Source organism: Aedes aegypti, chromosome 3 (assembly GCF_002204515.2).
Source record: "Aedes aegypti strain LVP_AGWG chromosome 3, AaegL5.0 Primary Assembly, whole genome shotgun sequence".
NCBI lineage: Eukaryota > Metazoa > Arthropoda > Insecta > Diptera > Culicidae > Aedes > Aedes aegypti.
In genome coordinates, this window is record NC_035109.1 from 179,082,579 (window position 1) to 179,154,667 (window position 72,089).

Here is a 72,089-nt window from a genome sequence, read left to right on the forward strand (position 1 = left end):
CATCTGTGCTGAAAACTAATAATCGGAGTTTTGGAGATCTCTTGCAATCTGATAGCTATAGATTTCTGTGAAAATACACTAAAAATGATAACTTATGTTTTAGTACGCCCAAGTTATTCTATTCTGAGTGGATAAGAATGGCGTCAATGTCAAAATTGGATCAGTGGCAAACTGTCATTTCCATACAAATCATACAAATTTGTTCATATGGCATCTACAGTGAGAGGCAAAATAAAGTGCCCACCTTACCAGTTTTCGAATTTCTCTCATTGATTTGGTTCAAATTAAAGTTAACACACCTAAATCTTTTGTGATATTTTATTTTTGATGTTCTTTTAAAGTTGCACTTACGAAATTTTGATAAAAAAAAGAATTTTACTTAAAGAAAAAGAAAATCAATTTGTATTGAAAAAAAAGTAGTGACAAAAATAAGTGCCCACTTCCTTCTTGGCCCCAGAAAAGATGATTTAAGAAAAATAAAAAGCAATTTAATAGTTAATGTGTCCTCCTTTGGCCTTAAGGACTTGCTGGAGGCTCTTCGGCATGCTTTTCACCAGGTTTTGTAGGTGTTGTGGATCTAGTTCTTCCCAGGCGCGCTCCAAGGCTTCAAAATAATTATTTTTGTTGGTAACACCAGTTTTTTCAACCCTGGCATCGAGAATCGCCCACAAATTCTCGATGGGGTTGAGGTCTGGGCTTTGTGGAGGCCATTCCAGCGGTTTAATCCGACAAGACCGGAAAAAAGACTTGGTCTTCTTTCCAGTATGCTTCGGGTCGTTGTTCTAGAGAAATATGAATTTCTCTTCAAGGCCCGTCTGGATCAGCGAAACCTCCAGATTTTCCAGCAAGATGTTAATGTAGGAATCTGCCATCATTATTCCGTCGATTTTCACGAGGTTTTCTACTCCACTCCATGAAAAACACCCCCAGACCATCACATTTCCTCCTCCATGCTTCACCGTTCCTTGGATGTGGTGCTCTGCATCACACACGAGCCCGCCGCTCTCGGTTAGACAGCTCGAGCTTCAGGAGCGCCACATCCAAGGAACGGTGACGCATGGAAGTGTGATGTGATGAAATGTGATGGTCTGGGGGTGTTTTTCATGGAGTGGAGTAGGAAGCGTCGTGAAAATCGACGGAATAATGACGGCAGATTCCTACATTAACATCTTGCTGGAAAATCTGGAGGTTTCGCTGATCCAGACGGGCCTTGAAGAGAAATTCATATTTCTCTAGAACAACGACCCGAAGCATACTGGAAAGAAGACCAAGTCTTTCTTCCGGTCTTGTCGGATTAAACCGCTGGAATGGCCTCCACAAAGCCCAGACCTCAACCCCATCGAGAATTTGTGGGCGATTCTCGATGCTAGGGTTGAAAAAACTGGTGTTACCAACAAAAATAATTATTTTGAAGCCTTGGAGCGCGCCTGGGAAGAACTAGATCCACAACACCTACAAAACCTGGTGAAAAGCATGCCGAAGAGCCTCCAGCAAGTCCTTAAGGCCAAAGGAGGACACATTAACTATTAAATTGCTTTTTATTTTTCTTAAATCATCTTTTCTGGGGCCAAGAAGGAAGTGGGCACTTATTTTTGTCACTACTTTTTTTTCAATACAAATTGATTTTCTTTTTCTTTAAGTAAAATTCTTTTTTTAATCAAAATTTCGTAAGTGCAACTTTAAAAGAACATCAAAAATAAAATATCATAAAAGATTTAGGTGTGTTAACTTTAATTTGAACCAAATCAATGAGAGAAATTCGAAAACTGGTAAGGTGGGCACTTTATTTTGCCTCTCACTGTATCCCTGTTTTTTTTTTTTTTATGTTAGGATAGCTTTCCTAATTTAAACTATCTAAAAGCAGGACAAAACTTGAAATATGAAAAACAAATCAGGACGCTTCAAAACAATCTCCAAATCAGGGCATGTCCTGCTAAATCAGGACGGATGGTAACCCTACTTCCCAGGGCATAGAGTATCTTCGTACCTGCCACACGATATACGCATGCAAAAATGGTCATTGGCATAGTAAGCTCTCAGTTAATAACTGTGGAAGTGCTCATAAGAACACTAAGCTGAGAAGGCTCTGTCCCAGTGGGGACGTAACGCCAGAAAGAAGAAGAAGAGTGGGACTCTTGCCCCGTGCCTTGTTGAAAAATCCTATAAGAGAAATTTTTAAAAATCTCAAACCAACATGTTTTTCTTTTTTTTCAAGATTCCACCGATTACATAATAGAGAACAAGAGGTGAGTTTGCTATTACAGTGGAGATTCGCTCGTTGGGGGTCCGCTACATGGAATGACTCGATAGTTGGATGTTCGCTGGTTGGAAAATATTCCAACTAAAATGCACTCAAATGTCAACAGAAAATGTCAAACTGACTTTGACGTCTGAGTACCATCGCATTGGAGTCTCCATATATAGAATAAATGCGTATGTGTATGTGCGTTTCGTGACGATTTGCTCTCCAGATGCGTTAGTGTGGAGCATTTTCACCAGCTGTCAGTTGTTCCAACTAACGGATCGGATTCGCTAGATGGAAGGCAGTCGTGTTCCAACCAGCGAATCCTCGCTGTACACTGGAATTCATCTGTTATAAAATTGTGCTACCAAGCGTAACAAAAATGACATTTTTGCGTGTCCCAAGGATCAAATTTTGTGTCTCTAGTAGATTTGAGGTTGCTGTATCTGATGCCGTTCTCAGAAATGTTCCAGCACGTCACAATGTTTAGCTACAGATCGCCAAACTTGTATACAATACTGTTTTTATTGATGTTTACATGAAATTTAAAGTATGATTTTTAAATTTTTTTGTGATCTAATCCACCAAGCATGCAAAATATAACTTTAAATTTTATTTCAGTTATAATGTGGTTGAAATTACTTGATCAAATTTAGATTAAACCGATTTTTTCAACATGCTTGCAGCCTCCATACAAAATCATTCGTTTTTCTTATATGGCAAAATACAATACTTTTCCAAACCTTCAAAAAATAACTTTTGAGCATCGAAAGTGTCATGAACATTGTTTATAATAATTGTTCTACACATTAAGTTTGAAATCTCTGGCAAATAAAGCGAACAAATTGCCATACAAGCTGATTAACTTGCATAAAATAGTCAAATTTTGCATTTTTAATAATCAATATCTTAAAAACTAGACATTGTTTCTTTATTGTTTCTTTATTGTTGTTATTTCCATCTGACATCGGGGTCTTAATGAAGAAATCTTAAAATAATTAATTAAATAAACGAGATCTGTACAATCGCTGTCTGAATGACTCTACAGAAGAGTTAAAATCGAACAGCTCGTAACCTTCTACAAAACATCTACTAATAGAATTCACCGGATCATTTGCTCCGTAATTAGTATTCCTGGATTCAACCTGAATAACTTGTCTGGACCGTAAAACACGCTCAGGGGCATAGAGTCGAATACGCTCCAACAAAGCTGCACAATCTACTTTAGACATGCTATGATATTTTTGAAAACGGCCATGGATTCAGCAATCCTTAATTTAGCAAATAGCAGTATTTTGGTGCTTGAGACAAAAACGTATTCCGCAGTGCAATTAATGTTTTGCACCGATATGTCTTGTGTTATAAAGTCATTCTTGCCTTCAGCTCCTCTGCTCAATAACAACTTATAGTAGTAGCATATAATGACGCAAAATTGATTTACAAGCGATTCATCTCTATTGTCACATTGGTAATCGTGTGCCATTTTTGTGATTTATTGATCTACGATATAGAAGGTTGATGATCTTGATTTAACACTAAAATCATTAATAAATTTTTCAACAAAAGTGATTTATAATATTGGCCAGAACGTCTAATCTCTAATCCAATCACTTGCGCACGACATCTTCTTTGAAAAACGCTCTGAGGATCGGTACAACGAAAAATATACGAAGAGAGATGTCTTTATCTATCTCTGGCACATTATGAGATATCCTTCAAGCATAACCCTGATTGTCGATTATTTCAAAACCCTTTATTCACATTTGCCATTCGCTTTTATCGAACAGCATGAGATAAAATGAAATGATTCTCCTACATCACAACTATTTGTCAACTGCAGAACTCCAGAGAGCATTAGAAATGAAAAGCAAACATGCAGATTCCCAGACCTATATAATGTTAGCAGACAACTTGCTCTTCCCTGACCTAGGCATTATTTTTGAACCAGCCAACCACTTCAATATCCCGTCTACCGCAGATGAATGACATCGATTTGCTGGATCATTTAGGACGGAAGGTACCCCAGACCTACGAACGGATACATTCTCAGTACAGACCAAATCAAACACAGACCTATCTGGCCGCACCGGAAGCAAAGAAACATTCCGAGCATTCAAATTGTCGCACCCCACATTGACACGTTTCAATGGTTGATACTGATGCCTGAGCAAATATTTACGGAAATAGGGAATGGAAAAATAATTACAGTTGAAAACGAGCGTCTGCAAATAATGGCTTTTCGTTTTTTTCTCAGATGGTGATAGATGATTACTGAAGATAGTGATAGATACGACAGGAATACCTCTGAGGAAATGACTAAGATGAGTTATCCTTGTCGCTTTTATAGCTTTTAAAGTTGGTTCACGGATCAAAAAACGTGTCATGGATTTGTCCTAAGATGAACTCCTGGAAGATTACTAATACCTTTTTTTTAACGATTCTGCATTCTAAATTAAGTTCATCTCTTAAACTTGTGGAAGAAACCATTCAGGAATGCTAGAAAAAAAAATTGGATGACTTCTGAGAATTTTTGAAGGATATAAATAGAAGTATTTATTTCAAACATATTTAGTAGAATTTCCAAAATCATCCCTGGAGAAGCTCTAAGCATAATTCTTGAATGAGCAGGCATAGCAAAACTCATAAAATTACAAAGGAAGTGTTTAGCTCCTTAATACAACGGGTTAATGTAAACAAAATGTCCTGAAGATTCAGGTTTTTGATATTAGTTTATCAAATACGTCAAATGACAGTTGTGCAAAAACTGGACAGCAAAAGTTTGGGTTCACCTCCTTAAAAACATACAAAAGTGTTTTGTCCATACCTCTGTGATTATACTGTTGGCATCACACGCTAACATGATACAGATTCGGGAACAACAGGAGCCGCCAGCAGCCGGTAGCCGATCCACTTCCAATCACCACGTACCAAACAACTCAGAGAACCTTCTGCTTGAATTATAGCCAAGTTGGACAAAGCTACCAGTGAATCTTCAACGTTTACCTCCTTGCTAATCAGTTCTGAAAAGAACTACTATTTATTAACAACTCATAAAAGGAAGGTTACGAGAACGAGTAACACCTGATAGTTGCCACGGCCAAAACAGCGAAGACAGAAAGGCTCTCCAAATGTTGGCGAATTCCAATGGACGCGATCGGCAACTGGGCAAATGGAACGAATAGCAGCGGATCTCAACTGCAGCAGCGACCAGTGTTTCCCAAACATTTTTGACTTTCGCCCCCTTGAGTCCAATATTTTTTGGAATCGCCCCCCTGGTATGAAATTTAAATATTTCAGCAAAGTTTTTCCATAAGGGCTTATCTGCAATCGTTGATTTCTCTCCTTCGTTGCTCTCTTGGCATTATTGCAGAAAACAGATTCTCTATTCGTAACATATTAATGAAGAATCATTATATTTTGCTTCATTAACAAGAAATATTACAGATTTATCAAGTTTTGCATAGTTATTAGTGAAAGAAAGGATCGATGAAGAGAAATTGCTCATGTCAGTTAGGATTAGCGTTGGGCAAATTTGACCAGAACATCGATTTTACTGAATCGATTCGAATTCAATATGGTGAATCGATTCATCGATTTAATCGAATCATTTTAATCGATGTTTTTGAATCGATTCAATTCCTAGGCTCATTTTAACATTTACCAAAAAATTAGCTCTCAAAAGTAGACCAAAGGCAATTGTATTTGGATACATAATTCCTTCAAATAAATTACGATTGAAACTAAAAATTATACATTCAACGCTTTCAAACTAGGTCTATGATTCATCAACTCTTTAAAAAATTCGAATCAATTTCATACTTGGGAATCGAAACAAAAATCGAATGAAGAAAATCGATTCACTCGATTTTGAGTGATCCTAATATCGATTCAAAAAATCGATTAATCGGAACGAAAAAATCGATGTTTGGAACATCGATTCAAAATCGCCCATCGCTAGTTAGGATCGTTGGAGTTTGGATCAATATTAGAAGTATACCGAAAATTGGTCAAATTGAAATGGTGTAGCAGTCAATCAGAATGCTTCAATAAAAATACCCCAAAAAGAGTGTATTCTGCTTGTATATCCATAAAAGAGTCATACAATATCTATCATTCTGCTTTTTTGTCTTCTTTTCTAATGTTTCTTAGTTGTTGAAATAAAATTTACGAAATTATGGGTAATATATTTTTGATTGTTCTGGAAATAGTCCAGTCTTCATACAAAATATAAAAAAAATATATCAGAAAACCCAGTTTTGCTTCAACTCTACATTCACTGAAATACAACGTTCAATTTAGATTTTTTTTGAAGCTTCGATCCAAAACATCAAAATGAGTAGTTTAACAAATGCGTGAGAAATAATAGAAACTTAAGCTGCCTTGTTCCCTAACAAAAAAGCCATTAAAGTTTACTTTGGACTTGGAAACAAATTTCAAGCATCGCCAAATGTTCTCACGTTCTTTCTGATTTTAAAATGCATTCAATATTATTTTTTGCAAAAACCATTGAGCGCGTTTAGAGGTGAAGAACAGATGAAATAGTTAGGTGTCAAATAAGTTCTTCCTCGGATGTATATGTTATCATTAAAATTTGTTTGTCTCTTACAAACTTTGAATCTAGGGTAGGTGTACCAGTTATGTGTGTTTTAGCAGTAAGATGGATATATCATTCAAAAAGATTAAAAATGTGAGTCATCGAAATTTCTTAGGATATATCATTCAAAAAGATTAAAAATGTGAGTCATCGAAATTTCACATATGGCCAAATAGGGAACCACTATGGTACACTTTCCCTATATTTGTTTTTCAATTGATTCAACTTTCGCCCCCTTTTCAGTATTTTGTCCCCCAATTTCAGTTTTACAAATTTTCGCCCCCCTGGACCTGAAAATCGCCCCCAGGGGGGTGAATTCGCCCACTTTGGGAATCACTGGACTAGACGAACAGCGGTAGCTGCATCCCTCAGGGCTCGGCTTGATCAGTGATACACTTCACACTAAATACTTTTACTTGTCTTGTTTATTGCTCTTCTCACCAGTCTTCCCACAACGGCACCTAAAACGGCATGCCCATCTTGATCTTCACTTTACTTATCAATCCAGTGTTGACTAAATCCTTTTCAACATTGACTTGACAAGTAGAGTGTAGCTCGAGATGGGCTTGACGTTTTGCCGTTGTACCGCGCTGCCGCTCACATTGTGCTTGGGGCTTTATTCTCACTTTGCAGATATTTTTCCAAAAACATATACCGTAAAATGAGATGTTAAGGACTCGAGAGGTATTAAGGGATTGAACTTCTCCATCAAGTTTGGCAAGCCACAAAAACGTCGATAGGCGATATTGCAGTCGTCTGAAATGCTTGATTTGTTCGGATGATTGTGAGCTGCATTATGTGATGGGGGATGTTTATTAAAATAAAGTATTGTGGAGTCTTGAATTGAAAACGATTGAAAACAATTTTGTTCGAATTTTATAGGTTCAAATACATTTAATTACAAAACAATTATGAAACAATATTAAGACAAATATGTGAGTAACTCATGGGCCCAGATAGCCGTAGCGGTAAACGCGCAGCTATTCAGCATGACCATGCTGAGGGTCGTGGGTTCGAATCCCACTGGTCGAGGATCTTTTCGTAAAGGAAATTTTCTCGATTCCCAGGGCATAGAGTATCTTCGTACTTGCCACACGATATACACATGCAAAAATGGTCAATCGGCAAAGAAAGCTCTCAGTTAATAACTGTGGAAGTGCTCATAAGAACACTAATCTGAGAAGCAGGCTTTGCCCCAACTGGGACGTAACGCCAGAAAGAAGAAGAAGATGTGAGTAACTTAGAAGATAAGTTACTTAGTTAATATCATAACGCAGACCAAAGATTTTATCTAGATTTCAACTTTTAATATTTCTTATGGAAAAAGTCTCTTATGGAAAATAAGTGGGGTGTTAGAGGATTATATTATCTACTTTTTCCAAGTTACTAAACTCATTCGATTTATGCAGTAATATATTCCAATATGCTTTTGGCTTGTTTCGTGAAGTAAAACTGCATTGTAAAAGTTAAGGGGTAGGGAGATTAGGGACATAATGAACACACGGGGCGAAATGGACACCCCCTTAATATCTGAGAATATGCATACTTCATTAAAAGTTCATACACTGCATGAAATCTAAATTGCATTTGAAATATTTGACGGTATAATAGTTTAGTGTTTGCTTCAATTGTCCTTTGAAATGTGATTTTAAGTTTTTCTCAGTTTCAAATTGGCATATAAGCAAGGTCGTGGAAGAATCTAATTTTTGAGCAAAGTAACAAACCCTGAAAAGTTCTTTTTAGCTATTATGATTGAGTGAGAACCCTTTTACATATCGGAAAGATTAGTCATTAAATCTATTGGAATCACTAAATTTCACTCAAGTGTTCATTTCGCCCCGATACCTTTTTACCAGCCTTGTTTTCGATCCAATTTTCTATCTCGCTTTTCAGACATATGATGTGATTTTTAATACCATGAATGAATGTAGCACGTCGTACTCTTCGCGAATCTTTGCCACTTTTCTGCCAGTTGAAAACATGAATATTTTTACTTTGATTATGTGTATCTGAGCAATATTCATAAATAGTGCTTAATTGAGATAATCTTCATTCAAAGTTTTAAGTATAACGAAATTGAAGGTTAGGAACAAAAAGTCATTATTTTGTTCATCTTGCTAATTTCTTTTTCTTTCTGGCGTTACGTCCCCACTGAGACAGAGCCTGCTTCTCAGCGTAGTGTTCTTATGAGCACTTCCACAGTTGTTAACTGAGAGCTTACTATGCCAATGACCATTTTTGCATGTGTATATCGTGTGGCAGGTACGAAGATACTCTATGCCCTGGGAAGTCGAGAAAATTTCCAGCCCGAAAAGATCCTCGACCGGTGGGATTCGAACCCACGACCCTCAGCTTGGCGTTTTGGTTAATTGAAAGCGTATTTTTTTTCTCTTATGAGTAGGTAAATCAACTCACCTGTGAAAATTCTAAACGGCTACGCCAATTGAAATGTAATATGTTTAACAAAGTGTTAATAGAAGCTTAATTCAGTTTTACCAAATTAAGATGATAGTGTTGTCTAACACAGAACACTTAGACACAAGAAATTAATGTAATGTTTGAAATGATACTAATAAGAGAATTTAAAAAAAACTGTAGATGATTTATTACGACCATCCAGCAGCAAAAGCTACTTCCGATCAATTTTACGTTGCGACATTCTTTGCCATCTGATTATCTGCAGCTTCCCAATTGACATTCTGGAAACCAATCTCAATTTGAGTTTCGAATTTTCCCATTATGCTCGCTGGATACAAATTTGAATCGCACTATGCTAACTTTTCCCATCAACAGACGATGTCAGTGTACATACTTTTTCAGTCGACTTGCGTTGGCAGACTACGGCGACTTGAGATTATGATTTGAATAATAAGTTGAAGGTTGTTTACTGGTAACGACCTTCAGGCTTAAAAAGTCTTCGTTAGATAAGGTAGTGGCTAACATTTGGGGGAGAGTCAGAGTAATATATTCTTCATCTTGGGGACTTCCAAACTCTCTGCTCAAAATGAATGAAGTTTTAGTAGATTACATGCGGTGAATGTGAGTTTTTGAACGCAGACGTGAGGCAATTAATCTGGGGGTGGTGGGTTGGCCTTAGGAGTTAGTACGTGATAATTTCACATTTTTTGAAGCAAATTTAGGTCACTGTGCTGGCATATCTGCTAGACATATACAAGTTAGAATTGGAAGAGTTATGGAGATATCAAAGTATCTATAGAAATCTACTATACAAACACTCAAATACCGTGATAGGGGACAAGAGGGAACTAAATGTTCAAGCAGTTGTTTCTCAGCGATCTGTGAATCGATTTTCGATTGTCTTTCAATGATCTGTGACCCATCGTGTTTACTTGAATGTTTTGTTTCTATAGTGGTGATCAGTTTTCCCTAAGAGAACGTTTTTATTTCTCGGTTCAACAAAAATGTGTTTACTTCCCCCTTTTTCCTATTACGGTAATCCGAAGAAAATCAAAGTTTTGACATCATCATCATGAAATACAGTAACGTTTCGTTTTAATCACGCTCATTTTTTTACAAGGTGTGAAATCTAGATTTTATTATTTTTTTTCTAATAATTCCAAATCAATTTACAAAAAACCACCTTGAATAGATCAAATCGCATTAAAAGTTTGAAAATGGCAAAAAGTTCGCTTAATATTCACATTGAGTTTCCTTGGTTTTCTGTCAAGGTTAGCGTAATCGAAAAGCTTCTAACTTTTTTCTGAGTTTCTTCAAAGAATTTTACCTTTTATTTTTTTTGGTACATCCTCTGTCAAATCGTTTTAAAAAGTATTCTGACAGTTCACCAATTTTTCCCGGTGTTTGTTGGAGTTCTTTCAATGGCTAGATTCAGAATTTTCCCAGATTTTGTTCCAGGAATACTGCCAAAAGTTTTTCAGAAACGACTTGATTAACAATCCAAGAAAATTCACCATATTTTTTTTATGTGATCTCCACAAATTCCTCAAGATATGGATTTGAAAATTACTCTTGTTAAATTATTTGAGATTATTGAGATGGTTTGAGAAAATACATTCTTTTTGAGATTGTTACAGGAATATTTGAAGGCATTTATTTTTACTGGCATTCTTTCAGCACCTACACAGGCAAATACTGCAAGAAATTTCCTTTAGCACTCTCTCGAAGAATCTTTGTAGGATTTCATAAGTAAAACCACCACTTATCACAAATCCTTGAACGATTTTTTTTAATTCCATAATTAGTATCATTTCAAACATCACACTTCTTTCTGATATCTAGGTCTTCTATGTTAGGAAACACTATTATCTCTATTTGGTAAAACTAAATTAAGCTTTTGTTAACAAAATATTTCTTTTCATTTGCCGTAGCAGTTCATAATTTTTCCATTTCCTAAAATGATCGTCTCTTTGAGAACCAGTGGCACTGCTTTTGTGAGCTGTTGCGCTTTAAGATGATCCAGCTCTAGTCTCTCGCTAGCTTTGAAAGTCGCTGTTTCTCTAATTCGTTTGATCTTCAGAACAAATTGACCGAAATCTTATGGTGTCATGCATTTGGTGGACGAGAGCTGAGTGTCTTCATGGTAAAAGACAAACGATTGTGCATTTCTCGTGGAGCAATTGTTTTGACATTGTGAGGAAAACCATCGCAAATGGAAAAAGCAGAGCAAGAAAAACCATAATTTGTGATTTATTCCCATTTTATGTAAATTTGAGACCGCTGCTGAAAGTGGTTTTCCCTCACCCACTTCACGCCCAGCCAGCCGGTGCGGGATATTTTTTTCCGGTAGCAATTTATCAGGGTGAATGTTTATTGCCGACTTCTTTTGAAAGGATGTGATATTCACGATGGCCGCTTGGGAGTGTCGAGGTGAGAGAGATTGAAGACCCGCTTGATCCGTGGGGTCACAAATAAAATGTTGATTGCTGCTGAAGTGGAGGTGGTGGCAGATGGCATTATTCATAATTTGGACAGAGTGTCGAGTGGAATATTTCTGATGGATTTGGAGCTTACTGAAATGGACGCGCCAGACTATCGTTGCTTTGTTGATCGACCTGTTGATTAATTATGTGATATGGTTAGAAATTGTCGAACTTCTGTGGATTAAAGAAACAGGTGTTTTGCTTGGGCGTGGTACTGGCCGGGGTACGAGTAACCTTGGGGAAGATCGGGTAACCAACCCCCGGTGGGAACTTTGGTCGTATGCTGACAGGGAAGGGGGGGTTTGCTTTTGCAAACCTGGAGCGTCTGTACTCCACGTTAGGAGCGGCTCACAACAGCGTCTGTTCCCCATGTCAGGGGCGGCTGATCATCGTCCGAGTGCCAGAGAAGGACTCTAAGCTAAACTACGCACTATGGCCCTCCGAACATTTAGGGGGAATGGTCCTCCGGAAATCTAGGGGGTTGGTGTCAGGCCCTGCGAGCCAGCCGTAAAAACACATCAGCACAGGAACGTCAACGAGAGAATACGGACCGGAACAATCGGCAAAGACCACAGCGACGAAAATGGACTAGCGATTGGAAACTCGGTACGTGGAACTGCAAATCTCTCAACTTCATTGGAAGTACTCGCATACTCTCCGATGTACTGAAGACCCGCGGTTTCGACATCGTAGCGCTGCAGGAGGTGTGCTGGACAGGAGCATTGGTGCGAACGTTTAGAGGTAATCATACCATCTACCAGAGCTGCGGCAACACACGCGAGCTGGGAACAGCTTTTATAGTGATGGGTGATATGCAAAGGCGCGTGATCGGGTGGTGGCCGATTAATGAACGAATGTGCAAGTTAAGAATCAAAGGCCGATTCTTTAACTTCAGCATAATCAACGTGCATAGCCCATACTCCGGAAGCACTGATGATGACAAGGACGCATTTTACGCGCAGCTCGAACGCGAGTACGACCACTGCCCAAGCCACGACGTCAAGATCATCATAGGAGATTTGAATGCTCAGGTTGGCCAGGAGGAGGAGTTCAGACCGACGATTGGAAAGTTCAGCGCCCACCGGCTGACGAACGAGAACGGCCTACGACTAATAGATTTTGCCGCCTCCAAGAACATGGCCATTCGTAGCACCTATTTCCAGCACAGCCTCCCGTATCGGTACACCTGGAGATCACCCCAGCAGACAGAATCGCAAATCGACCACGTTTTGATCGATGGACGGCACTTCTCCGACATAACCGACGTCAGAACCTATCGTGGCGCCAACATTGACTCCGACCACTACCTGGTGATGGTGAAACTGCGCCCAAAACTATCCGTCATCAACAATGTACGGTACCGACGCCCGCCCCGGTACAATCTCGAGCGGCTGAAACAACCGGATGTCGCCAATGCGTACGCGCAGCATCTTGAGGCAGCGTTGCCGGATGAGGGCGAGCTCGATAGGGCCCCTCTTGAGGACTGCTGGAGGACAGTCAAAGCAGCCATTAACGACGCTGCCGAAAGCGTTGTCGGATATGTGGAACGGAGCTCAAGAAACGATTGGTTCGACGAGGAGTGCCAAGAGGTTTTAGAGGAGAAGAATGCAGCGCGGGCTGCAATGCTGCAGCATGGTACGCGGCAAAACGTGGAACGATACAGACTGAAGCGGAAACAGCAAATCCGCCTATTCCGGGACAAAAAGCGCCGCCTGGAAGAGGTGGAATGCCAAGAGATGGAGTTGCTGTACCGTTCTCAAGAAACGCGGAAGTTCTATCAGAAGCTCAACACATCCCGCAAAGGCTTCGTGCCGCGAGCTGAGATGTGCCGGGATATGGATGGGAGCATCTTGACGGACGGACGCGAGGTGATCGAAAGGTGGAAGCAGCATTACGATGAACACCTGAATGGCGCAGAGAACACAGGCACAGAAGGTCAGGACAGCGAAGGCGATGGCTACGTCAGCACAGCGGATAGCGGAAATCAACCAGCTCCCACGATGGGGGAAGTTAAGGATGCCATTCAACAGCTCAAGAACAACAAAGCCGCTGGCAAGGATGGTATCGGAGCCGAACTCATCAAGATGGGCCCGGACAGGTTGGCCGCTTGTCTGCATCGGCTGATAGTCAGAATCTGGGAAACGGAACAGCTACCGGAGGAGTGGAAGCAAGGCGTTATATGCCCTATCTACAAAAAGGGCGACAAACTGGAGTGTGAAAATTATCGTGCAATCACCATCCTAAACGCCGCCTATAAAGTGCTATCCCAGATTCTCTTCCGTCGTCTATCACCTATAGCAAACGAGTTCGTGGGAAGTTATCAAGCAGGTTTCATCGACGGCCGCTCGACAACGGACCAGATCTTTTCCGTGCGGCAAATCCTCCAGAAATGCCGTGAGTACCAGGTCCCTACGCACCATTTGTTCATCGATTTCAAGGCGGCATACGATAGTATCGACCGCATAGAGCTATGGAAAATCATGGACGAGAACAGCTTTCCCGGGAAGCTCACAAGATTGATCAGAGCAACGATGGACGGTGTGCAAAACTGCGTGAAGATCTCGGGCGAACACTCCAGTTCGTTCGAGTCTCGGCGGGGACTACGACAGGGCGATGGACTTTCGTGCATGTTGTTCAATATTGCGCTTGAAGGTGTCATGCGGAGAGCCGGACTTAACAGTCGAGGCACGATTTTCACGAGATCCGGACAATTTGTTTGCTTCGCGGACGACATGGATATTATTGGGAGAAAATTTGAAACGGTGGCAGATTTGTTCACCCGCCTGAAACGCGAAGCAACAAGAGTCGGGCTAATGGTGAATGCGTCGAAAACAAAGTACATGCTGGTTGGCGGAACTGAGCGCGACAGGACCCGCCTAGGAAGCAGTGTTACGATAGACGGGGATACCTTCGAGGTGGTGGACGAGTTCGTCTACCTCGGATCCTTGTTGACGACTGACAACAATGTTAATCGGGAAATACGAAGGCGCATCATCAGCGGAACTACGGTCAAGAAAGATTCACCCCCGCACCAAATGCACGATGTACAAAACGCTCATAAGACCGGTAGTCCTCTATGGGCATGAGACGTGGACTATGCTCGAATAGGACTTGCAAGCTCTTGGGGTTTTCGAACGCCGAGTGCTAAGGACGATCTTCGGCGGTGTGCTGGAGAACGGCGTGTAGCGACGAAGGATAAACCACGAGCTCGTTCAACTCTACGGCGAAGCCAGTATCGTGAACGTAACTAAAGCTGGAAGGATACGCTGGGCAGGGCATGTTGCAAGAATGCCGGACAACAACCCTGTAAAGATGGTGTTCGCCACGAATCCGGTCGGAACAAGAAGGCGTGGGGCGCAGCGAGCTAGGTGGATTGATCAGGTACACCAGGACCTGGAGAGCGTGGGTCACAGTCGAGGATGGAGAGAAGCGGCCATGAACCGAGGGAATTGGCGAAATATTGTTGGCGAGGCTTTATCAAGATAATTGATGTAAAGCAAAATAAGAAGAAGAAGAAGTGTTTTGCTTGGGAGCATCGTTATTAATCTCAAATTTTTCGTAAATCGGCGTTTAGTTTTATTTATTTACTTAACATTTAGATTTATTGAATTTACTCAGCCATTCAGTCTGAGCCCTAAATTACACTACCAATATTAAATTTGATGATTTAGGTATACACAAATCCATAGATAATTTCATCTTGCTGTTCAGCTCATATGAATAATGTATTGTTTTTTCTATGACGTACTAATATACATCAAATCGTAGTTTGTTCTAATTTTCGTCATTATTTTACATTGAGTACGCGGGACCTGAAAATATGCGCCAAATGGATCAACTGCCCAATCATGGTGGAGTAAGTGGATCACCAGTAAAAACTTAATATATTCTCAAAACAAATGTGACGAAATAATGTATAACAGGAATGATACCACTTTCGTTCATGTTATAAGTGCTATGATACATATTTTGATCGTTTCAAATTTATTAAAATAATGTGAAAAGTGTTTATAAACGAACTCACGTTATTGAAAACTAAAAATAAATCTGGAACCTTTTATAGAAATTTCATCCATTTTACACATGAGTTAAACAAATGTGTTGTATGATTATTTGTGGGGCCCACATAGCCGTAGCGGTAAACGCGCAGCTATTCAGCATGACCATGCTGAGGGTCGTGGGTTCGAGTCCCGCTGGTCGAGGATCTTTTCGTAAAGGAAATTTTCTCGATTCCCAGGGCATAGAGTATCTTCGTACCTGCCATACGATATACATATGCAAAAATGGTCAATCGGCAAAGAAAGCTCTCAGTTAATAACTGTGGAAGTGCTCATAAGAACACTAATCTGAGAAGCGGGCTTTGTCCAAGTTGGGACGTAACGCCAGAATGAAGAAGTATGATTATTTCCACAAGTTCTTTTTCCATAAGAAACTCGTGGTTTGACACGATTCATCACATGCACTTTTATTTGACAAGCTGAAATACTTTCGTTGTGTTTGTAAATATATTTTTATCGTCTGTCTTGGACAATTAATATGCCTAATTGACGTGCGATAAGTTTCTTTCAACAAGAGAATTTGTATAATTTTCCAACTTCAATTCAGCTTAAACAAGTTTCCAACGACAGAAATTTTGAAATTTCACCATATTAATTTTTTATACCAGAAAGATGTTTCCACTGTTAAGTGGATTAATTGAAAGTTTATCTGGTAAGTTTGGTAAATGTACGTTAAGAATGGAAGAAAATTGAAGAAAAATTACATTTTTGGATATAGAAATTAATTTAAATTCGCAGAATCAGCCTGCTAATACATGATAATAAACTTGACCCATTTATCCCATCCCATTAAAAAGTGCGGGGAAATGCAACAAGTTCAATATTTTTGAATGTATTTAAAGAAATCTTTTTATTTCTTTGTTGTTCATTCTATAAGAATGGAAATCGGAGTTGTGTTTGATCCTTCGACCTTAACGCTTGCTCCTGTGGGGGCGGGCGATAAGGGCAGGATCAAACATGTCGCGCGTCGTCCGCGATGTGAAATAAAAAAGCGCCGTGGATGGTTATTAGTGTTTGATCTATTGATCGCATTGCTTGCCCTTGCGTGGGCAAGTGATGAAAACTTGTTCGGCGTACAATGCGATTATTGAATTATATCGCGAATCCGATTAGGCGTGATTATATCATGGATCGCAGCATCAACCACTGAAGACTTCCAGATCTTTACCCTATCCTACTAACCCAATACCCTCTCCATGACAACCGTGGAGATGCAGAGGTATACTCGGTCTCTAGTAACAACGGCTGTGTAACTAACATTTCTTCCCTTCCGCGATGACCGAAGGATGCGGCCAGCGCCGTTATTTGCTTTTAAAATTTGAGCTCTAGAGTTGTGCACATTGAAAATGGTAAGCTAATCCCAAGCCCCATTTGTTAAATCTCTGTGCAACCTCGATTGTTCTGGTCAATCACGGAGTAGCAACTACGAATTGTACGGTCATCTATGCGCATGCTCATTCGATTAGAATAAAAACCATTATTACGTGCTGAAAAAAGTATTCGTTTTTAGGCAGAGATAGAATGGATTTTTGATTGATCGAAAAGAATTTTGAAACAAATTGATTTTTGCAGTTTTTCAAGTTTGTTTGTGTTGGTGCACACAAAATATCAATTTTACAGTAGTATTAGAGTGAACGTAAGTTAGGTTATAAATTATAAATTTTATACTAATAATATATGGATGATCCACTTACCTCACCGGTACACTTCCCCGATGTACCTTACTAGAGTATTTTCTGAAAGAATGTTTAGGAAGAGTTTCCGAAGGAGGCTCAAGAATAATAACTGGAATTATCCCTGGAAGATACCAAGGAAGATGAGGGAATTCCTCAAGAAATCTCAGGAGAAAATTTTGGAGGGATCGTTGGAGGAATCCCAGTAGAAATCTCTGCAGAGTTTTTTTTTCTGTAGAAATCCCTATATTAAAACAGCCGCTGGAATCCTGAAGAAATCTGAATTTTTGGTTGAATTCTTCGGAAGATATCTATAGATAGTGTTTCTTGGGGGAAAGTCCTGGAGAAATAACTAGATCAATATTTAGAGAAATTCTAAGATGTAACTCTGCATAAACGCTTGATGACATCTGTGGATAAATCGTTGAAAGATTCACTACACTGCCGTTATACGCATAATTGTCCCATGTTCCAACACATGCAACTGAGAAAAACGCGTATAAAGATTTTAGTAGAAACCAATTTTGTGCTGAGCATACCGCTGTAGATTACTTACTGTTTTTACGTTGTACCAAATATAGAGGATGTACATCCTCAAGACTATGTTGAAGCACTTAATGAAGGCTCAAGTGACATGTGTCAAACGGAGCCACATGTGGCGAGGTGAAGCAATACGATGTGATAGTTTGGGATGGAACACAAAGCTTGAGTTAGTGAATGAGAGCAATTCTCGCTGAAACCAGGCCGCCATCGGGACCCATCGTTAGAATTCCAATTTTATGTCATTGATCGCTAATTTTTGATAAAACTTAAGGGTGGTTCTTTCAGTTTACTCAAATTGGTGGACCCCTCGTACGCCAGCTGGCTAAACAGTTTGCGAAAGCCCATTTTTGATAAATCTTGGGTATTTCTTCACGTGATATGTCTCATATTTCCCTTGGAACACATAGCAAACTTAGTGGCATCGTATAGAGAAAGAATGTAGCTTTCATTTGAAGTTAAAAAATTTTGGCGGCCATTTTGAATTTGCCCGCCAATTTGAATTTTGTTAGAAAAATCGATTTTCCACCATTAGCGCACCGCTTGTTTTGAATTTTGAGATCACCATCGGAAAGCTGAGGAAAAATTGTGTAAGATAGGCTACAAAAACTAGGTGAGCAATGGTATTTACCCTATGAAATTAACGATTTTGTAAATCATGTTCTACGATTATGATATATATGGCGAGTGTAATCAATGCAAACATTATTTTTTGTATAACAAATAAACAAGTTTTCAATCGTTGGTGCTTTATTCGAGTCGAGTAAAGAATAAGAGTATAATTTTGAGCGATAAAATCTGACGGCCATCTTGAATTTTGACGCCATCTTGATTTTAAGTAGTAGAATTAATTTTTCACCTTGATAGCATTCAACATGTCGAGGGATCGCAGCAAGCCGTTCGCGCGGGCGGCTGCGTTTTGAATTTTGTGTCACATTTACCTCGCTCCGAGTTTTTTTTTAATCGGCTTGTGAAAATTAGATTCGGCGGATGCTATGCCACGTGCAAATGTTCTGTGGAAATATGTTTTTCAAAGTGATAAAAGTATTTTTTTGGAAGATGATTTGCTTGCGTGTGCTATGTAATGGCTCCAGCAATTGAATTCATTTCGCGCGACTTGTTCATTGAATGAAGTTTATAGATTGCGCGTTGGGATATTCGTAAGTCTTGTGGTTGGTAATATCTGTGGTTTTAACGTAAAATATTGTCAAAAGTGCATTAATTTAGAATGGAAATCTTAAGCTTTTTTTAGGAAAAATAATCTTTGATTTTCTGAGCCATAAAGTATCGTTTTTACTACCGCCCAACATCCCAGACAACCAGAAGTCGCATAGCAGTATACGAACAAAACCGCTTATTTGTACATACTACATCACTCTCGCACTACATGGTGGATGAAATCGTTCAATCGATGAGTTTCCTCGCATAAAACGCTATTTTATCAGTCCATATGTACATTCCATTTCATCCCGAATACTTGTACAAAGTAAGTCGGATCTATCCGTAGCAGCTGTCAAATAAATTTTTTATCATAAATTTAGTCGCATAAGAGTACAGACTAATTCGCAAGAAAATCTACACACTCGCATTGCATGTTATGTTTCATCATATAAAATATGCACGTATATCGCCTCCAGTTTTGTACGTATAAGGCCTTTTCGCGACATCTTATACGTGAAACTTTGCACATATAAGCATCGCATAATGCAAAAGGTGATTTGGTTATACGTACATTCTCTTGGTGTGGGATAAGGTAAAAAGGTGTAATACGCCCCCCCCCCTTAAGGAAAAACTGCTCCATCGCAGTAGCAAATGCATCAGTTCTAAAGTTTCCTAGGTCAATGTGTTGCTTATAAAGTTGGCCATGCTCTGCACACAACTCTCTCTTTCCAGGTTGCTTCAAAAATTGTACAAGATGTTTTTTGTAAACGGTCCCAATGTTTACGTTTCAAAACAATTCGGGCAATATGCCCCTCTCATAGAAAAAGTTCCACAGCGTTGTAAAAATGTTTCCAAGGAGAATTCCACCACCTGCTAATCTTAAAAGGGTCCATTAGCAGTCGTCTCCCGGTAAAAGTTTTTGTATTAAGTACAATAGTAAAGGAAGGGCCTCATTTACAGCAAGGCTTGCTTATTGGACGCATAATTTTACACCAAAAACCTGATTTTCGATATTTTTAGAATTTCTATTGATTGTTTCTACTTCTCAAAGAACATATATGTGCAACATCATTTTTTCGCAAATATTTAATATATGTGACCATAAATACGTGCAAAAGAAGCCTCAATCCCGTGAAAATGAAGAGGGGCGTATTGCCCCGTTGGGGCGTATTACACCGAGTTACCCTACATGTGAAAAATAGCGAAATTGAAAGATGAAAAGCAGGCTGTTCTAATGTGGACGTAATGCCGAAACGCAGTTTTGAGGTTGGAAGATCCGTCGGACATCTTGGATTTCGACGCCATCCTAATTTTTAGCAGTTGAATGATTTTTCACCATCTCAGCGCTCATCATGTTGAATTATGGGGCCTCCGTTAAAAAAACAATCAGATTCTTTCTTTCTTATCTCATCTCAGCTGAGCAATTGATTGTTCTTTTCTACCAGTGGTTTAAGACCAAACAAATGAAAGAAATAATGCTATTTTTCAACTCGAAGATATGCAGGAGAATCATGATAATTTGTTTTTTAAAGCTAGTTAATCTGAGGGGCTGGCTCTGTTCCAGAGGGGACGTAACGTCAGGAAACAGAAAAATTAGAAGAAGAGTAAGTGTAACGGTAGGATTAAAATTCAACATGTTGAGTGCTAACAAGGTGAAAAATTAGTTCTACTACTTAAGGTGATTATAGAACGAAGCCAACCTCAAATTTTCAAGAGCACAAGACTTGAGAATGAAACAGCGCTCCGCGTTGAAAATCTATCCCATTGTTCACCACCAGCAAGCGAGAAATTTGATTGGTTTTCAACGCGAACTTTTGTCAGATTCTCTCTTGAAAATTCAAAGTTTGGCTTCGTTTTCTAATCACCTTAAAATCAAAATGGCCACCAGATTTTATCACTTAAAATAATACTCCTATTCTTCATCTAAATCGAATAAAACACCAACGACTGAAAACTTATTTCTTTGTTGTACAAAAAATAATGTTTGCATTAATTGCACTCGCCATATACGTCAAAATCGAGGTACATGATTAAGAAAATCGTTTATTTCATAGGGTAAATACCATTACTCACCTAGTTTTTGTAGCCTATCTTACGCAATTTTTCCTCAGCCTTCTGGTGGTGATCTCAGAATTTAAAACAAGCGGTGCGCTAATGGTGAAAAATTGATTTTTCTAACAAAATTCAAAATGGCGGCCAAATAAAAAATGGTCGCCAACATTTTTTTTAACTTTAAATGAAGGTTACATCCTTTCTCTATACGATGCCACTAAGTTTGCTATGTGTTCCAAGGGAAATATGAGATATATCACGTGAAGAAATGCCCAAGATTTATCAAAAATTGGCTTTTTCGCAAACTGTTTAGGCAGCTGCCGTACAAGGGGTTCACCGATTTGAGAAAACTGAGAGGACCACCCTTAGGTTTTATCGAAAACTAGTGATCAGTGACATAAAATTGGAATTCTATTGATGGGTGCCGATGGCGGCCTGGTTTTAGTGAGAATTGCTCATATTAAGTTAATGATTTTATTAGAGTAAATAAAGGGGACAAATTAATATTTTACCGCATCCAGCAGGCTTGACAGATACTCATCTACAATTTCAAGGTAAAATTCAAGAAACAAAAACAAATCTTGCGTCTTTTTTTTACGAAATTCTGCTCTGTAGTATTTCTCTGGCATTACAGTTATATGGATTAAGAGAGCATATACAGTTAGTGACATAAGTTAGTAACCAAATGCTGTTTTTCTATACAAAATGCCCAAGTTTGGGGTGCTGTATCTCAGCTTTTGGTAGTCCGAATTGCTTGTATTTTGCTTGTAAGGGAATTATTACATAGTTGTCATTTTACATAGAGTTTCAGAGGGTTGTTCAAAGACAAAAGTAAGTAACCGAGAGACTTTTAATTTTAATTCGAAAACGGTAAGTCGTGGAGAGTTGTTGTATTCTGCAAATTTGTGTGACTTCTGAAATTGTACAACTTTGTGGAACAGACCAACAGCTCACAACCGTTTTCGAATTAAATTACAAAGTCTCTCGGTTACTTACTTTTGTCTTTGAACAACCCTCTGAAACTCTATGTAAAATTATTGCAATGTAAAAATTCCCTTACAGGCAAAACTTCAAATTATTTGTAGCTCGTCATCCAAATTTCAGCCGATTCGGACTACCAGAAGCTGAGATACAGCACCCCAGACTTGGGCATTTTGTATGGAAAAACAGCATTAGGTTACTAACTTATGTCACATTACAAGAGCTTTCTATTGAGCCACCAAACGTTAGAGGAAATAAAATAAAGCTATTTTTAATTTATCAACATCAGTGACGCCATCACCGCATACTACTAGACTACAGTTGAGAACTGTATTAAAAAAAAATAAAAGTTGCCCTTCTTCATAAATTTGATTCGAAAAATATTTCTGGACTTGATTGAATTAATCTTTAGAAGATTCCGTTTAAGATCCGTCAGTAAAGTGGTCACTTCCCCGGGAGAGTGTAGAACTAGCCCTCGTGTGTTAAAATACACTCAAATAAAGATTTAAAAAAAAAAAAAAAAAACTTCCCCGGGAGCCAGTCATCCAGAACATATGGACTTTTGGTAAAATAATCCAAAAAATGCTTGAACTATACTTCTTGATTTGCAAATTCAAGAAGTTTTATAAGTCGCAAAGTAGGTCTCTGAACCACTAATATAATGGCCACTTCCTCTGGGGAACCGGGTATCCGGAACAATCTGACATGTGATCAAGTCATCCAAAAAAGCTTAAATCATCTTTCTTCCCAACAAACTTTGATATGTTGCAAGCTAGGTAGGAACCTATTTGTTACAGAACATTCAGGTGGGGTTTCTGCCGTACTCCCCATGATTAATCCTGAACTATTGTAATTTCCGCCGTTCCAAATACCAGAAGAATGTTGCGATTTTTAGGGTCAAACTTACGAAAGTTCGTTAAAGACGGCTGAGGAATATAATATTAAAAATGAAAATTTCAATCATAATTGACGTTAGACACGTGAGAGTTAATATGAATGTGCCCTCAGAATACAAATGTAGAACAGGATTTGTTTCACATGGGATGTGAAGTCAGCGTGAGAAGAAGTCACGGGCTACCTATTAAGAAATATTTTGTTCGTGATTAGTGCCACACACTCAATCACGATTTGCTTGTTCGGTAATTTTTTATACTGGGTACGAATTGTAAATCATAAAAAATACCGAACTTTCAGCTTTTTGAATGAAAACTTCTGAGGTTCAGTAATAATTTTTACTTTTTACTGAACTACGGTAGCTGTCAGACCCAATTTTGCAACATTACCGAACAGGCCGAAAAGTCAGTAATAACAATGGATCATTAAAATAACCAAAACGGCCGCTATGGAAAGCATAGATAGCGCCACCGTAGCCTTGTGTGTTTGACAGAACAGCAATGCTGTCACAATGTTAAATCCCATATACAGTGGCGCCTTTGTTTTGATGCGGTGAGCACTTGCAAAAACTACATTCAATGATCCATTACCGACTATTCAGTAGTTGATGTTTTTTACTGACTTGTCGTTAAAATCAAATCAAAACAAACTGATGCGTATGCGGGAAAGTGTCAAATGAGAATCTCCTGCTGTAAAATCGTCCGGCGCCGGGTGACATGGCTATGGCAACCAAACTTTTCCTGCACCTAATTTGCGCTTTCTCGTGGTAAGTAATCGAAATTTAATGAGAAACTCAACCATTTTAAGCAACCAAAAAGGTTCAGGACGATTTAACTGCTTACGTTGGTAAATTCGGTTGGTTTCCATACAAGAGGTAAATTCATCTGCATAATTGAGTTTATTTGTTTATTTGTTTATTTGTTTATTTGAGTTTGCCTCTTGTATGCAAACCAACCAAATAATGATTTTGTCACGCGTTTTTCGATTACTTCCACTGAGATATGAGCATACCGTAGATGTCTATTCGTACGAAAAATGCATGTCGATGTTCATGTTCATGTCGATTGGGTTTTAGTTTGTATTGATTTCTGAAAAAAAAAAAACAGTATCCGGAGAAACAAAGCATGAAGCATGGGAAACTGGAAAGCCAGTAAAAACGCTCAACAATTTTACTGACTAAGTCAATAATTTCCATCAGTCAAAACATATTTTGGTTTACTGGGTTTTTTCGGTAATCGTAAAAATTACCGAAAAAACCGTAGTTCCAAAACCCAGTAAAATTTTACTGGGGTCGGTAATCTGAATTGGCTGTGCATGCATTTTACAGTTTGACAGTTATGCGTAAAAATTCAATAGCGGAACGGTTATGCGTAGAAATTCATCATTTTGGACAAATAGACTTGGTTTGCTATCTATGGAGTTTCCTAAAAAATGTTTTTTTTGTAATTTTTATCTAAAACTATGGGTTAATATATACTGTTAAAATGTTACTGACAAAATGGACAAAAAGTAACATGGGACAATTATGCGTATAACGACAGTGCAAGAACTCCTGGTGGATTTTTTAAGGAACCCTGGAGAAACTTCTAGAGCTGCTCCTGAAGAAATTCTATTCTAGACACAATTCTAGACGGAAGAAGCTGTCGCACACCATACTCAGAATTTCTTAGGTTTCCAAACTCTCAAAAAATGTTTAGGGTTTTATTACGGGATTCCATATTCGTTGTTAATGAAAATCGGTTCGGCAATTTATTTTTGAAAAAAAAAAAACTGGAGTTCGCAGACGCAAATGTCAATTTGGACAAATTGAGAAGTAAAATTGTGAAAAATAATGGAATCATTCTGGTGGGCTTCGATCCCACGACTCCCAATACGCTAGACTGGGCGCGTTAACCAACTACGCCACAGAACGGGTAACGATTCTGCAGCGCAATTGGCCAATTGCGCTACAGAATCGCTACCCGTTCTGTGGCGTAGTTGGTTAACGTGCCCAGTCTAGCGTAATGGGAGTCGTGGGATCAAAGCCCACTATAACGATTCCATTAATTTTTAACAATTTGACATCTCAATTTGTCCAAAATGACTTTTGTGTCTACGAACTTCAGGTTTGTTTTTCAAAATACCGTCGGCTGGTTTAAGCCGCAAAAGACATGACAACCCTAGTTGCGTAATTTATTTTTGACAGGTTCAGTCTTTGGCTATTTTTGACTGTTAATGCATAATGCATAAATGAAGATCAACCAAATTTTACTCCTTTAACACTTATAGACTTGCGCAACAAAATGCAAAGCAGCTTGTCTTTCAGTTGGAATGGAATGAGTGACGAAGAACAATTGAAAGCAGAGGATTGAGGGAGAAAAAAATTGACCGATCAGAACAAACTCACCAAATTCCTTTTTTGAAATAGTTCTGCAATCCGTCGCTCCTCTAACATTGAACACTAGGGTAGGTGTACCAGTTATGGACATAGTGGTTCCCTATTTCGCCATATACGATTACTTTAATGTCTTCAAATTTTGAAAAGTTTTGTGTGCTGTAGTGGTTAGATTTAAGATAAATCTTGACGTTAAAACATTCAAAAACATTTAAAATGTGAAAGTTATCAAAATTTCATATATGGCCAAATAGGTACACTTAAATATGGTACACTTTCCCTATTTAACATAAACGGGCACGTTTGTTTGAACAGTTACTTATCACTGTCCATCAAAATACAAGCACTGCGCGAGGAGATAAAAAAACGAGTTGCGCAAATCGAGAAAAATTAAAAGACACGGACACCGTCTTCAGCCATTTAGCTGCACAGACTGTAACTTAACACTAGACAACGGACAAGCATGCTCCAATGGTACAGCCGAGAAACATTCCTGACGAAAAGCTTCAATGGCTGCAGCGGGAATCGAACCCACACCTCATGACACGATGCGCTCATTGCCTGACGACACTAACCGCACGGCCACGAAGCCCACAATTAAAAAAAAAAACAAAACTCTACACATCTAAACTAATAGCTTTAACACAGACGTAACACTGACGACATTTCCATCGACTACTCATTTAACGATCATTTCAAATTCGCTATGTTACAAATCTCACAACCATGGGCGAGCGCATCGTTTTTGTTCGCGTTTGAAGTTTCAAACTATCTCCGAAAAGAAAATAAAAACACTTTTATCACTTTAAAAACACATTCCTACAGAAAATTTGCACGTGGCACAACGCCATCCGCCGAATCAATTGATTTATATCTACCTACTCGTCATTATTTTGAACAAACGTTTAACCGCTGACCATCAATAAGCCCATAGCATTGGTGAACCGATAAGAAAATTAATAAAGTTTCTCTATTATTTGCACCATTTGGCTCTGAAGCTTCTTCATCTTCTTGGTATTTCATCCCCACTGGGAGCCTGCCTTCTCAGCTTAGCGTTCAATGAACACTTCCACAGTTATTAACTGAGAGCTTTCTTTGCCAAAGTTGCCATTTACACATTCGTATATCGTGTAGTAGGTACGATGATACTCTATGCCCAGGATAGTCAGAGAAACTTCCATTATGAAAAGATCTTGGACCGACCGGGATTCGAACCCAGACACCTTCAGCATGCCTTTGTTTTTTAGCCGCGGACTCTATCCACTCGACTAAAGAAGGCACCTTGGCACTAAAGCATTAAACGCAGATAAAGCTGAAAAAATTGATAGATAGTATCGTAAAATATAACATAAAAAGAGGAGACCAAATTAGTATCGCTCAGCGAAAATAAATTTTTAATTGAATTTTGTGACAAATAAGCCGGAAAAGTGTCACGGCGTTGAAGCAAAAAAAAGCCACATCGGCCACATGGTGTCACTAATGCGATATGAAGCCGCAGTGTATCCTTTGACGCCGAAACAAACTCAACCCGAACTCAAGCATATTGCCACAAGGCTGGAAGCTCGGCTGGGGGAAAGCCACAGAGGACGAAGATAAATGGAGCAGATTTTTTTTGGCTCCCGGAATAGTTGAGTAGCTCTCTGGTTCGCCAAAAAAAAGTCGAAGAGCTTTCTTGGAGAAGATAATTGATAGAAGATGGAATGCCGAGGTTTTTTTTTTCTGCTGGTTTATCAAACTTGTATCGTCCATCAAACCAGCCACTGGATTTTCAAACTCATTTGATGTAGAATCGGAAGCAATAATGGGAAATTGGGGTACAATAGCTGAAAAAAAAATAGATTTAGGAATGGGGATCTTAGGGAAGATCGGGTAATCAAACCGGGCACGATCTAGTCTACTCCAATCGCGGCCCGACGCCCTTTGGTCTTCTTGCTATTTCTGTTGCAGCGACGGCATGATATGCTTTACCGCTCTGTTCAACGCGTGCTACGTACTTTCGTGTTGACACATTTTCTGCTCACCGTTGTCGGGGTTTAAATCTTCATCGCTGGTTCCAAACATTTCGTTCCGCACTTCCACGAATCCTGGGCAGTCAAAAACTACATGTTACGGTGTCTCCTCGATGTTTGGGGAGTGTGACGACTCTGCGTGCCCGAATCTATGGAGATATTTTCTGAAACATCCATGACCTGATGGGAACTGTGTCAGGTAGAAGTTCACTTCTCCATGCTTCCTATCAATCCATGACGACAGGTCTGAGATGAAGAGGTGGTCCATCTTCCTTTCTTCGCGCAATCCCACTCGTGCTGCCACCTTGCCATAAATCTGACCTTAGTCATCTTTTGTACGTTTCTGAGGTTTCTTTGTTGGTAGCACTCGATATCCTCCGCCAAAGTGATGAAACGCATACGGCTATAATGCATACATCATCTGACGATCGCGCACTGCCATCAGCCGAAACGCTCTGTTCAGTTTTTCGCTGTTCCGCTTTGTTTCCAGTGGCTTGTCCCAAGCAGGAACTCTATACCTCAGTATCGACGAGACATTAGCTAGCTAGCGAGACCTCATACTGCTGCTTGACCGCCTAAGTTTGATATGATTTTCCCTATTGCATTGATTGCCTTCTCGGACTGGGATTAAGCCGATCTTCGATCGTTACTTCCCGGTGCGTCAATACGCGCTTCGGTGCAATTACATACCTTCCGACGTTGATCTCCATCCGATGAACCACCTTCCAGTTGCTGACAAGCAGTACCTCTTTTTTGAGGTGTGCAGTTCAGTTTGACTCTGCACATCCAGCTCCTGATTACGTCAATTGTTTCCATCAAGGACATCTCTACTTCTTAAGGCCCAAGTAAAAATGGAGCAAATGTCAAATGTGAAAAAGCAGTTTTCGCCGTTAAAATCAACAAATCGAAAAAAAATAAAAACACACAGCTGTTTTATTTCCAAAATAAAAAGGCTGTGTGTTTTTATTTTTTTCGATTTGTTGATTTCAAGGGCGAAAACTGCTTTTTCATTTTTGACATTTGCTTCATTTTTACTTGCACCTTAAAGCGTCTCGCCCATCGCCGTTAGTGACACATCATTCCCAAAACCAACAATCTACACTTTCCTGGGCAGCCACATGGTCAAGACTCCGTCATACAGAACGGGAATGAGAGTGGAGAGTTTTCGTTATACTTGACTAATATTGACAACAGTGCTACCAGTGATATCAGTCTATTGGTTTCTCGTTCGCTTCGTGTGCCATTGTCCAGTTGTAATGACGTAGTCAAGCTTGTGCCGAAATGGAAAAACGTCAACCAAATGGAATACGTATCTTTCAAAGTTGTTTTGAAATCGGACATGAAGCTGTTGGCATTGCAGGCATCTACTTGGCCAAAAGAAATAAAATACCGTGAATTCAAACACCGCATGAACGATACATGGAAGCCTCGTTAAAGAAAGCAATTTTCAAGTTGAATGATATTTATATTTGAACCTGCCTATATTACCTGGTTATTGTTTTACGTGTAGTTTAAAATTAGTGTCGTTTCTGTTGTTTTTGTATGTTTAAATTGTATGCGTTGTGAAAAAAGTATGCTATTTTGATTGTTCTGTTGAGATAATTGTAACATAGCTATAAGTAGTTCAATGAGACCAATTGTCGATCAGTTGAATGTGATAAATACAAATACAAATACAAATACTTCCCGTTCCAAAGAGTTGGATCGAGAATGGCCGGTCGCTGTCACTTGCATTGACATCTCTCCTTCATTTGTTTCGTACACCAAGATTCTGCTCTGGAAGTAGCTCTTCAGGCCCTTGCACAGTAGGGTGCGGCTTATTTTTCAAAAGTTCTCAAAACCAAAAATTCGTATGCTCTACTGAAATCAAATCACATTAAAAGAGAAACCTTAAAATCTGAGCCAAAAATATTAACATTTAGAGGTGGCGCAAGCGTGTTGAAGTTGAATTTTCAGGTTATAAAAAATGACTTTCAGTAAAATACACATAACTTTATTATTTTTCAACCGATTTTAAAACTTCTAGCATCAATACCTTCAAAATTAAATTTGTAAAAACTTTGTTGAACACCAAATTTGTCTTAAACCAAAACAAGTTTTAGTTAAACGTAATTTATTCCAAATTTTTCTTCATTTTACTAAAAATTTCAACTTTGTTTGACCATAACTTCATGATTACTTAACCGATTCCAAATCTTTTTACATGCTTTTGAAGCTAATTTAACTGTTTCCAAACCGTCAATATATCACATTTCACTAAAAAAATGTTTTGACCAAGTTATTCAGCAAAAACTGCACAAAAACATTATTTTTTAACGAAAAATGACAGTTTTGTCGAATCTTTGGCAGTTAAATATTGTCTCTTAAGCTGAAACTGATTTTTCTCATTTGTTAAACCTTTGGGAAGGACTTTGCAACAAGTTTTAAAAAAATTTGAAACAAAATTATGCTTGCATATGTTAAAAAATATGTGCCCTATTCAACTCGTAATTAAGGCAAGATGCTTTACATATTTAAGTTTTATAGAAAAAATGCTATTTTCGGCAAAAAAACTTAAATAATCCAAAGAAATTTAATTTTTTCATTGAAAAATCATGTTTTTGGGTAGTTTTTGTTGAATACCTAAGTCAAAAATATTTTTTAGAAAAAAATGTTGTATGAACAGTTTGAAAACAAATAAATTTGCTTCAAATGTATGTCAAAAGATTTGGAATCGATTGAGTTTTAATGAAGTTATGTTCAAACAAAAATGATTTTTTTAGCAAAATGAGGAAAAATTTGGATAAAAGTATTTTTAACTAAGACAAATTTTGATTTTAGATAAATTCGATATTCTACCAAATTTTTTATGAATTTAATTTGAAAGAAAATGGTGCTAAAAGTTTTGAAATCGGTTGAAAAATAACAAAGTTATGTTTACTTAACTGCAGGTCATTTTTTATAACTTGAAAATTCACCTTCAACACGCTTGCGCCACCTCTAAATGTTAATATTTTTGGCTCAGATTTTGAGGTTTCTCTTTTAATGTGATTTGAATTCAGTAAAGCACACGAATTTTCGGTTTTGAGAACTTTTGAAAAATAAGCCGCACCCTAATTGCACAGTGTAGCGCTGCGGCGATGTCCTCCCAGCTGGTACTGTTGAATGCGTTTTTCAAATCTATCGTAACCACGGCGCAGTATCGATCTCCTCTTCGTTTCTGCTTCGACTCCTTTTCAGCGAAGTCAATAAAACCAATGTTTAATACAACTTTGGCGACCTGTAGCTAAAAATTGTGACGTGCTGGGAAATTTCTGAGAACGGCATCAGATTCAGTGACCCCAAATCTACTAGAGACACATAATTTGACTCTTGAGACATGCAAAAATGTCATTTTTGTTGCGCTGTGTTATGATCCGTCAGGTTCAAGAAGGCGTAGAGTACAGACAAGCTGTTAAGATGCTACAATATTTGGTGAGTTTGGGCTGCAGCTGCGAAATAAGTAATATTGTATCAAATTGAACCAGTAAGTCAAAAAAAAACTAAATTATAGATAACCTAGATAGTTGTCCCCGGATGTTGTGGATCAATTGAAATATGATTACGTGAAGCAGCAGCAGGAGCACGTCTCGGCAATTGCCAGCCAATCTAGTCCTCAAGCAGGTCATTCGATAGCACCAGGAGTAAATTAAGCGCTAAGTTACACGTTGGGAATCCTCCATCTACTACACGTTCGACAAGCTGCTACCAGGGCCTGGGTACAAATCTAAAACCACCAACTTCTTTCGCCCTCCAGGAGCATCACGTCTCAGATGAACCATGCAAAATGGAAGAAACGGATTCTGTTTCCACCCTGCATGGAAAAAAGTGTCAAATGGTGCTCCTGCGGAAAGCCAAACGAATTGAGGGAGAAAGTTATGTCGAAGTAAGTGAGACGTGAAACTTAATATTTGAGAAATAAATTAGCTTGCTCCCCGTTGCCATTTCCTCATCCACTCTTGGGGAATCCTTTGGGGGAGGAGATTTGAATTTCGTGATAATTTGCGTGAACTGTCGTGGCGTATATAAAATAGGAATTTTCACGGTAGTTTAGAACATGACGTTCATGGCACAAACGCATGAGGCGAGAAGGACGATTCCCCCTACTGTGGGTGCAGAAAGTACTCGAGTCATTAAAATATCATTTCATCCGAGTTATGAAATTTTTACGTCTATGCTTAGCATGAGTTGTTTGCTCGGAGGAATATATGCACAGGAAGTGCGTCACCAAGAATGAATATAATATTGTTTTATATTATGGGATGAGTTTATCATCGTGTTAAACGTTTATCACTTTCAGTGAAGGCAGGAATTATTAAAGCAATTATCAAAGCATACACTGATAGCATCCAAAGGATTCGATCCGTTATTTTTTTAATGACATCTCTGAGTATTACCCCACACAAGTAAAGTAAAAGGTTTTGTCATAGCACGGTGACCAAAATATGGTTAGTAATTATAATGAAGCCAAAATTTTACTAGAATGTCGATTATTCTTAAACATATATTTTCAATTTTGTTAAGAGTGTTTTTTAATTATGACTTAGTAAGTTAGCAAGGATTAGTACTGAGATATTTGGAGTACTTTTCGAAATTTGTTCTGTAATTGGTCTCGCCATCCCCTCTCAGATTTTTGCCGGATTTCATGTATTACTTTATTAAACTCTCCCAGATATTCCGTAGTGATTCTATTAGAGTGTTTCCACGAAGTCTTTAAAATTAGTTTTCAAAGAGTTCTCAAGAAGTTCAACGAGTTCAACAAATTTCAAAATGTTTTATCTTCAAATTTTTTTAAAATGATTTTTATAAGAAATGTTTCACAAATTTCTCAAAACATTTCAAGTAAGAGGACTTTTGCAACTAGAACATTCAATTACTCTACGGTTATCACTTTTCACATATTTACAGCCCCCAGAGAATTCTCCACAAATTATTCCGAGAGGTTATCAAACCCTTGAAAACCAATAGTAATTTATCCTTTGGGTGTTGTTCTGCGAATCATTTCACAAGTTCCTCAAAATTTCAGCAAACATGCATTTGCAATTGCTTCTGAGAAACTTCCACGGATTACTACATGAATGATTCTAGTTTTATGTCAACTTTTTTGTCAATAAGGATGAAAATCCGAACTTTTTTTACTTATCTCGTCAATTCTTCAACTTGGGCATCGTAGGGCATATCAGAGTCGCAATCTGTACTTCTTTACATTTATATATCATTTTATAATATGTAGGATAGGTGTACTTATTATGGATACAATCGGTCAACAGTATGGATAACCGCGTTTCTATCATGGAATAATTCTCAAAGTAATTCCAACGGCAGAATTTTATTTGATGAGTGCTCTTCAGGATATTTCTCAATTCAATACCCTGATAGCCCTACATGTTTTTCCTCTTTTAGAAATCCATCTACGATTGATTTGGTCTTAACCGACTCTAGTCATCTGTGTAGCCAACTGATTACTTATGCTGATTTTGATTACATATCAAATATCCCATGAAGCGATTTTCAATCCTATCAGCTCCACTTTCAATTATTCACGAGCCGACTGGAATTTATATGAAACGTATATTGACTCTAACCTTGATGTTAACATATCATTACAAACTAAACTTGATATTGACAATGCTCTTGAAACTTTAACAAATTCCATTGTTGAAGCCAGGAGCATTGCAATTCCAAAATTTGAATCCGTGATTATAGACGATGATCTTAAACTCTTGATCCGTCTTAAAAACGTGAGGAGAAGGCAATTTCAACGCACTCGCGATCCTACTATGAAAATTATATGACTGGATTTGCAAAAGAAATCAAAAAACGTTTTGCACAATTAAGAAACAAAAATTTTGAAAATAAAATTTCTCAATTGGACCCTGGCTCTAAGCCCTTTTGGAAATTAGCTAAAATCTTGAAAAAACCGCAGAAGCCAATACCGGCATTGAAAGAGGAAAATAAATTTTTACTAACTAATTGCAAAAAAGCTCATAAACTTGCATGCAGTTTGAAAGTGCGCAAAATTTTAATTTAGGACTTACTAGTCCAATTGAAAATCTAGTTACTCAGGACTTCGAAAATATTCTCAATCGAAATGCCTGGGAGACTGATTTGAAAGAAGTTAGAACTATTATTAAACAATTCAAAAAATATGAAAGCTCCTGGCGATGATGGAATTTTCTACATCCTCATCAAGAAACTTCCAGAAAGTAGCTTATCATTTTTAGTTGATATATTTAACAAATGTTTGCAATTAGCATATTTTCCTGACAAATGCAAAAATACTACGGTTGTCCCAATTTTAAAACCAGACAAAAATCCTGCAGAAGCTTCTAGCTATCGTCCAATCAGTTTGCTATCCTCCAACTAAACTTTTTGACAAGGTCATTTTGAACAGAATGATAGCCCACATCAACGAAAATTCAATTTTTGCCAATGAACAGTTCAGATTCCGCCATGGACATTCGACCACTTATCAACTCTTACGTGTAACAAATTTGATCCGTTCCAACAAATCTGAAGGCTATTCTACTGGTCTTGCTCTTCTTGACATAGAAAAAGCATTCGACAGTGTTTGGCATGAAGGTTTGATTGTAAAATTAAAAAAGCTTAATTTTCCAACATACATTGTAAGAATTATTCAAAGTTATCTGTCAAATCGTACACTTCAGGTTAATTATCAGAACTCCAGATCTGAAAGACGTCATGTAAGAGCTGGTGTTTCTCAAGGCAGCATTTTCAGACCAATATTATACAATATTTTCACATCTGACTTACCTGAGTTACCTCAGGGATGTCAAAAATCCTTGTTTGCGGATGACACAGGCCTTTCCGCCAAAAGACGAAGCCTGCGTGTCATCTGTAGTCGATTACAAAAAAGTTTGGATCAAGGTTTTTATAATGACAGGCTTACTGATCTAAGCAGTCAGTGGGTGCGCGGTGTGATTAGCTGCGGGGAAGGTGGAAGTAACAGCTGGCGAGTCGGCTAGCTGGCGGGTTTGTGTACACTGTTTTCACGCTACCGTTTCTATGGGATTGTTAGGTAATGTTTACAGCAACAAACATAAATACAGTGAAGTAAACAATTTCTCCTGCAACCATAAAGTTTTTCGTCGCAACTCGAACTCTCGTCTTTAATGTAATATTTCAGTGCTCTGAATCGCAGAAGATGTTCTGATTGAGAACCATATCTGTTCAAAATCGGAAATACAAGGCATGGACTGTTCGGTGTTACAACAAATTTTAAAAGTTGGTTAGAAATTGACTGTAATGTGTACCCCGTGAGAGAAAAAGGAACATTCTATAGCTGCTTTGTGAAGCCTCTGAATCACAAAAAAAAACGAATTTAGTGAAATTAAATCAAAAACTTTTCAAAGTATGTGCTTGATAAGCGAACTTTGTCGAAGAATATTTTTAATGATACGTTGTTTCAATGTAGTGTTAGTACACAATCAAAACAAACTTGCCAGCTGGTTTGGATATTTTTTCTTCATACTTGCAAAAATGGAAGATTTCTCCTAATGCTTCCAAAACTCAACTAATAATATCCCCACATAAACCAAAAGCTCTTTATATGAAACCTTCAAGTAGACATGTTGTCACGATGAGAGGGGTTCCATGTGATCAGATGAAGTTAAGTATCTAGGGCTTATGCTAGATAAGAATTTAACTTTCGAAAATCACATTAAGGGCATTCAAGCCAAATGTAATAAATATGTAAAATGTCTCTATCCCCTTTTTAATAGAAAATCAAAACTTTGTCTTAAGAACAAGCTTTTGATACAAAACAAATTTTCAGGACAGCCATGTTGTATGCTGTACCAATATGGACTGTTGTAATACCAGGAATAAAGCTCTGCAGAGAATTCAAAATAACATTTTGAAAATGATTCTGAGGCTTCCTCCCTGGTATAGTACCAATCAGTGCTGGGAATGGTAATAGTAGTAGGCTTGGATTTTCGCGAAAATCACGTGGCTCTCCCAGTACAGTAGTTCAAAAACGTGAATCTCATCAAGTAGCCTATGTTGGGTGCACGAATTTTATAAACCATGAGTGTCATTGATGGCTCTAAATGCGGGAAATGCAGCGGGAAATAGAACAGTTTTCTTCAGTAATTCTGGGTTGCCCTTAGCAACGGGTGTTTTGCTATTTTCAAGGCTTTTGCCTACAGCAGCGATGGGCGTGAGTTCACTGGCTTCGCTGACTGTGATTGGCTTTGCTTGGCTACTGTGAGTGAATATCAAGATTTTTCCCAACCCTGGTACAAATGAGTTACATAGAATATCCAATGTTGAAACATTGGAACAAATGTCAAATAAAATAAATTATAATTTCAGGCAAAAATCGTTACAATCTTCTATTGCCACGATTAATGCGTTATATGTTTAGGTTAAGTATATTCAAAGCATTTTTTTCTCTTATAATCAGGTGAAATCAACTCACCTGTAAAAAATCTGAACTGCTATGGCAAATGAAATGTAATATGTTGTTAACAAAATGTTAATTAAATCTTAAATTTGTTTTACCAAATTAGGATGATAGTGTTGTCTAATAACACAGAACACCTAGATATAAGAAATGAATGTAATTTTTGGAATGATACCAATAAAAAAATTAAACTAAAAAAAAACCAGTTTAGTCTTGCCAAACAATGGAATTAAACAGTTTTAGTACTAAATTGACTCTAAACTTCTTAAATTGGTTTTTAAAAGCGTTGTCTTTATACCAATTATGACAATAGTGTTCCTAGCGTTCGATATAAAAGTGTACCAGTTATGGACTATCGAATATTTGCACGAAATGAACTGCAGAGTGAATGATAATGCAACGCTAATAAGTAATGAAGTGATTGCTCATAAAATTTTCCAAAAAATTTGTGCTAAATGGACAATAAATCACAGTAATGCATTTCAAACTGAACGCGAGCCAAAAGTGAACTGAACGCGTTCCAATTTTGCACGAGAACGCAGCAAACATTGAACTCTCGTGCAAGATTCTGCACCTGCTCATGAACTTCAATATTAATTCAATATGCACAATGAAGCTTAAAACTCGAATATACAACATCGATCTGTATTAAATTCAACTCACTCAAAATGTATGGAATGTAAAACGTTCCATAATATCTTTCGTAAGTCTTTCGCATTGAAAAAAGTTTTGCATCTTGCTTAATATCAATGTTCATTGCGCGTTCAATTTTCATCTCCTACGGGTTCAATATTTTGAACTGAACAATGTACAAGCCTACTTGATCGCTTGTTCAAAAATTTGAACTGGAACGCAAACTGAACGCATTCAAATGCAACACTGAAATCAGTTAATCGCAATGGGTTCATGGGAGCAAATAAATTTTCCAAAAGGAGTCGGAATGTAGTGCAAATTAAAAATATGATACAAAACCGCTTTAATGAACTCACATTACCTTTCCAGAGCCTAATTTTGAAGAAAAAAATAGGATCCGGAGAGTTTCAGTCAGTTCAAATCTGATGCCACGATGCTCACCGTATCTCCATACGATATGTTCGATGTCCTGGTAAGCAACGCCGCAAACACAGAGATTGCTTTCTGAGAGCCCAATACGGTAGGTATGCACGTTGAAAGAATAGTGATTGAACATAAGCCGACACCTGTCGCGAATGAAATCATGGCCCTTATCCAACCAATGGAATGCAGCCATCTACCCATTTCATCATATCTGCATTTATGTTGCCAGCTGATCAAAGCTTCCCCACCCGACAATGCAAAAAAAAAATATCAACGGTGAATTGATGCTCGTAACCATCACCTTCTTTAGCGCCTACCTTAGCTAGAGAGCCCACTTTCTCATTGCCCGGAACGGAGCAATGGGAAGGGACCCATGACAGGGTAATAGTGTAAGAGCGATTTGACAAAGCACTCAATGCTTGGCGTATTCTATTCAGGAAGTACGCTGAGTGTTTTGCCGGCTCCATTGATCGATCAGCCTCCAGAGAACTGAGACTGCCAGTGAAAATGAAGAAGTGTTCGGGTGAACTCGATTCTTGGAACAAATCTTACTAACAATCAAATCTAACTATTCTGAGTTTTTTTGTAGATGTCTTTTGAGTAACTGCTGCGTGAATTCTAGGAGAAATCCTTCGAATCCTCTCAGAAGTAACACATAACAAATTTCTGCAAGGTGCGAGTCGTGTCTAGCCGTGTGGCAGTGTATCTAATACTCGTTAAAACTAATCGCGTCTATTAAGTAAAAGTAAGCAAAAATTGCCAAACACTTCATAACTATTAACATAATGGTACCTTAAAAGAGTTGGCCTATGATGATAAACGCCAATGGGTATCGCTTCGGAATCAACTCAAAATTTTGATCTAACGAGAGAATGCTGAACTGATGAGAAAACTTTCACATACGTGAACGTTTGACTAGAGAATTTCTTCCAACATTTAAGGAGAAACATCTCGGAATCCAAAGATGGCCGGCACAATGGCCGACTTGTGCCTCTACTCACGTTTTCAAAGGCACTAAACTGGAGAAATAGTAGGCAATCGTTTCTGATTTTCTTATTTTAAGCTTTCTGCTAGTGCACAAAGTCAAAATAAAAAGTACACTTCTGTTGGATGTTTTCTTCGCAAGATTTGTGTCTTTGAAGTTTCAGTGCAATCATAGAAGTTGATTCTTAACATCTCGGGTCACAGGCACGGTATCGATTTGTCAAATTACTTATTGTAACCGCATAACAGTCACAGGGGCCGTCTATTGTATGGGCCTTCTTTAGCCGAGTGGTTAGAGTCCGCGGCTACAAAGCAAAGTCATGCTGAAGATGACAGGGTTCGATTCCCGGTCGGTCCAGGATCTTTTCGTAAAGGAAATTTCCTTGATTTCCCTGGGCATAGAATATCATCGTACCTGCCACACGATATACTTATGCGAAAATGACAACATTGGCAAAGAAAGCTCTCAGTTAATAACTGTGAAAGTGCTCATTAAACACTAAGCTAAAAAGTAGGCGCTGTTCTAGTGAGGGTGTTCTTGGCGTTACGAGAAGGAGAAGTAGTAGTCATGATATATCTATCAGATTTATTTTTTGACTATTCAACCTAAATGCGATATGAGTTGTAGAAAATAGCAGCCTTGAAAAAGCATTCTTGAGTTTTGAGTAATTTTTAGAAATTTTAGTTCCCATTCTAACAAAAAATACACCCTTGGTGCTCCATTTCCTCAATGCCTACTTTTGTCCAATGTTACAAATATGCGTTTATAGCAGTATGGTCAAGTTCTCAATTATTATTATCTATGAAATGATCCTTTCATCAAATTATGTACTTTACAAGTGGTCCCAGTACCACAACATAACTTTAGGTAGTTCTGGCAGCTTAATAACCTGAATAACTTAAAATTTACTTTGTATATATTGCAGAACAGTAAACCGTAAACTAAGGAATAAAGTTTATTTTGATTCTTCAACAATTTACTGAACAGCACAGGTGCAGAATTGCAACTTCCATTAACATTCACGTTGTCATCGCCATCGTGTGGCTGTCGTCAAGTTGAATTTACAACAATTACGGTGGTAAAAAGCTCTGTGTTTGTGGGTTCTTCTCCCGTAGCATATCGTTATGTAGCAATAACAAGCTTTTGTTCTTTGCGCGCGTATTATGCTTTAATATGTACCCTACCCCCACTAATGCAACTATTTGCCACATTGTTATCGTTTCACGTTTCCACTGTTGTATTTATTTTATGGAATAGCTACACTGCACCGTGTGGCAAACAAATCATTCCTAGTGCTATATTAGTCTTTTGTTGCAATTTCGCTTCTCTCATACTCTCATACCGTAATGTGAAGCAACACATGTCCTGCGAATGAAGCATGTATCAGCCAGCAGGGGCCTCACGTGGCACAGTGGGCAAAAACGGACTGAAAACCGCAGTTTCAGATGTCCCTGGCTAAAAACGTTTATCGTGTACTATACAGGGTTCTGAACTTTCGTATCAATGATGCGAAATCTACGATTTTTCGCACGTAAGGAGAATGCTTTTTTCGCTTCCTCACGTGAACATCTTTTATCGCTCACACTAATTTTCCCTGAAGCTACGATGGTGGATAACCGAAAATCACTCCACTCCGGGGATAATATATTTTTCACTCCATCATATTTTCGCTCACCAACTGCTCCCGGGAATTATCACTATGTGGATAAACAAAAACTAGTGCCGGCGACGGGATTCGAACCTAGAACATTGCTAAAAACAACCGCGATGCGTACACGCTAACCATACTTAATGTGGTGCATAAAAGCAACTGCTGCTTGTGGCGATGCATGCAGGAAAAGTTCTCCATGGATCGGAGAAAGAGAAAACAAACTTTTCACAGCTGCGGATATGTGCAATTATCTATTTTCGCTTTGTTTTGTGGACGGATAAAATCGCAAGACATCTAATCGCTGAAAATTGCTGTGAGGGATAAATCCATTATCGTGAGAATGAGTGAGAACTAGGAAGCCTGGTACTATATGATTCATTTAGGGTAGAGGCACCGGTTTTGCCCATAGCACCAATTGCAGCCAATAGGAGTATACACTGTTTCATACAGTAAATTAGCATGAAACATATTGTGTTTTGTAAAATGTTGGAGCTACATTCATTTATACGTACGATTCGATTCGAAAAATAAAGGAAACAAATAATTTTCCTTATAATTTTAACTGTAATACACATTCATAGGTCAGGGTATTCCTTATTTGACCACTCTCTTAAGAAATCAATGTGAATGGAACTAAGACTAAGAATGTGGTGGAAACTGGTTCTATTGCTCTATGTTAACCAATGCGATTTTTAGTGAGAAAATACGAATTACCGAAAAACTGAACATTACATATAGGTACTACATATACTGCAATTGGGTTGAATGTACAAATTGCTGTGGAATTCGCGAAAGAGTTACACGTCTTCTCGGTGAGAATCGAACTCACGACTAGATAGGGCGCGTTATCTCTACACCACGAGAGGACTCATGAACGCCTAAGTTAACCTTAATTTAATTTCAGTTCAATAACGCTTTCTATTGTATATGACACACCCTATCTAGTGAACAGAGACTCGTCAGTTCGATTCTCACTGAAAAGACGAACCCAAACACCTTCAGCATGGTTTTGCTTGGTAGTCGCGAACTTTAACCACTAGGCTGAAGATGGCCCCCATGTAAAAAATGTTTGTTTACTTTTCGTATCTCGATATCGAGTTAGAGAACCATAGTAAAACTTGATTTTCTTGGCTAACTCGATAGTCCCTTGGATTGCAGTTGCACTGGTTTTGAATTTTAACTCGAGATCACTCTAGCTCGATGGTCCCGTCAATATCGAGTTGTGGGGAATTGACTTCAAAAGCAATTATATGTATGAAAACTTGAGATAAGGTTACTAGAATTAATAACATATTTTCCATAATTTTTAGTGTAATGGTACAAATTATTCCAATTCTTCCAATTCAAAAACAAGCACTTTTACAACATCTCAAAACAATACCTAGTAATAAATAAATTACATAAAAAACAGACGACGGAAAAATTTAAATAAATGCTTCGTTTGTTTTGTAGTTATATGGGATAAAATGGGATATACACCGACAAAATATGATCCAATATGGCTTCTCAATACAGTCAAGTCTCCAAAACTCGATATTGAAGGGACCATTGAGTTAAGGAGGTATCGAGTAACAGAACACAAAATCAGTGCAACTGCGTTCCAAGGGACCATCGAGATAGCCAAGAAAACCAACTTTTACTATGGTTCTCTAACTCGATCGAGATACGAGGTATCAAGTAAGAGGAAAATTGACTGTAATTGTACCCCGTTTGGCATAAAGTCGTTTGGCATAAGGTCGTTTGGCATAAAGCCGTTTGGCATAAAGTCGTTTGGCATAATTGTTGTTTGGCAAAATGGTCGTTGAACATAATGTTCATTTGGCATAATGGCCGTTTGGCATAATGATTGAATTATAATAAATATCGGCATGTTTTAAGCTTTAAGGGGGGTCCGTAGCCTTGAGGTTGCGCTTTCGCTTCATAAGCGGAAGGTCATGGATTCAATTCCCAGCCCCTCCACAAAAAACAAACCGTCCAGCCACCAGAAGACGCCGAACGGAGGACCGTGCTTAGGGGAACACATCCATCCTCCGTCAGTATCAGATGGTGACTGAGACAAACTGACCCTCTTCGTAGGCAGCTAGCCTCAAATGACTTAGGAACACGGCAAAATGAACCACCGCAAGAGCAAAGGACTATGGCTTATGGAAATCGATTGGACTTGAACAACAGAGCTCTCTCCTACCTGTTCGGTGTGAGAGTAAGAGAGTAGCAGAGAGTGAAAGCAGATGTAAATATAGATTAGTTAAAAATAGATCTGTATCGGTATAGTAGATACAGATGAACTGATTCCGGCACAGTAGTGGCCACGAGCACGGAGTGCCTTAAAAAAAAATGTTTTAAGCTTTTACAGAGATCAACACCACCGAGCCCATAGCAAAAAAAAAATGGTAAGTGCAAGCGTGGTATTCGTTCAGAGATTTTCCAAGCTAAGAATTTCAAAAATTGTTGTGATATTAGAGAGCATTACTAAATAAAACTCGTGACGGGTCTCTACATCTCAGAACATAGAGTATCTTTGAGCTTGTTGCGATATACATATTTGAAAACATTGGCAAAGAAAGTTCGCAGTTGTTCATCAAGGGAACGATCATAGAATATTTCGCTGCAGATCGAGCTCTGTCCCAATTTAGACGTAACACTCGATGAAAATTACTTGATAAAATAATGGATTTTTTATTTGCAAAATATTCAAAGCTCTAATTCAAAGATCTATCAATGCGACCAAATGAAAAAATTGCCTATATACGACAGCAGATTATTTTTCTCTATTTTCTCTAACGCAAAAAAAATCTTTTCACTGCATAGCTCAAATGAATAACGCATCTTTAAAAGAAACTATTTGTGGCAAAACGAAACGGCATAATAAAACGAAAAGACATAAAAAATTGCGTTAAGAATCATCGAAGTGATTATGCTACTTTTCCCCGAATGACTTGTTTCCCCGAAAAGTGGTGACGAGAAAGAACAATAAACAGTCAAAAGAAGGAAGTGTTCTGTCATTCTCGGCTATACACATGTTGGCAAAAATGCTGAGGACAGTAATACTCGAAAGAACCGCCAATTAAATAAAGAAGGATGCATATTAGATGATCAGTTCGTTCACCACCCTGAAATGCATACAGTTACGAAGATTATGAGTGCTAAAAACTTTTCGGGGAAGTGGGCTAGTCGGGGAAACGGGATATTCGGGGAACTGGCATTCGGGGAATTGGCGTTCGGGGAAACGACATTCGGGGAAAAGTAGCACAACCCATCGAAGTAACTGCAGTAATCGATTTCTCTTTTCGCTAATAATTGGTTGGAAACAAAAAAATACTTAAAAAATAAATATTTGCAATAAAAAATTTATTGAAATTTTAAAATGTTTTCATACCTATATTTATGGTTACATCATTTTTAGAGAACAAGAAAAGAGCAATTAAAAGAAGGGTAAATTTGTGCTAAATATATGAAAACCGTCAGTGCAAAATTTTTTTCATATAGCCAAACTCAAAAGATAATTAATATTTGAAAAAAGAGTAATATCTGGATAAACAATAAAATACTATTGGTCATAACTTTCCTATTATGCTTAAATTTATTCAATAGCAAATGATTGTTGAATAAGGTGTCATTTTGTATCAATTGACGCCAAAACAAACCAGATGTCATCAGAAAGATTCAATAGAAACGCAAAAACGAAAAATCGAGAAATTCTTGGTTTATTTTGCCAAACGACTATTATGCCAAACGACCATTATGCCAAACGACTTTATGCCGAATGACCTACCACCTTGACTATATCTATTTTATAACATATATGGCAGCATCCATTTATTATGTAACGCTAAAATTGAAATTGTTTGATCCCCTCCCCCCTCTGTAGCGCTTTTTGTATGAAAATTTTCAAAATTTTGTGTGAGCCTACTCTTCCCTGGAATTGGAGGCGTATAATATTATCTTAGGTAGTCTAATCATGCTTTATTGATCTAAATATATATTAAAAAGGGCCAAATATGGCTATATGCGGCAAAACCAAACTCCTCTCGAAATCTACACAAAATAGGACTACCATTTATCTATTCCTTGTTATTATTTTACATAGAAATGGGTACAAAAATTCAAACAAAATTAACCATTGGCTTCTAAAAGTTGCGGTTTCGAGTCCGTTTTTGTCCACTGTGCATTGGTTGTGATGTGTGGTTTCGAAGAGGCGACATCCGAGGATAGTGGAGTGGGGAATAATTTTGCAGCTCGATGGAATAAGTCTGATCCGCGGAAAGAACAAGCGTTCATCATGGGCAAACAAACAGACGTAGACTCCAACATCCTGCCCGGAAGGATTGTGGAGCGTTCGTTCGCGGGTTGGAAGTTTTAATTTATAGATCTTGAATCAAGAGCCGTGAGGGTAAAGCGCTGCATGAACAATGCTCGAAATGTTTCTGGAATTGGAATTTCCACTCACGCTGTACCCAAACCCACTAGAGGGAAGTGCACATCCGACATTGTTTACTTTAAGTTTCTGGACAGGAGCTCTGGCATGCACGACGGAAACTCATTCATATGAGCGACTGAAGGCAGCAGATTAGATGAGAAATTTCCAGAGTTTCCTACTGAACGTGATGGAAAGTTTGGTTGCTATTTAAACCAGTTTCTTAGAATGATAGCTACCTTGTGCTTAGAAGCGAAGGTTGAATAAACTGTTGTCTGCATATAAGTCTAGTTTTAGAAGCTTTTACATAAATTATGCTTGCTGATCCACAAAAGACGAAACCTAATAACAATGACTGTTAACAAGTAAAGTGTACTTGTGTACGCTCACTGAGAAAAGAAGAGATAAAACGTGACAAATACTGGTTTAGCAGCAAAGTGTATTTCAACGTGATAAGCATTTGTTTCAACTGGAAAAGCGTTGTTACAATTCAATGAAGAATATGATGGCAAAACTATTGAAGAATAGATCTTAACTGCTATAGAAAGAGAATGGATAACCAAGAAGGGTTTTTTTTTTTAATTTCTTCTGTGGTTTTTGGTGATAAATAAATAGTTGAAGAGCTAGAGTATTTTGCAAAGGCCCAAGCTATCCGATTCAGTTTTCGCGCGCTCGGAGTTTTTTTTTTCGTTGGCTTCGTTTGCTTGGGTAGTGCTTTGCAAAGGCCCAAGCTGCCCGATTCGTTTTTCGCGCGCTCGGGGTGTTTTTATGTTGGCCTCATCCACTTGGGTAGTGTTTTGTGAAGGCCCAAGCTGTCCGATTCAGTTTTCGCGCGCTGGAAGTGTTTTTCTTTTTTTGCCGTTAGCACTTCATTCGCGTGTCATCGGAGTGATTTTGTATCCCTGAGATTGTGACTGTTCAGTCGAGGATGGATTACCAACTGGTAAGCTCGTTTCAGGCTTGTAATAACACATTTGTATCATGTAATGTATGTTTTTATATACGGTAACGGTTGTATTTTGGACCCCCTAAGGAAGTGATTTCAGTTTTTTGTCCCAATTAATCAATTGCACAGCATAACCGAGTCAGAGAACATGCCAGAATGTAGAGAAAAACTTCCTATACGAGATAAAAATGTCCATACGGTCATGTAGGATTCAAAAAACGTCGAAAATAATTGAATTGTGAAGCACTGTTTTTCATTATTTTGGACACACCAATACATTTTGGACCCTCAAAGTATATATTTTGGACCCCCGGCATTTTTTTTTACCCGGCGACAAAGTCCACGATTCTGGTTGTATAGTATGCTTGCCCATAGTCTAATCAATCGGTTGACAATGGAAAATCGAAGAAATCAAACGCTTGTAGTTCATAAATTTGAAAAAAAGTTTTTGTTTACATTTGGAAAAATGCTGACGGCTTCAATTCCTGTGTGTAACGTGTTGTAACGGTTGCATGGATGAACCGATTAAATTACATTATTTTCAGATGAAATAAACACATTTTCTATGTACAAACTGCTGATGAAAGTTCGGAATTGTCCTATCTTTCCAAATGGCATGCGGAACGAGTTTGTCTGGGAAATTTGCAGGAAAATGGCTCAGGGGGTCTAAAATATATTGGTTCCCCTATTTTTTGGACAAACCATGGATGGTTCGACACTTAAAATGTTGACATGAGCGCTTATGCATGTTTTATAAAATTTCGAGATTCAAACCTTTGAATAGTTCGATGTTTTAGATGTCGACGTATTGATAGATAACTTTTTAAACAGAGGTTACATGAGTCGCATCACTCACCAAGGTGAATCCTGATCATGTAGCTTTTAAACCCTCCCAACAACAAAACTCCTTCCCGTGACAACCATGAAGATGCAGAGGTACACTCGGTCTTTAGTAACAATGGACGTCACACTAACATTCCTTCCCTTCCACGATGACCGTAAGGACGTGGCCGGGCCGTTATTGACATTACTAATTTCAGGGTCCTCGAAAATGTACATTGAAGATGGTATGCTACTCCCAAGCTGAATCTATGACAAAAGGTCGAAAGAAAAAAATCGAAAAGACAGAAGGTCGAAAGACAAAGGGTCGAAAAGACAAAAGGTCGAAGAACAAAAGAGGAGGGACAAAAGGTCGAAAATCTATTTTCAAAGAAGGATGAATTTCCCACCAAGCAAATTGTTTTCGACCATTTGTCCTTTCGACCTTTTGTTTACATCTGTTGATTCCCTGTACAATTTCGATTATCTTGGTCAATCACGGAATAGCAGCTACGAATTGTACGATCATCAATGCTCATGCTCATGCTCATAAATAAATAGTTGAAAAGCTAAATAAGAAAAAAATATCAACGTTTTGTATGAGACGATTTTTTTCCGTCTGCCAGCTGCGGAACTTTAACTGGTTACGTTGCTGTTGGTCTTTTAAAGACCTTATACGAAACAAGACTTTTATCTTCACGGTCAACGTCACATGTGACAAGTTTTCCAATAAAAACTAATTCTTTAAGAACTTCAAACAGATCATTCGCAAGAACATCTGGTCCGTGGTCGAGCGCTCTGATCCCCATGTCAAGGGCGGCTGTTCATCGTCCAAGTGCCAGAAAGAGAATCTAAGCTAAACTGTACACAAGGGGTCCATCATATTTTACGCGCAACTTGAACGCGAGTAATGCCACTGCCCAAGCTATGACGTCAAGATCATCCTAGGACATTTGAACGCTCAGGTTGGCCAGGAGGAGGAGTTCAGACCGACGATTGGAAATCAGCGCCCACCGGTTGACGTACAAGAACGGCATACGATTGATAGATTTCGCCGCCTTCAATCATATGGTCTTACGTAGAACCTATTTTCAGGGCAGCTTCCCGTATCGGTACACCTAGAGATCACCATCACCTCAGCAGACACGGTTTTGATCGACTTACGGCACTTCCCGACATAACCGATGTCAGAACCTATGTACGTCATCAATGATGTACGGTACCGTCGGCCGCCTCGGTACAATCTAGAGTAACTGAAACAACCAGAGAAAACGTGGAATGCCAAGAGATGGAGTTGCTGTACCGTTCTCAAGAATCGCGAAAGTTCTATCAGAAGCTCAACGCATTCCGTAAAGGCTTCACGCAGCGAGCTGAAATATCCAGGGATAAGGACGGGAGCATCTTGACGGACGGACACGAGGTGATCGAAAGGTGGAAGCAGCAGTACCAGTCAGGATAGCGAAGGTAGAGGTTTCGTCAGCACAGCAGACAGTGGAAACCAACCAGCTCCCACGATAGTGTAAGTTAAGGATTCAAAAGCTTAAGAATAATAAGGCCACTGGCAAGGAAGCTATCGGAACCGAACTTATTAAAATGAGCCCGGAGAGGTTGGCAGCTTGTCTGCATCAGCTAATAGTCAGGATCTGGGAGACGGAACAGCTACTGGAGGAGTGGAAGAAAGGGCTACAAACTGGAGTGTGAAAATAATCGTACAATCATTATCCTAAACGCCGCCTACAAAGTGCTATCCCAGATTATCTTTCGTCGTCTATCACCAATAGCTAACGAGTTTGTGGGAAGTTATCAAATAGGCTTCATCGACGGTCGCTTGACAGCGGACCAGATATTTTCCTTGTGGCAAATCCTCCAGAAATGCCGTGAATACCAGGTCACTACGCACCTGTTCATCGATTAAAAAGTGGCAGTATTGACCGCATTGAGCTTTGGAAGATCATGGCTGAGGACAGCTTTCCCGCGAAGCTCACAAGATTGATTAATGCCACGATGAACGGTGTGCAAAACTGCGTGAAGATTTCGTGCGAACACTCCAGCACGATCTTTACGAGATCCAAATAATTTGTCTGCTTCGCGGATGACATGAATACTATTGGAATGAAATTTGAAACGGGGGCAGATTTGTTCACCCGCCTGAAACGCGAAGCAACAAGAGTCAGACTGGTGATGAATGCGTTGAAAAAAAAGTAGCTGGTTAGTTGAACTGAGCACGACAGGGTCCGCCTTAGAAACAGAAGAGGACACTTGCTGAGAACAACATTGGTCGTGAAATACGGAGGCACATCATCTGTGGAAGTCGTGCCTAATAAGAAACTGCGGTCGAGAAAGACTCACCTTGTACCAAATGCACGATGTACAAAGCGCTCATAAGTCCGAGGACTACCGGGATGAAACGTTTAAGTTTTTCGAACGTCTGGTGCTTAGGACGATCTTCGCCGGCGTGCAGGTTTGACCAGGAACACCAGGGCCTGGAGAGCGTAGGTCGCAGTCTAGTATGGAGCGAAGCGGCCATGAGGGAATTGGTGAAATACTGTTAGCGAGATTTTATCAAGTTAATCAATGTAGAACTAAATAAATCAATAAAAAATCTGAAAACAATGTCCTGACAAGACAAAAATACGCAACAGAAGAGATTTTTTATTTATTTATTTATTCCCAAAAACATGTAGAGTAAGCTTATACTTTCAAATTTCTACATTCGCTAGGCACTTAAGAAAGTAAGCAATTCATCTTTTTTTAACTAATTAACGTTGCTCAGTTTACATTGTTGTTTACATTTTACAAAGAGAAGCTCTATATCAGAGTCTATGAACGGAGAGTTGCGCGAAGACTGAAACCAAGTCTACCTATTGAACTGTAAAATCGTCTACCTATCCAGCAAAATAAACAAACACGTTTTGAGACGGGGGAGTATTGTTATCGTGACAAAATTTAAAAAAAATACGGTTTAAGTTGCGGTGTAATACGATGATGTGACATACCGATGCATTAAATGTAACAAGAAGGGAGTTAATTTACAAATTCTAGGCCCTAAAAGAGTCATTATTTACTATTGTTCATTTATTTATTTATTTTGAATTCAACGGACAACATTATTGGTCTAATTGAATTATAAATACTTAAGCACTAACATTGAATACATCTTTTCAAGAAATTACAATTTAAACAATCATTCTGAATCAATTAACGACAGATCGACAAGATCACAACTAGGGTAGAAGCTCCAGTTTTGGCCATACGCCAGTTGTAGCCATAGTGGATTATACAGCGTTTTACATAGCCAATCAGTATGAAATCTTCTGTGTTTAGTAGATCACATTCACATGATAGAGCTACATTCATTTACTCGTCCAAATTGATTGAAAACATAAGAAAAACAATTAATTTTCCTTATAATTTTAACACCCTTACATCTAATTTGGCCAGGGTACTCCTAATTTGGCCACTCTCATAAGAAATCAATGCGATTGGCCAATTTAGGAACCGAAGTTAAATCTCTGGCTGAAATTGGTTCTTGTGGCCAATATTGACCAACGAGATTTTCAAAGCGAAAAAGTGGTCTTAGCTCAGTTCCGATATTTTACATACATAATATGGGTTGAAAGCTTGCATTTGACATATTTGTAGTATTAATACGACTTCCCATATATTTTTAATTGACATTTTCTCTTAGGCTGGCCAAAACCGGTGATTTTACCCTACATAATTGCAACACAAAATTGGATCAATACAAGTATACGTTTAATCTACGATGCGAGCTGCAGTGGTTCCCAGTAATTGTTCCGAAATTCTTAGAAAAGTGCAATCCACAAGGCCAGGTGGACGGTAGCAGTGCCTTTCGTTTCAGATGTTCGTTGATTCCGATTTTGAAGGATATAAACGGCAATGAGATAGAATCCTTCCATGCTGGAACTAGTTTCTTCACCATGATGTCATCAGTACCCAAAGAATCCGAGACTAACTTGAATGCTTCTCTTTCCTCAACGCAGTTTTTAATTCTTGTCAGAAAAAGTCAAAAACGATCGTTTGAAGACCGCTCCTCTACGATACTGCTTGAACAGTCCATTTCTTTTGTGCCGCATTGGGTATCTGATTGTGTTCTACACGACGACGACGCAGTGGTACGATTTACAGTCGGTGAACCTATGGTCGGTCCAATGCGAGAAGCAGAAGCAGAGGGAAGGGCATGCGATTGATGAATGGCAGTTATTTGCTGTTTTAAGGTAGCAATTTCATCGTCAATACGAGTGATCTCGTTAGCTTCTGGTGCACTAGGTTTAGGAACAACTTCCTTCACAAGAACATTGCGATTATTTCGCTGCTTGATCATCATTTCACTACATGAATCGCACATCCACCACAAGTTATTAGACTGCCGATATTTAAGAAGTTTATCGTAACGCATTTTTACGCACGACGCGTGGTAAACATTGGTACAAAATCCTTCACAACCAATGCTGTTTGAGTCTCGAGCGATGACTTGCGAGCATTGTGTACAAGTTGAGAGTTTGTTGTTCATGTTGAAAGCTACAGCAATGATTCGGAGGACGATTTTTTCACAATTACAGAGCAATGTGTTTGATAACAGCTGAAATATTTGCGGTATCACAAGAACAATTAAACAAATGTCTCTAACTATGCTTTGGTCGATTTAAAAAGCAACATAACAATCTGTCGATTTAAAAAGCAACATTAGCAATCTTCGCGACGTTGATTCGAATGGCTTAGCTATATCACAAAGCACACACACACACACACCCACACACACACACACACACACACACGCCGGGGAATTCTTCGTCGGTGTAGGCTAGGTTCACCGCCGGGGACTAGTTGAGTAGACGTGTCATAGCGACGGTTGAGGGTCGTCGGGGCACCAGTGAACCGGAAGCTAGGCTCCACCGGAATCGCTGGACTGACTTCGACACCCCTCCGGTCGGCTCGTATCGTAGAAGTAGAAGAATCGGTGTCGGGAGAAATTCCACCGCCGGGGAACTCTCCGTCGGTGTAGATTAGGTCCACCGTCGGGGACTGGTCGAGTAGAATACGTCGGAACGCTGGTATTGAATAGTCGGGGCGCCTACGAACCGGAAGTTATGCTCAACCGGAATCGTTGGACCGACCTCGGCATCTTACCAGCTGAACTATGGAAAGGAGATGGTCGCCGTAACCGTACGAGTGCGGGCTTTGTATGAGCTCAGAGTGGTGCACAAACTGGAGCCGAAGGGCTCAGAATGTTGCATGTAGGTACTAACAAATTGACGGGTCGCCAAAGGGCGAAAATAGGTATTAACAAATCACTAACGAGTGGAGCCGAAGGGCTCAGCATGAAGCACGTCGTTGAACGGTTTTAAAACCGCTAACAGGAGTCGAAGGGCTCAGGAGCCAAAGGGCTCAGGAGCCGAAGGGCTCAGGAGCCGAAGGGCTCAGCATGTAGAATAACAAATTGAAGTGGTGCGCTCAGCACGTTGTCCTCCCCTTCGAAGTAATACCGGAAGGTAGTTCCGGAGGGTGATGGTGATGGTACTAAACCTAGGAGAGTGTTTTTAGTGGGGAAGGCACTAAGTGGATCCCACACCGCGCCAAAAATTACACTGGCATGAGCATGAACATATACAGGCCAGTCTATGAAGATTTTTAAACTCCTAGTTGCATGAAAAAAAAAAAAAAAAAAAACACACACACACACACACACACACACACACACACACACACACACACACACTGCATGGGTTGCAAAATGGTGAGTCGACAACCAGGAAGGAGCGTCCAACATAGCTCTGGTCCTCACAAGCCCCTACCTCACGCTTCCACGGGTCTAACGATGACAAAGACCGCCAGCTAAGGGTTGCGTACTTAGCTGGTAGTGCAACCTGGGCACTGTTGTCCTTCTGACATCAGCTAGAGTGAGGAGGTGCCAGGTGGAAGCTTGGGATTTTTACCCTTTCCAAGCGAAACTCATACATACAGCCGTATGGAATACCACCTTTGGTACTTCCTTCGGGAGGTGGCCGAGCGTCTGGTCCATCTGACCAGGGGCTCAAGCATGGTCTACCTAGGATGTGGCGGGGGTTCATCAGTGGGCTCTGGTGAATCTCTACAAAAAACCACATATCTGTAAGTAACCCTGAACAAGCGACCTGGTACCGCTTTCAAAGTGCCTTAGCCCAACCATTGGAGTGCCAACCGGCACATTAGGATCGATGCCAGTAAGATCCTAATTACGGCATACTGGCTGCAAGGACAAGGACAAGGTCAAGGACTGTATCAACACGACGTTATAGAGCTGACAATCGCTCTATTCCTCTTCCTTAGTAAGAATGGGTGACACTATTCTGAAACGGCAGGTGGGCTAATGGAACGGTTGCCCCCGTCCCGTTAAAACCGTGGCAGGCCTCCTAGTACGTTCAAAGCTCGCCACCTTAGCTGGTGGAAGTAGGCTCAGATGGATATTCCTGACTAGCGTCGATCTGGCTCTGAACCCGGTACCCCATGAAGGACCGTGTCAGCCCTCGCGTGGACCTCACTGCAAGCAAAGGTACCCATGGGATCACAAGGACGACTACTTACGACGGGTGGAGATAGCGGCTTGGAGGGGGGACCCTTAAGCATGGAAGTTAACAACATCAACGTAGGTGAAACAGCGAATCCGTTCGCAAAAAGTGGCTTGCCGAGGTCGCCACCGAAGCAATGCCAACAGCAGGAGCTGGAACACCAGCAGAGCGAAGATGAGCTGCACGAGCAGCGAACACGTGAACAGGAGCGGCGGGATAAGTCGCAAAGTGAGCAGGAGCAGCGTGAGAGACAGCAGCAACATCAGCTGCAAAGTGCGTGGAAGTTACCCCCGAGGCAATCGAAGGTGGAAGCGGCGAAAACCGTCGTAGATGAGCTTCGGGAATTCGTCGATAAGAGGCACAACGTGCACAAAGACATTAAGGACCTCGTGGCAAGGATTCAAGGAACCCTCGGATCCGCCGTCAAGGACTGGATGAAAGTGATGCAGAGGATTGAAGCTGTTGAAACCGAGTTAGCGGCGACCAAAAAGGCCCTGGCAGCTGCGGTAGTGCAGCCGGAAAAAACCGGCATAGCCCCTCGGAAAGACAGCAAGGGGAAAGAAAGGTCAGCGGGAATAGGAACTACGCCAAGTTTCACCCCCAAAAGACATAGGTCGTCACCAGGAGACGAAAGACAGGCTGTATCCAAGAAGCCGAAAAACGTAAATCCAAAACCGGCGGATGAAGTGCTCAGAGGGGGACCTGGCGATATCCCATGGCAAGAGGTCCGGAACAAGAAGAAGAGAGGCAAACAGGAGAGTGCCAGAAAGCAAAGGCCAATCAGGAAGAAGGCAAAATGCGAAGCTGTTGTCGTCAAAACTAGCGAGGACACTTATGCTGAAGTCTTGCGGGCCATGAGGACGGACCCTCAACTAAAGGAGTTTAGTGCCGACGTTCAGAAGATCAGACGCACCCAGACGGGAGACATGCTCATCGAGCTAAAAAAAGACTCGGTGAACAAAAGCTCGACATACAAAGAGCTAACCGAGAGAGTCATGGGCGAAAAGGTGCAGGTGAAAGCCATGTGCCCTGAAGTGACACTCCAATTGCGGGATCTGGATTGGATCACCACCGAAGAGGAAGTGAGGACCTCCATAAAGGAGCAGTGCGATCTGGAAACGGTGCAGATGACAGTACGGCTAAGAAGAGCACCGCTTGGTACACAGGCGGCGTCCATAAAGCTCCCAGTAGACGCAGCCAACAAAGCGCTGGAAGTCGGGAAAATTCGAGTCGGTTGTTCAGTATGTCCACTGAAGATCTCCCAGAGACCGGAGGGATGCTACAGGTGCCTGGAATACGGCCACCTGGCACGGAACTGCGAAGGACCAGACAGATGTAAGCTCTGTAGATGGTGTGGCGACGAAGGTCACAAGGCGCAAGATTGCAACAATAAGCAAAGGTGCCTGATCTGCAAGGACAAAAGTCGCAACAGACACGCGACGGGAGGCCCTAAGTGTCCGGCCTTCAAGCAAGCGAGAAATTCTAAACCGCAGTGGAGGTAACTCAGCTAAACCTCAACCACTGTGACACAGCGCAACAGCTGCTGTGGAAGTCCGTATCGGAATCGAAGTGCGACGTAGCTATCCTTGCCGAGCCGTATCGAGTACCAGCTGGAAACGGTAACTGGATCGCTGATAAGGCGAAGACAGCGGCAATCTGGACGATGGGGAGGTATCCTATCCAGGAAATAGTGTTCCAGGCGGACGAAGGCTTCGTTATTGCAAAGCTTAACGATGTGTACGTGTGTAGCTGCTACGCACCCCCCCGCTGGACATTGGACCAGTTCAACGAGATGCTGGACGAGCTAACCGATAAGCTAGCCGACCGGAGACCAGTCGTCATCGCTGGCGACTTCAATGCTTGGGCAGTTGAGTGGGGCAGCCGTCTCACCAACCCAAGAGGGCGTAGTCTACTAGAAGCGCTGGCAAGGCTGGACGTAGACTTGGGTAACGAAGGAACAACCAGCACCTACCGTAGAGATGGCCGGGAATCAATAATCGACATCACTTTCTGTAGTCCTGTGTTGACGGGAGGCCTGAACTGGAGAGTCTGCGATGGGTACACTCATAGCGATCATCAGGAGGTCCGGTATAGAATTGGTGGAAGAACACAATGCTCACAGAGAGCGAGTACACCTCACGAGCAGATGTGGAAAACGCAACGTTTCAACGAAGAGCTTTTCGTGGAAGCCCTCAGAAGAGAAGAGCAGGTTCTGAACTTGAGATCGGAGGAGTTAACGGCTGCGCTGGTACGAGCATGCGACATTACCATGCCACGGAAGGTCGAGCCGAAATACAGACGTCGTCCGGTATACTGGTGGAATGAGAGACTTGGCAACCTCCGCAAAAGATGCCTCCACGCCAGGAGACGGATGCAAAGAGCCAAAACCGATGGTGAGAGGGAAGAGCGAAGAGTAACACTGAGGGCGGCGAAAGCCGATCTGAAAAGAGAAATTTCGCTGAGCAAGAGAACGTGCTTCAAGGAGTTGTGTCGCGATGCCAATGCAAATCCGTGGGGAGATGCATACAGGGTAGCGATGGCCAAGATCAGTGGTCCAGCCGTACCCGCTGAAACATGCCCAGAGAAGTTGCAGATTATCGTCGACCGGTTGTTCCCACAACACGCGCCAACGGTCTGGCCACCGACACCGTATGGCCAGGAAGGTGAAGAAAGAGCAATCATTACCAATGAGGAGCTCATAGAGGCGGCCAAGAAAATGAAGCCGAAGAAAGCGCCTGGCCCTGATGGTATCCCCAACGTAGCGTTGAAAGCAGCTATCACGGCCAACCCAGATATGTTCCGGACATCACTCCAGATCTGCTTAGATGAGGGACATTTCCCAGCACAGTGGAAAAGGCAAAAACTGGTTCTGCTACCGAAACCGGGTAAGCCCCCCGGTGAACCAGGCTCGTTTCGACCGATATGTTTGCTTGACACACTCGGAAAGCTGTTGGAGAGGATCATCCTCAATAGACTGATGGCGTTCACTGAGAGAGAGCGTGGACTGTCGGAGTGGCAGTATGGATTCCGGAAAGGAAAGTCAACGGTAGATGCCATCAAAACAGTGATTGACACAGCCGACAAAGCAAGGACAAAAAAACGTAGAGGTAACCGTTACTGTGCTGTCGTGACGATAGATGTGAGAAACGCCTTTAACAGTGCAAGCTGGGAAGCCATTGCTGTGGCGTTACATAAAATGAAGGTTCCGGATTATCTGTGCAAGATACTAGGAAGCTACTTTGAAAACCGGGTCTTGAGCTACAGCACTAGCGAAGGACAGAAGACGAGGTCGGTAAATGCGGGAGTTCCACAGGGCTCTATCCTGGGTCCAACGTTGTGGAATGCTATGTACGACGGAGTGCTGACGCTTAGGCTGCCAACAGGCGTCAAAATCGTTGGATTTGCAGACGACATCACGCTTGTGGTCATTGGTGACTCACTGGAAAGGGTGGAGGTTCTCGCTACAGAAACAGTGGACGCAGTCGAAAACTGGATGTACGAGAAGAAACTGGTGATAGCCCACCAAAAAACGGAGCTGTTGCTTATCAGCAATCGAAAAGTGGTGCAGAAGGCTGAGATTACAGTGGGAGAACACACCATAGCCTCAAAGCGGGAGCTAAAACACCTCGGCGTAATGATCGACGATCGGCTGAACTTCAACTGCCATGTCGATTACGCGTGCGAGAAAGCAGCGAGGGCAGTCACGGCGCTGTCCAGGATCATGCCGAATAACTCGGCGATTTGCAGCAGTAAGCGGAGGCTATTGTCTAGCGTGGCTACGTCGATCCTGAGGTACGCTAGCCCGGCGTGGGGAACCGCAATGAAGACGAAGAGGAACCGAGTCAAGCTTAGCAGCACGTATAGGCTGATGGCCATGCGGGTAGCGAGTGCCTACCGAACCATATCTTCGGAGGCAGTATGCGTGATTGCCGGAATGGTCCCTTTCGGCTACGTTTTGGAAGAGGATAAGGAGTGCTACGAAGCTAGTAGTACTAGAGGAGCCCGGAAGATTGCCCGAGCCGACACGATGGTGAAATGGCAACGCGAGTGGGATACCGCTGAGAAGGGAAGGTGGACTTATCGCCTTATTCCAAATCTGGCGAAATGGGTGAGCAGATCCCATGGAGAAGTCAACTTCCACTTGACGCAGTTCTTGTCAGGTCACGGCTGCTTCAAGAAATATCTGCACAGGTTCGGCCACGCAGAGTCGCCGCTCTGCGCTGAGTGCCCAGTCGTAGAGGAGTCGCCGGAACACGTCATTTTCGAGTGTCCACGTTTTGCTGCGGAACGTAGCGAGATGACAGCGGTCTGCGGTGCTGACGTAACCGTAGACAACGTAGTGGATAGAATGTGTAGCGATGAGGTGATGTGGAACGCGGTGAACATGGCGGTGACGAAAATAATGTCATTGCTTCAGCGGAAGTGGAGGGAGGAACAAGCCGGTGAACCGGAAGTCAGTCTCCAACCGGAATCGCCGAACCGACCTCGGCACCCAACCGGTAGGTAAGCTTGATCCACCGTCGGGGACAAGACCGAGTAGATCGTGGAAAAGCCCCGGAAATTGTAGGCTTCGTGGCCGTGCGGTTAGCGGCGTCAGTCGTTTAGGCATATTGTGCCATGAAGTGTGGGTTCGATTCCCACTCCAGTCGGTGGAAACTTTTCGTCAAACGAAAAATTCATCATTGGGCTACTGGGTGTTTCGTGTTGTCCGTTGCCTAATGTTTGTGATTGTTCAGTCTGTGCAGCCTTGAGCTGAAGACGGTGTAAATTGTCTTGCCAAATTGGTCGTCAGGGCACCTGTGAACCGGAAGTCATCCACCAACCGGAATCGCAGGATCGACCTTGGCACCTATCCGGGCAGCATCGGTACCGGAAGAACTTCCACCTCCGGGGAAGTCTTCGTCGGGGTAGGGTAGATTCACCGCCGGGGACTATCCGAATAGTGCGCGAGAACCTGGAGTGCTAAATGGCATGCGTCCAGCACCGAGAGAACTTCCTTCGTCAGGGAGTTTCTGGCACCCATGGTATCGTGAGCCGAATGGCTGAATATGGCATGTTTAGATCACAAACTAGGAATACTAACAAATTATTAATGGGAGCCGAAGGGCTCAGCATGGCATGGATTAGGAACTAACAAATTAATGATGGAGCCGAAGGGCTTAATGAAGGGTGCGCGTAGCATGTGTCGCCTCTTCTTCGAAGTAATACCGCAAGGTGGTGCCGGAGAAGAATTCTTTACGGTGACGGTGTACCTAGGAGACTGTTTTTTAGTGGGTAGGCGCCCCATTGCGAATCCCACACAGTGCCAAACCATACACTGTGGCATGAGCATGAACAAATACAGGCCAGTCTTGAGAAGATTTTTTAACTCCTAGAGATGCATGAAAAAAAAAAAAAAAAAAAAAAAAAACACACACACTGCATATAGGCCGATATGCTTGTTGGATACTGTCGGAAAACTGTTGGAGAGAGTGATTCTTAACAGGCTTACGAAGTATACGGAGAACGAGAACGGTCTATCGAACATGCAGTATGGATTCCGGAAAGGTAGATCTACGATAGATGCCATCCGAATGGTAGTGGAAACCATGGAGACGGCACAGAAGCAGCAGAGGAGAGGGAACCGATATTGTGCGGTTGTCACTCTTGACGTTAAAAACGCTTTCAACAGCGCCAGCTGGGTAGCAATTGCCGACTCGTTGCACAGGTTGAGGGTGCCTAAGTATCTATGTCAGATTCTGAAAAGCTATTTTCAGAACCGGACACTGATATATGAAACAGATGCCGGGATCAGAAATCTGTTGGTTACGGCGGGCGTTCCACAGGGATCCATCTTGGGTCCCACCCTTTGGAATGTCATGTACGATGAAGTGCTGAAGCTGAACCTGCCCAGAGGAGTCAAGATTGTCGGTTTTGCGGACGATGTAGTGCTTGTAGTGATCGGCGAATCACGGGAAGAGGTGGAGGTACTGGCAACGGAGGCGATAGATGCCGTGGAAAATTGGATGCGAGAGAAGAAGCTAGCGTTGGCCCATCAAAAGACTGAATTGGTTATGATCAGTAACCGGAAGGCAGTACAAAATGTGAGCATCATGGTCGGTGAGTGCATCATAAACTCGAAGCGAGAAGTGAAACACCTGGGCGTGATGTTGGACGACCGTTTGAATTTCAACAGTCACGTCGACTACGTCTGCAATAAGGCGACAAAGGTGATATCGGCCTTATCCCGAATTATGCCTAACAATTCTGCGATTACCAGTTGCAAGAGGAGGCTACTGGCGAGCGTGTCAACGTCGATCATCCGGTATGCAGCTCCAGCGTGGTCGGCGGCACTGAAGACAGGACGAAATCGTGCCCAGTTGAACCGTACGTTTAGGCTAATGGCAATGCGTGTAGCGAGTGCGTATCGAACGATATCATCGCACGCCGTGCACGTAATAGCCGGAATGATTCCTATCTGCCTTCTACTGGAGGAGGATAGCGAGTGCTACAGGGATCGAGCCACAGGGAGAGGCCGGAACAGAGCGAGAGCCAACACGCTTAGTAAATGGCAGCAGCAATGGAACAACGCAGAGAAGGGCAGGTGGACTTACCGACTGATTCCAAACGTGTCGACATGGACCACTAGAGCGCACGGCGAGATTAATTTTCAACTGACGCAATTCCTGTCTGGTCATGGCTGCTTTAAGCAGTACTTGCACAGGTTCGGCCACGCAAGGTCACCGTTGTGCCCTGAATGCCGAGACATAGAAGAAACACCAGAGCATGTAGTCTTTACTTGCCCACGGTTTGCACAGCAGCGAAGCGAAATGACTGCCATCGTCGGAGACGACGTGAACGTGGAAAATATCGTCCTAAAGATGTGTAGTAATGAAGATAAGTGGAACGCGGTGAACCGATCTGTTGTTCAGATTATGTCAACACTACAGCGGACATGGCGAGAGGAGCAGCGTCAGATGACGTAGGCAGCCCTGCCGAACGAAGAAGGGCGCCGGACTGTTTTCGACACTCTAAAAGAGCGGACGAAGGGAAAGTGATACTGCTCGGTTCCGGGAGATATTCCTTTGCCGGGGAACTCTCCGCCGGAGTAGGCTAGATCCACCGCCGGGGACTAGCTGAGTAGACGCGACGTAGCACCGGTCCCGGGTCGTAGGAGCACCAGTGAACCGGAAGTTAGCCTCCACCGGAATCGCTGGACTGACTCCGGCACCCTACCGGTCGGCCCGTAAAAAATTGAAGAGCAGCAGTAGCAGCAGCAGAAGAAGAATCGGTATCGGAAGAACTTCCATCGCCGGGGAATTCTTCGTCGGTGTAGGCTAGGTTCACCGCCGGGGACTAGTTGAGTAGACGTGTCATAGCGACGGTTGAGGGTCGTCGGGGCACCAGTGAACCGGAAGCTAGGCTCCACCGGAATCGCTGGACTGACTTCGGCACCCCTCCGGTCGGCTCGTATCGTAGAAGTAGAAGAATCGGTGTCGGGAGAAATTCCACCGCCGGGGAACTCTCCGTCGGTGTAGATTAGGTCCACCGTCGGGGACTGGTCGAGTAGAATACGTCGGAACGCTGGTATTGAATAGTCGGGGCGCCTACGAACCGGAAGTTATGCTCAACCGGAATCGTTGGACCGACCTCGGCATCTTACCAGCTGAACTATGGAAAGGAGATGGTCGCCGTAACCGTACGAGTGCGGGCTTTGTATGAGCTCAGAGTGGTGCACAAACTGGAGCCGAAGGGCTCAGAATGTTGCATGTAGGTACTAACAAATTGACGGGTCGCCAAAGGGCGAAAATAGGTATTAACAAATTACTAACGAGTGGAGCCGAAGGGCTCAGCATGAGGCACGTCGTTGAACGGTTTTAAAACTGCTAACAGGAGTCGAAGGGCTCAGGAGCCAAAGGGCTCAGGAGCCAAAGGGCTCAGGAGCTGAAGGGCTCAGGAGCCGAAGGGCTCAGCATGTAGAATAACAAATTGAAGTGGTGCGCTCAGCACGTTGTCCTCCCCTTCGAAGTAATACCGGAAGGTAGTTCCGGAGGGTGATGGTGATGGTACTAAACCTAGGAGAGTGTTTTTAGTGGGGAAGGCACTAAGTGGATCCCACACCGCGCCAAAAATTACACTGGCATGAGCATGAACATATACAGGCCAGTCTATGAAGATTTTTAAACTCCTAGTTGCATGAAAAAAAAAAAAAAAAAACACACACACACACACACACACACACACACACACACACACACACACACACACACAGGGTTGCAAAATGGTGAGTCGACAACTAGGAAAGAGCGACCAACATAGCTCTGGTCCTCACAAGCCCCTACCTCACGCTTCCACGGGTCTAACGATGACAAAGACCGCCAGCTAAGGGTTGCGTACTTAGCTGGTAGTGCAACCTGGGCACTGTTGTCCTTCTGACATCAGCTAGAGTGAGGGGGTGCCAGGTGGGAGCTTGGGATTCTTACCTTTTCCAAGCGAAACTAGTACATACAGCCGTGTGGAATACCACCTTTAGTACTTCCCATGGGAAGTGGCCGAGCGTCTGGTCCATCTGACCAGGGGCTCAAGCATGGTCTACCTAGGATGTGGCGGGGGTTCATCAGTGGGCTCTGGTGAATCTCTACAAAAAACCACAGATCTGCAAGTAGCCCTGAACAAGCGACCTGGTACCGCTTTCAAAGTGCCTTAGCCCGTCATCTGGAGTGCCAACCGGCACATTAGGATCGACGCCAGTAAGATCTTAATTACGGCATACTGGCGGCATGGACTGAGGAACTGGAACAAGGAACACGACATATCTACGCTACAGAGCTGACAGCCGCACTATTCTACTCCCTTAGTAAGGATGGGTGACACTTCCCTGAAACGGCGGGTGGGCCAATAGTGCGGTTGCCCCCGTCCCGTTAAAACCGTGGCAGGCCTTCAAGTACGTTCGACGTCTGTCCATCAAGCGTGATGAGTACATAGGTTCGGATGTAGCATCCCCGATCTACGCCGATCTGGCACTGTACCCGGCCCCCATAAGGGTCCGTGTCAACCCACGCATGGCCTCACTGCCTACAACGCTCATAGGCACGAGATAACCATGAGATCGCGATGGCGACTATGTACGACGGATGAAGATAGCGGCTCGGAGGGGGGACCCACTAAAATGGAGAGTATTGATGACACCAAGGCAGTTGGAGAAGACGCGAACGCGTTCGCAAGAAGTGGTAGGGTTGCGAGATCACCAGTTACACCACTGGACACCGTAGCGAGTACTAGCCAAGTACATAGTGAGCCACAAGCAACACAGCAGGAGAGGACGTTGCTAAACCGCGTGTTCACATCTAATTCGAGTAGCAGCACTACCCACAACGAGTCGCGACTGGAGAAGTCGAGTTTGGCAGACATTAGGAGGAAGGTTAACGAGCTCTACGAGTTCGTGAAGGAGAGAAATAATGTGCACTTGAAAATTAAGCACATGGTGACGAGCATTAGGTCCGCCGTATCAGCAGCTGAGCGTGAGCAAAATGCGCTCAGAATGCGAGCGGAAACGGCTGAGAAAGCTCTTACGGAAGCAGCGGAACGACCTTCGACGGATGTTCAGGAGACGCCGAGAAGTCACCAAAATACCCGCTCGGAGAAAAGGATCAGGGAATCACCTGGCGATCAAGAGGATGCAAAGAAGCACAAAAACGAGAAGAAAGGCGTCAACAACCAGAGAGATGCTGGAAGTGAAGGTGAATGGCGTATCGTCGGAAGTCAGCAGAAGAAGAAGAAAAACCGGAAAGTGAAGGAAGGAAAGAAGCCGGAACAGAAGAAGAAAGAAACACGTCAACCTCCTAGGCTGAGGTACAAGGGTGATGCTCTGGTCGTGGAAGCGAACGACAAAACAACGTACGCTGCGCTCCTCAAAAGAGTGAAGGAAGATCCGGAGCTAAAGGAACTGGGCGAAAACGTTGTCAAAACGCGGCGCACGCAGAAGGGCGACATGATTTTCGTTCTGAAGAAAGACCCCTCTGTCAAGAGCACGGTGTACAAGGAGCTCATCGCCAAATCCTTGGGCGACGAGGCCAACGTAAGAGCTCTTTCGCAGGAGGCAGTAGTCGAGTGTAGAGATCTGGATGAGATCACGACGGAAGAAGACCTGAAGTGGGCACTGGCCGAGCAGTGTAACCTAGAAGGACAGATGTCTATGCGGATAAGGAAGTCGTATGGAGGCACACAGACGGCGGCAATACGATTGCCAGTGGATGCTGCCAACAAACTGGTGGCGTTAGGCACGATCAAAGTTGGTTGGTCGGTGTGCCCGCTGAGATTGGTACCTAGAGTCGCCAAGCAAATGGAGAGATGCTTCAAATGCAGGGGATTCGGCCATCAGTCGAGAAACTGTAAGGGCCCGGACAGGTCCGACCTATGCTGGAATTGCGGCGGAAATGGCCACGTTGCTCGGGACTGTACAAAGCGGACTAGGTGCCTGCTATGCATGCCGGAGGACGGAAACGATCATCCGACGGGAGGCTTCAAATGCCCGGCGTATAAAAAAGCGAAGGCGGGCCAATAAGGATGGAGATCACACAAGTGAATCTCAATCATTGCGACACTGCACAGCAACTGTTGTGGCAGTTCACGACAGAAACCAAGTGCGATGTAGCAATAATTGCGGAGCCATATCGGGTTCCCCTCGAAAACGGTAATTGGGTGGCTGATAGAGCAGGTATGGTGGCAATACAGGTGATGGGCAGGTTCCCCATACAAGAAGTAGTCGATAGCTCACACGACGGCTTTGTTATTGCCAAAGTCAACGGAGTCTTCGTATGCAGCTGTTATGCGCCTCCGAGATGGACAGATGAAGAGTACAATAGTATGTTGGATTTGCTCACAGATACGCTGGTGGGAAGAACGCCGGTAGTCATAGCAGGAGATTTCAACGCCTGGGCCGTAGAGTGGGGCAGCAGATTGACCAACGCCAGGGGGTACAGCTTACTCGAAGCTCTGGCGAAGCTAGATGTGAGGCTGTGCAACGAAGGGGCTGTCAGTACATTCCGTAAAGACGGTCGGGAGTCCATCATCGATGTTACGTTCTGTAGCCCATTGTTGTTGGATGACATGAATTGGAGGGTGAGCGAGGAATATTCCCACAGTGATCATCAGGCGATTCTCTACAGCATCGGCCGGCGAATCTCCCCAGCGCCGATGGGAATGAGGACATACGAGCGGAAGTGGAAGACAAAGGACTTCGACAAGGAGGTGTTTATTGAGGCGCTTCGAACATACAGCAGGGCGAACCTTGACGCAGAAGAGTTGACAGAAGTGGTAGCAACGGCTTGTGATGCATCGATGCCGAGAAAGTTGGAGCCTAGGAACCGAAGGCGCCCAGCGTACTGGTGGAATGAGACGCTTAGTACCCTCCGTGCTGCATGCTTCCGAGCCAGAAGACGCGTCCAGAGAGCAAGAACCGAAGTAGAGAGGGAGGAACGGAGAATCGCTTTCCGTGAAGCTAGAGCTGCTTTCAAACAAGAGATTAAGCGGAGCAAGTCCAGCTGTTACAAGGAGCTATGTCGAGAAGCCGAAGAAAACCCTTGGGGCAACGCCTACCGTATTGTGATGGCGAAGTTTAAGGGTCCGGCGACACCAGTCGAAACATGTCCAGACAAGTTGAGGATTATCGTGGAAGGTCTGTTTCCGCATCATGACCCAACAGTGTGGCCGCCTACGCCATACGAAGACGAGGAAGAAGAACCCGGAGGTGTGCGAATCTCTAATGAAGAGCTACTAGCAGTGGCGAAGGGTCTGAAGGTGAAGAAAGCTCCCGGTCCGGATGGGATCCCCAATGTAGCACTAAAAACCGCGATATTGGCGTTCCCGGATTTGTTCAGGACGACGCTGCAGAAACTCCTGAATGAAGGCTGTTTCCCAGACAGTTGGAAGGTTCAGAAGCTGGTGTTGGTGCCAAAACCAGGGAAGCCACCAGGGGACCCAGCATCGTATAGACCTATATGTTTGCTGGACACACTTGGTAAGCTCCTGGAAAGGATCATCCTTAACAGGCTGACACAATGCACAGAGAGCGAGAGTGGCTTATCGAAGAGACAATTCGGATTCCGGAAAGGGGTCTCGACGGTGGATGCAATCCGGACAGTTGTGCAGAATGCGGAGAAGGCATCCAAACAGAAGAGGAGAGGCAATCGGTTCTGCGCCGTAGTGACGATTGACGTCAAAAATGCTTTCAACAGCGCCAGCTGGGAGGCTATAGCCTTAGCACTGCATAGAATGCGAGTTCCTGGCTACTTGTGCAGTATGCTAAAAAGCTATTTCCAAAACAGAATCCTGGTATATGAAACGGAGTTGGGTCAAAAGTCGATCAGGATCACGGCAGGAGTGCCACAAGGCTCAATCCTTGGTCCAACGCTTTGGAACGCGATGTACGATGGAGTATTAATGCTGGAGCTACCTAACGGAGTGGAAATCGTTGGATTCGCAGATGATGTCGTTCTAACGGTGACTGGCGAGACGTTGGAAGAGGTCAAAATGCTGACGACGGAAGCGATTGACACGATTGAAGCGTGGATGACCGGAGCAAAACTGCAGCTGGCTCATCATAAGACGGAGCTAGTGCTGGTTAGCAACCTCAAAGCTGTTCAGAGGGTTGAAATCAACATCGGTAGACAAGACATTTCATCAAAACGTGCTTTGAAGCATCTGGGGGTGATGGTAGATGACCGTCTAAACTTCAACGCTCACGTGGACTACGCCTGCGAAAAGGCGTCGAAGGCGGTCAACACGATAGCGAGGATCATGCCGAACGTCGGAGGACCGAGAAGTAGTAAAAGGCGTCTCCTAGCGAGTGTAGCGGTGTCTATTCTCAGGTATGGAGTCCCAGTTTGGGCCGCAGCGGTAAAAACCAAGCGTAATCGGAGGATGTTGAACAGCACATTCCGACTCATGGCCATACGAGTAGCGAGCGCCTATAGGACGATTTCATCGGAGGCAGTATGCGTTATCGCTGGCATGATGCCCATCTGCATCACCCTGGCCGAGGACGTGGAGTGTTATGAGCGAAGAGGCACCAGAAATGTGAGAAGGATCGTCAGAACGGACTCGTTGGCTAAGTGGCAGCAAGAGTGGAACAACGCGGAGAAGGGAAGGTGGACTTACCGTCTAATTCCAAATGTGTCACTGTGGGTTAATAGGAAGCATGGAGAAGTGAACTTCCATCTGACGCAGTTTCTGTCCGGACACGGCTGTTTCCGGAAGTATCTGCATCGGTTCGGACATGCTTCTTCACCTTGTTGCCCGGAGTGCGAGAATGTGGAGGAAACACCGGAGCACGTAGTCTTCGAATGTCCTAGGTTCGAAGAAGTGAGGAGGGACATGCGAGGAGTCACTGTCGATAACGTTGTCGAAGAGATGTGTCGAGAAGAAAGCATTTGGAACGCTGTCGATAGCACGGTATCGAGAATTATGTCCGAGCTTCAGAGGAAGTGGCGTAGTGACCAACGATCTGCTAGCTAGAGTGAACACACGAAAAGGAAGAATGGCTGCTCGGTTTCGGGAGACATTCCTTTGCCGGGGAACTCTCTGACGGAGTAGGCTAGATCCACCGTCGGGGACTAGCTGAGTAGACGCGGCGTTGCACCGGTCTCGGGTCGTAGGAGCACCAGTGTACCGGACGATAGGCTTCACCGGAATCGCTGGACTGACTTCGGCACCCTACCGGTCGTCCTGTAAAAAAGTGAAGATCAGCAGTAGCAGCAGCAGCAGCAGCAGCAGCAGCAGTAGGAGAATCGGTCTCGGGAGAACTTCCATCGCCGGGGAATTCTTCGTCGGTGTAGGCTAGGTCCACCGCCGGGGACTAGTTGAGTAGACGTGTCATAGCGCCGGTTTTAGGGTCGTCGGGGCACCAGTGAACCGGAAGCTAGGCTCCACCGGAATCGCTGGACTGACTTCGGCACCCTTCCGGTCGGCTCGAAACGTAGAAAAAGAAGAATCGGTCTCGGGAGAATTTTCACCGCCGGGGAATTCTTCGTCGGTGTAGACTAGGTCCACCGTCGGGGACTAGTCGAGTAGAGTACGTCGGGACGCTGGTAATGGGTAGTCGAGGCGCCTACGAACCGGAAGTTATGCTCAACCGGAATCGTTGGACCGACCTCGGCATCCTACTAGCTGAACAAAGAAAAGGAGAAGGTCGTCGTAACTGTGTGAGTACGCGCCCTGAATGAGTGCAGAGTAGTGTACAAACTGGAGCCGAAGGGCTCAGAATGTTGCATGTAGGTACTAACAAATTGACGGGTCGCCAATGGGCGAAAATAGGTACTAATAAATTACTAACGTGAGGAGCCGAAGGGCTCAGCATGAGGCACAACGTTGAACGGTTTTAAAACTGCTAACAGGAGCCGAAGGGCTCAGGAGCCAAAGGGCTCAGGAGCCGAAGGGCTCAGGAGCCGAAGGGCTCAGCATGTAGAGTAACAAATTGAAGAGGTGCGCTCAGCACGTTAGCCTCCCCTCCGAAGTAATACTGGAAGGTGGTTCCGGAGGGTTATGGTACTAAACCTAGGAGAGTGTTTTTAGTGGGGAAGGCACATTGTGGATCCCACACCGCGCCAAAAATTACACTGGCATGAGCATGAACATATACAGGCCAGTCTATGAAGATTTTTAAACTCCTAGTTGCATGAAAAAAAAAAAAAAAAAAAAAAAAAAAACACACACACACACACACACACACACACAACTGAGCAGGTTCTGAACTTGAGATCGGAGGAGTTAACGGCTGCGATGGTACGAGCATGCGACATTGCCATGCCACGGAAGGTCGAGCCGAAATACAGACGTCGTCCGGTATACTGGTGGAATGAGACACTTGGCAACCTCCGCAAAAGATGTCTCCAAGCCAGGAGACGGATGCAAAGAGCCAAAACCGATGGTGAGAGGGAAGAGCGAAGAGTAACATTGAGGGCGGCGAAAGCCGATCTGAAAAGAGAAATTTCGCTGAGCAAGAGAACGTGCTTCAAGGAGTTGTGTCGCGATGCCAATGCAAATCCGTGGGGAGATGCATACAGGGTGGCGATGGCCAAGATCAGTGGTCCAGCCGTACCCGCTGAAACATGCCCAGAGAAGTTGCAGATTATCGTCGACGGGTTGTTCCCACAACACGCGCCAACGGTCTGGCCACCGACACCGTATGGCCAGGAAGGTGAAGAAAGAGCAATCATTACCAATGAGGAGCTCATAGAGGCGGCCAAGAAAATGAAGCCGAAGAAAGCGCCTGGCCCAGATGGTATTCCCAACGTAGCGTTGAAAGCAGCTATCACGGCCAACCCAGATATGTTCCGGACATCACTCCAGATCTGCTTAGATGAGGGACATTTCCCAGCACAGTGGAAAAGGCAAAAACTGGTTCTGTTACCGAAACCGGGTAAGCCCCCCGGTGATCCAGGCTCGTTTCGGCCGATATGTTTGCTCGACACACTCGGAAAGCTGTTGGAGAGGATCATCCTCAATAGACTGATGGCGTTCACTGAGGGAGAGCGTGGACTGTCGGAGTGGCAGTTTGGATTCCGGAAAGGAAGGTCAACGGTAGATGCCATCAAAACAGTGATTGACACAGCCGACAAAGCAAGGACAAAAAAAAGAAGAGGTAACCGTTACTGTGCTGTCGTGACGATAGATGTGAGAAACGCCTTTAACAGTGCAAGCTGGGAAGCCATTGCTGTGGCGTTACATAAAATGAAGGTTCCGGATTATCTGTGCAAGATACTTGGAAGCTACTTCGAAAACCGGGTCTTGAGCTACAGCACTAGCGAAGGACAGAAGTCGAGGTCGGTAAATGCGGGAGTTCCACAGGGCTCTATCCTGGGTCCAACGTTGTGGAATGCTATGTACGACGGAGTGCTGACGCTTAGGCTGCCAACAGGCGTCAAAATCGTTGGATTTGCAGACGACATCACGCTTGTGGTCATTGGTGACTCACTGGAAAGGGTGGAGGTTCTCGCTACAGAAGCAGTGGACGCAGTCGAAAACTGGATGTACGAGAAGAAACTGGTGATAGCCCACCAAAAAACGGAGCTGTTGCTTATCAGCAACCGAAAAGTGGTGCAAAAGGCTGAGATTACAGTGGGAGAACACACCATAGCCTCAAAGCGGGAGCTAAAACACCTCGGCGTAATGATCGACGATCGGCTGAACTTCAACTGCCATGTCGATTACGCGTGCGAGAAAGCAGCAAGGGCAGTCACGGCGCTGTCCAGGATCATGCCGAATAACTCGGCGATTTGCAGCAGTAAGCGGAGGCTATTGTCTAGCGTGGCTACGTCAATCCTGAGGTACGCTAGCCCGGCGTGGGGAACCGCAATGAAGACGAAGAGGAACCGAGTCAAGCTTAGTAGCACGTATAGGCTGATGGCCATGCGGGTAGCGAGTGCCTACCGAACCATATCTTCGGAGGCAGTATGCGTGATTGCCGGAATGGTCCCTTTCGGCTACGTTTTGGAAGAGGATAAGGAGTGCTACGAAGCTAGTAGTACTAGAGGAGCCCGGAAGATTGCCCGAGCCGACACGATGGTGAAATGGCAACGCGAGTGGGATACCGCTGAGAAGGGAAGGTGGACTTATCGCCTTATTCCAAATCTGGCGAAATGGGTGAGCAGATCCCATGGAGAAGTCAACTTCCACTTGACGCAGTTCTTGTCAGGTCACGGCTGCTTCAAGAAATATCTGCACAGGTTCGGCCACGCAGAGTCGCCGCTCTGCGCTGAGTGCCCAGTCGTAGAGGAGTCGCCGGAACACGTCATTTTCGAGTGTCCACGTTTTGCTGCGGAACGTAGCGAGATGACAGCGGTCTGCGGTGCTGACGTAACCGTAGACAACGTAGTGGATAGAATGTGTAGCGATGAGGTGATGTGGAACGCGGTGAACATGGCGGTGACGAAAATAATGTCATTGCTTCAGCGGAAGTGGAGGGAGGAACAAGCCGGTGAACCGGAAGTCAGTCTCCAACCGGAATCGCCGAACCGACCTCGGCACCCAACCGGTAGGTAAGCTTGATCCACCGTCGGGGACAAGACCGAGTAGATCGTGGAAAAGCCCCGGAAATTGTAGGCTTCGTGGCCGTGCGGTTAGCGGCGTCAGTCGTTTAGGCATATTGTGCCATGAAGTGTGGGTTCGATTCCCACTCCAGTCGGTGGAAACTTTTCGTCAAACGAAAAATTCATCATTGGGCTACTGGGTGTTTCGTGTTGTCCGTTGCCTAATGTTTGTGATTGTTCAGTCTGTGCAGCCTTGAGCTGAAGACGGTGTAAATTGTCTTGCCAAATTGGTCGTCAGGGCACCTGTGAACCGGAAGTCATCCACCAACCGGAATCGCAGGATCGACCTTGGCACCTATCCGGGCAGCATCGGTACCGGAAGAACTTCCACCTCCGGGGAAGTCTTCGTCGGGGTAGGGTAGATTCACCGCCGGGGACTATCCGAATAGTGCGCGAGAACCTGGAGTGCTGAATGGCATGCGTCCAGCACCGAGAGAACTTCCTTCGTCAGGGAGTTTCTGGCACCCATGGTATCGTGAGCCGAATGGCTGAATATGGCATGAATATGGCATGTTTAGATCACAAACTAGGAATACTAACAAATTATTAATGGGAGCCGAAGGGCTCAGCATGGCATGGATTAGGAACTAACAAATTAATGATGGAGCCGAAGGGCTTAATGAAGGGTGCGCGTAGCATGTGTCGCCTCTTCTTCGAAGTAATACCGCAAGGTGGTGCCGGAGAAGAATTTTTTACGGTGACGGTGTACCTAGGAGACTGTTTTTTAGTGGGTAGGCGCCCCATTGCGAATCCCACACAGTGCCAAACCATACACTGTGGCATGAGCATGAACAAATACAGGCCAGTCTTGAGAAGATTTTTTTAACTCCTAGAGATGCATGAAAAAAAAAAAAAAAAAAAAAACACACACACACAACTAATGCAACGGTAATATAATCTCCCTCCATCTGTGGAAATATATAAATCCATTTCATAGTTGAAATGTATCTGAAATTTAAAAACCCATACAAAATTAGTTAGTTTGAAAACTGTATAATAGTTATTCAACCCAGACTTACGCTACATATGTGTTTGTTTTCGGTTAATTCCCAGTCGGGCGGCAAACGCCAAAAAGAAATTCAATGTTTTTTCTTCAGTTACTCGCCGCGTGGAATCCGAAAAGACTCAAGTTTTTTAGTACATGCTGTTTCTCCATTAAACGTTTCATTGTGATAACTTTTGAATTACAAAACCAGAGATCAATTTAAATGTTGTTCTTCTTTGCGACTTTATAGACAACGACTTTATACAGTATGATAGCTAAAGTACATCGGAACCATATGCGGAGATTTCGTGCAAAGGGTCAACGGCATGGGGTAAACTAGCTATAATATACGGAATTTATAGAATCGTCTGTATTGTGATATACTGTGGTATCACGTTCGGAATTGTACCTGAGGGTGATAAAAGCGAAATAAATCGTCGTATGATCACTTTTGATCTGCAGCTCAACCTAGAAGCACGTTATTCTTTTTTACTCCCCAAACCCGAAATAGTTCTATCGTGAGTTAACTTAAATTACTATAAAAACTTAAAAGTTGGAGACGAGGATGGGATGAGAAAGGGAACTGACTGCAATCAAGTTTTAACCAAACTAGTAGAACTGTTCGCTAGGTTTGACCTGCCAAACGTTTTAGTCTCGGACGGTGGCCCCCCTTTCAATTCCCACCAGTTTAAACAATGTTTAGAAAGGCAAGGGATTGTAGTCCTGAAAAGTCCATCTTACCACCCGTCCAGCAATGGCCAGGCAGAAAAATGGTAAGGACGGTGAAAGAAGTGCTAAAAAAGTTTTTGCTCGATCCAGCCCTAATGGAATTGAAATTGGAGGACCTAATAAATTTATTTATACGGAATACGGCTTCATCCGAGGGTGACTTTCCTTCAGAGAAGTTGTTTTCATTCAAACCAAAGACCTTAGTAGACCTCATTAACCCTAAGAATAGTTATAAAAAGCTTTTATCCACACCTCAAACAGATGATGGAGATTACCCAACTACAGAATTAGCGAAGCAGCTAGACCCTTTGGAGAAACTTACTGAAGGGGATGAGGTGTGGTTTAGAAACCATAATCCTAACGTTAAAGAACGTTGGTTGAAAGCGATTTTCGATCAATACATTTCAGATTATCATTGGAAACGCAATAGTCATGGCTCATCGGGCCCAGCTGAACCCAATGAACAACGCTGAGCAATCGCCAATGGGCAACTCTGAAGCAGAAAGACACGGGGAATTCCCTGTTATACTCACTCGAAGCAACGGGAGCCGTAAACGAGATGCCTTATCAGCTAATCTGCAGGATAGCCCTCCCCGTAGATCGAAACGCAAGAGAACATTGAAACGTGACAAAGATTTTGATTATAAATGAATTATTAATTTCAGTTCATCTGATTTCGAAATAATTATAAGTGAATTTCTTGTATATATAACAATGATTAATATCATTTCGAAATAAAGTAAATTACCTAAATATTGTCTAAAGGGGGAAGAGCTATAATATACGGAATTTATAGAATCGTCAGTATTGTGATATACTGTGGTATCACATTCGGAATTGTACCTGAGGGTGATAAAAGCGAAATAAATCGACGTCTGATCACTTTTGATCTGGCGCTCAACGTAGAAGCACGTTATTCTTTTTTACTCCCCAAACCCGAAATAGTT